A 72089-nucleotide genomic window follows, 5' to 3' on the forward strand; every position below is an offset into this window, starting at 1 on the left:
GCGTGCGCCAGTTGAGAAAATAGGTGTGTATGAAGATGGTCCATTCCCCACCAATAAATTAGGAAATAATCATGTTTTGGTAGTCAAGGACCATTTCAATGAATGGCCACAAGTATACACAATTGCTAACCAAGAGACTGAACCAGTGGCGGAGGCATTCATCAACAAGTGGGTAACGAGATTCGGTGTTCCAATGGAGTTACGTTCTGATCAAGAATGGAATCTCGAGTCAGCTTTAAGTCAAGGGATGTACCAGAAACTGAGTATCCGGAAAACGGATGGAATTAACTCCACAAAGAGAGGGACGGAAAACGATGTCAGCACCAGCCTAGAAGACGAGATGGGGGACATAAAAGCTTTGTGTTTAGTATCGCAAATATGTCTAATCGGGACGATCAGACTTAGGTGGAGGGCAGTGTGACGAACACGGATGATAGAACAAAATCGAATCAACGATAAACTGCCAGAAGCAGCTAGTTAGCGAATTCGTAGTTGCCAGAATGTTCTAGAAGCAATGTTTTGTTACAGATTTACTATATAAGGGCTGCCGGATTGTACAGCAAACACAGTTCTAGTTAGAGTGTTGTCGTGATAAGAGCAATTAAGCTATAAGCAAGAAGTTGTAAGCTCGAATAACGAGCAATAAGTGTTAAGTTGTTGGAATTAGAAATAAAGATAAGTGTGTAGCCATTGAATTGGGACTTTTATTTAACAATCCAGTGATCGAACTCAAGAGTGAGTTACAGGTAGACGATTTATCGAGAAATCCGTTACAATATTTTAAATTGTATATCGAATCAATCATGAACATTGGTTGTGGTACTTTATTTCTATTGAAGATATTTACTACAGCTTTAACCTCATAACCACATTCTTTAACGATTTCCATAAAGCTTTTTTCCGTGTATGTTTGGATTTTGATTTCATCGATGTTACCCTTTTTCAAGGGCACTATATGGAAATTGTTTTGGCCCACAACGTCACTTAATTTGGGCACAAGAGCATTCGAACTACGTTCACGCAAATATATTGGAGGCGGTTCGGTATTAGTGACTGTGATGGAACTCTTCGCTGTTTTATAGGACTTGATTTCCTTTTAATGTTTACGTAGCGGTCAATACCAATTTCAATAGTTGCTCCTTTTTTAGTAGGTGTCAGTACGTTTGTTGATACCTGCATGATTGTTGGTGCCTGCAGGTTTCTTGTTGCGCGATTACTGTTTACTGCTGCTTCTGCTGAGATCATTCTGTGTTGTTGTTGTTGTAACGGTTATCTAATACTCGTGTAGGATGTCCACAATAATATTCGATTTATTTACTTTCCAAAAAATGATATAATGTGATTACATACGAAAATAATGATGACGTGCTTACAGCTGGACGATGCGTGATGAAAAAAGAGATGTAGGTACGTCAGCATGACAGATAGTGTAGGTTGAATGTTGACATATCTGACTTATTAATAACTCTTGCAGAGTTGCATTTGTAATTGCCACACCCGCTTGGGTGGTAAGTTTCAGTTTAGTTGTCGTCGAGGTCATCTAACGACAGGGACAGAAAACGAACTGTTTTCGACGGGGTCGGACCATAGGGAAATGGATGTTAAATGAGTGGAGTTCGCTGCGCATGCAAAGAAGAGGTTAGTGTCATCCGGAGACTCATTGCATGCAGGACATATATTTGGTATGTCGGGGTCGATTCTGGATAAGTATAAGTTTTCATATCGGTGCAGCGTAATTTAAAATCGCCCCGCCGATTTCTTTGTACCTTGCTAGCAACGTTTCTTTGTATTTTTCCCAAGAGCTGCCAGCAAGCGATTTTAAGAATTTGTTGCGGCTCTGTACTTTGGCAGCTGTCGCAGTCGTATGAGGAGTGAAGGAGCACAGGCTGTCTAATGTAACACCTAAAATTTAAGAGTTGTTGACCATCGGAATTTTGACTCCATCGACTGAACTGTTTAGATCCAGTCTGTACTCCTTCGTCCAGTTTGTAAAAATGGTCGTTGTGGATTTAGTGGGGGAAAGTGTAAAGATCCTTGCAGAGAAGAACCGAGGATCCATCGATTCCATTGCCCGACGTCAATATCGTACAGTCATCAGCGTACGAAGTCATGGAAATTCCCTCTGGTGCTTGGAGGAGTTTCGAGATGTAGAAATTAAACAGTAGCGGAGAGAGGACACGTGTTTAATTCTTCTTATTTAAGATGTTTGGCCTCAAAACAGTACAGATAATTGTTGACCACGCAGGTAGTTCATAGTCCAACGATGACGTCCGAAGGAATGAGTAGTACGACGAAGTTTCTCACGGTAAATTCTGGGAAGCCGACCCAGTCAGCTTTGTTAAAGTTAACAAAGGTGCGGTTGTCCACAGAAATAAAGTCGGGAGGTTTCTCGATCAGGATAATTATGGCCATTATTTATCAGACCACCGCAAGCGATGGTAACATCTGGCGAGCTATTAAAGGTGCCCATAATTCTGGTGGGGACTTTGTGATTCATTATGTAGAATGTCGAATCGTCAATCTGTTCCGCCAGCTCCATTTCCCTACGATCGTTTGACAGGCAGGAGTACCAAGGATCATGGCGTTAAAGTCGCTTAGCACCAAACGGTTTTCACCACGAAGTAGCGCACCTATATTCGGGTGATATCCTGTTGGGCAACATGTAACTGGAGCGATGTACTTGTATATATTAAATATCTCAAGCTATACCCTGACATTCAAAAGTAGTTTCCTTGCGGTCAATGTCAATAGCGATTAGACGATATTGCACGGTATTGTGCAGTATGAAGGCTAGGCCTCCACTGGGAGTCATGGTGCCTGTGTGAGCTTCTTAGCTGGAGGTCCTTTTTTGGCCACTCGACTGGAATGGCGGCGCAGTGCGCGAACATGCTGCAGATTGCACAGCCGTTGAGGCAGGTGTCGCAGTAGTGCGTTGACAGCATGGTGCCACGGAACTTGTTGTTCATTCCCTGTGGGTCTTAAGGCCTGAGCAAGTCGATGCCAGCACGGCTATGATCGCTGCGATAACTCATTTTTGTCACCGTTTGTTTTTTTGCTATTAGGTATTGTTGCTGAGTCGACAAAACTAAAATAGGCATTCATGGAATGCTTTCCGCCTTATTGGAGAGACTGCGCAGCACTCATGGTGAGTTATTGTTTTTTATTTTTTTTTTTTTTTGTGCACTCATTATTTGTTTTTTGTTTACTTTTATTATTGTATAAATAATGTTTTGTTTTGATTTTTACTTTCCTACTATTGTTTTTTATTGATTTGTATCACTTTCTGAGGTTTATTTGAATTCCATCTGATTTGTTTAAACATTCCCTGAGCGAATTAAAAAACACGTCCGCACTCTTTGACGAAATTAGCTTAATAATTACTTGACGCAATCTTTTTCTACTATATCCTATAAAATTAAAAAAAAAGTCCACAAACATAATAAAAATATTAATATAAGAATTATATATAATATAAATCACTTACTGACATTTTAGCTAACACAGTTGGTTTTGGTATAATTTTTTGTGCAACTGCTTCTAAAATGTTGCAAGATTTGCGCGATGGTATTACCTCATGCGCAGATGATTGTACGATAATGACATCGGGCTATGGAATTAATGGCATGTGTTTAAAAGTGAACGACTACCTCATAGAACTTTCTCTCTTCTTCACTGCTAGGAGCCTAAAACTCTTCCCTACCAAATCCACGGCCACCCTATTTACCAACTGGACCGCGACATTCCCTGTAAAGGAGCATTACACACATATCCAAGCAGTCCTCAAGAGTTTTCCCAGTTTCCTGCAGTAACCTGCTTGAAGCGGAGACGCCTCTTAGGAACATCAGGAGAACATTCCTGCAACACGGAGTCCAAGCACCACTTATTGAAGAACAAGAGCTCTATTTGCCGCGTAAACAAAAGTGACCCTAGCGCAACTTCGTTCTGGGTATAGTAGCTCCTACTATGACACTAAATACTTCTTTGCATGCCCAATGAAAGCAACTAACTTAACTTCCCTCTCCCGATGTCCCGAACCCGTCGTACTGCTCATTTCCTGGACCTACCGTTAGGTGGTTTTGATGACAGTTAACTTATTGCTTTCCCTTGAGGAGGGTCTGGGTAATCGTTACAACATCAACTAAAACTAGCCCACGAATTCATTTTTAAAATAAAAATTCAATATACTAATTAATATATGCATATTTATCTTTATGTTATCATTTACTTCTAATTCTAATAATTTCGAACACTCACATTTTATGTATTCCTCATTATTTAACGAATATCTCATTTTTATCTTAACAATTCAAAACTATTAGAAATTGATGAAATCAAAGTATGTTTTCATATGACAGCAGCTAATTTCTGCTAGTTGAATTTTCGCTAAGCTCAGAAATTAGCAGCTCTCTCTGCTTCTTACGTTCTCATTTTGTGCTCTCTTCTGCTAGTTTTTTGGGTAACGAAAAGCTTTTCCAAAAAAACTTGGTTAATTGTTGATAACTAGCAATAATTAAGCACACTCATAGCAAACATCTTTATCAGTGTATATTTGTACTGGCATTGCAGCTGTTTCATTGCTATATTCCATCATTTCGATATCTCTACAACTTGAGGCCAAAAGTTCTCTTCGAATTTCAGGTGTAATCTTTGGGTGTGATTGCTTTCTGAAATCATAAAATTATTATATATATAAATGGATTTGGTGAACGAAACATGTTCTTACCTTAATAAATTAAGCAAAGCTTCTTTCTGCTCAGAAGAAATGTCGTTTTTATAACGTTGGGCAAAAGTTAATAAGCTTTGATGCCACAATACAGGCATTTCACGTTTATCATTTTCAAATCTGCATATATTCGTAGAAATTTATTATAAATAATAACAAAAAATGTAACGTCTTACCTAATAAAATGAAATACGGCAGCATCGATAACACGGTAAGGTAATGCATAACGCTTGTCAAGGAAGTAGCGAATAAATATTGAATTTGCCCCTGTATATCCCATTTCACATATTTTGAGTAAACATGCTGACGAATGCAATACGGAAATCGAACTACGTGCGATAACGCTTCCAAATATAATTGCTTCTCGCAATGTGCAATCGCCAGACTCTAACAAAGGAAGAATTATACCTTTCATAAAAGCAGCTGGTTTGAACAGTGCTTTTTTTAAAGCATTATACAAATGCATATTCAATTTTTTATATTCACATAGATCGTCTCTTATCCTCGGCAACAAAACCAAATTATAAAATCGTTGAGCCATTGCGTGCGAGAGAACTGAACAAAATATACTGAAATAATGTTAAATAGTAACACTATAAAAATTATAATGTCCATAAATAAGTGTATACACAAATATATAACTTGCAAATACAATTTTCAAAAGTGATTGGTTAGTTAGTGGAAGTTAGGCGATGTACTAATATTGGGATTCTAACAACAATAAACAACTTTCAAAATATGTATTCTAAGCTATAAGTAGTTTTTCGTGATTTAATATTGTAATTAAAGGTTTGGTAAATAAACGCTCTTTTTTGACACCCTTCTGTATTAACAAAAACAGTTATGTTGTGGTTCACTAACTGAATATGAATAAAATCGGTCTATACATATCGGTGATTGTGATCTATTAATAAAAATTGATGATTGGCGAAATCGGACCACTGCCACGGCCACAAAACGCGATTAATCAAAAGCTTTTAAATGCCGTAACTAAGCTGTAAAATAAGATAATAAAACTGTAATTTGGCTTGAAGAACTTTGAACAGTGGGCGTTGCCCCGCCTCCTAATAGGTTTAATGTAAACAACTCCCAAAACACTCGAGATATATCACCAAAATTAATATAGGACAAATCCATTCGAGACCTCTTTACACCTCACAACAGTGTGAAATGAAATCGGAGGATAACCCCACTCCCCATATAACGATTTTGTTAAATTCTACCGAAAGTGCCATAAATCAAAAACTAAATGCGTCCGAGGCACTCGTTAAAAGTGGACGATGGGCGTGGCACCGCCTACCTTTAGGGCAAATAACATGTCTCCGGACCTACTCGACCAATTTCAACCAAATTTGGTAGGACACATTACACTTTGTTACAGTGTGAAAAGGGGTAAAATCGGACAGCAACCACGCCTACTTATCATATAACATATTTTTAAATTCCCTTTGATTATTTTACTTTCCAGTATACAAATCAAGCATCAATAAATATTTCGGGATAAAATTTTAAGCAAATAATGCCTCAAGGGTTTTCCATCTCGTATCAAAATTGTCAAAATCGGACCCTAACTGTTCCAACCTCCAAATACCGAAGATGTGGACCCTGAGGCCTATGGCTGACTTTTCACCGAAAATATCGGTCAATGTGTGAGATATAATTGAAATTCGAGAATCCTTTCCTTACAATAGTATATCCATATTTAAAAAAGGGGTAGAATCGGGTCAATACTTCCCTTAGCCCCCTTAAAGCCTAATAGAAATATTTTCGAGCTTCCGGCTGACTTTATATCTCATATATCGGCCAATATGTGAGTTATCTTAACAAAATTGAATGTGCGTGTTTTTCTAACAATGGTACATCTTTGTGGCTAGAATAGATTAAATCGAGTAAAAACTTGACCTAGCCCCTATATAATTTTTTTTTAGATCATAATTTGCATCCGAAGGCTGTTTTGCTTATTGATAACTGATCCGTTCATGCACCAATTGGGAAACTTCAAAGTGACGAAAGTGGTTTCTTAGTTTTGAATATTTTGTAATTATCTAAATTTACTTACTTATATACAAATAAAAAAAAATTCCAGAAATTGGCCAATATTTAAGATATCTTAATAGAATCTCTTTCTAATGACAGTGTATCTTCTTGCCTGTGATCAAAAATAATGAATGCAAAACTTCCTACTTTTAATCAAAATATATACGAAAATCCCATATATTACTTTATCTTGCGGGTTGCACCCGAACTAAGCCCTTCCTTACTTGTTTATTATAAAATTGAATTCAATGTTTCGTTTATATACATTTTCGGTTATGTATGTTATATCGAGAGGATATTACGTTCACTTCGTGTATTGGATCTAAGCTAGGTGCGATTGAAAAAAGCTAATACACCCAGAGATAATTCTAATGAATTGGCAAAAGAAGCAAGTAAGGTTGCATTATTCATGATATCTAGTTTTACGTTACCGGAATCGACCAGCATTTTATTCAGCCAGGGCTGTCCTTTCAGCGATCTGTTTCCTCTATATCTTCCTAATTCGTGCTGGCATGGAATCTATACCGGGCCCGACTATCATGACACTTCCACTGAGTGTTGTTGGTCCTTTCAATGGCTCAGAAGAATTCCTTATTTGTACTGGGATGGAGTTCATGCCGGGCCCGGTTGACTTACACTTCCACTGAGTTGAGACTGTTGTTGTTAGCCAACAAAGGAGATGAACGTTCCTCAGCAGCTGAAGTAAACAGCATGACTTCCAGTCTGATCAGTACGCAACCCTTGGTCCCTTGCAGCCTATTCCCAGTGTGCTGCTGAAGTATATACCCGCAACCACCTATTCTTTGGTCGTAAAACAACACCACAGTGCGACGACCTCAACTGCGTATACTGCATTATCTCCGACTTTAAGGTCGATCCCTGTGATACCCACATATGGAATTTTTAATTGGAGATTCGACAGCTGGTAAATCAGTATAAACGACTTGTATAGATTGAGCACCTGAAGCCATCTAGCCCCCCCCCCCCGCTGCTGTAGAAGCTTTGCACATTTAACTAGTTTCTATTCAACTAAGGAGACATGATGACATTCCGTTCGATGGTCATGTCTTCTCAGACCCGGAAAAGGATATGAACTGCCGGTATCTATACTGCACCCTTGATGAGGCGTGGTTGCCTAAATCAAAAAGCACTCTGTAGAAGACAGTCCTAGTAACGTCGAACATTTCAAATGCTTTTGACACTACCAGAACACATTAAAAAATTTTCAGGGTTGAAGAGAAGGACAATTGCTCGACGTCAATTTCGTATTAATCTGTCCAAATTAAATCCCTGTTAGGATCGACCTCTTAACCTAACCGACCGCTCATATAATTCATGGTCCACCTCTTCAGATCTGAAGGGAACGTATATTGTTCGATATAGCAGTGTGCTATATTAACTGTGTCAAAAGTCCAAAGCTACTAGGATCATCCTCTCACAGGATGGTATTTGATTTATTGTAGATCACTACTTAACTTGACGTTTATGACGCTAAGTGCTGTGGTGGTGCTGTACACATTACGGAAACCATGTTGATGTTACTACAGATGTTGAGGGAATGTCTGGAGTAACAAGGCCTCAAGTGTCTTCACTACTGGGGAAAGGAGTAATCTAACGATAAGACTCCCCTAGATTAGCGAGTTTTCCAGGTTTCAGTAGTGGGACCACTCTTCCGACTTTCCAAATATCGGATATATGAAGAGTGGCCAACAACAGATTGAGGACCTAGGTTAGATGTATTACTCCCGCTTACTTTCCGGCTATAATAGTTCGTGCATTTCTTCGGACCCAAAGAAGCATGACCACCGATATGAATTTCAACCCGATTGTCGGGTTTCTTTATAATTGGATAGTTATTCAACAGGTACGATCATTTGACAGACTGGTATGCCAGAGATCGTATTGCGGGTTAAATTTGTCTAGCTCCAAGCAGCGCACCTATTTTCTAGTGATATTCCGTTGGGCAACATGTAACTGGGAGGATGAACATATGTACGTATATATGACGTATATAAATGTCTCGAGCTCGACATTGCCTGCCGCAGCATTCTAGAGTAGTATCCCTGTGGTCGATGTCGCCGACGATAAAACAATATTGCTCTGTTTGGCAGTATGAAGGCTAGGCCTCCTCCATTATCTTGCTTGCGATCTTTACGTATGACGTTAAAAGCGGCGTAACTAAGAACTTTTCAGTCTGTAGATGGTGGATGTCGTGCTTTGGAGTTATTTGGCGACGCAATTGTAGTGTGTAGCGGGGGCATACTCTTGCAGCAAAAGGCAACGAACCACACACTCCACTCACGCGTGATATGCAGGCGGAAACACTTCAGGAAATTACACCATCCATTGCAGGAATTGCACTTGACTGATGTGATGTTCCGACGTATGGTGGTCTGACACGAACACTGAAGGATGAAGGTTGGGGAGGGGTATGATCAGGCTGGAAGTCATGCAGCCGAGTTGAGCTCTTGGCTAAGTAGTGGAGTTTAGATGAGGCCTTTTGGTGCAAATGCAGTAGAAAAATTCCTCTGGGTCCAAGTTGAAATCAATGCCAGCACGAATCAGGAGCTAACGGATTGACGAAGAACCGGCTAATGCTGTTCAGAACATACTCGTTCATATGCATTGCTAATATTTTCATTACATATATAATACTAGCTTGATTTCGGTACAATGAAATAATAATAATAGATCTATAAAATAATAATATACATATATGTGATTAAATTAACATTTATTTAGTTACCAGATATTATTTAAAATTTCCGTATTTCACAACGAATAACGACCTGATACCTGATTTGAAATTATAGAACCTCATACCATATAAATAAAAATAATGCTGAAAGACTGATTATACTGGTTATATTATATATATATTATAATTACTTTTTTATTAAAGCGAAAAAAATTGTGGCTCGTTTCACTCCTTCGGAAACAAATTTTTTTTTTTTTTGTGTCAAAACGTTGCTGTCGTTATTTATCAAACTTAAGAATTTAATCATGGTTTTTACTATGTGTTCATGATTATGTACTTGAACATAACTATTGACTTGTTTCAAATAATTTTTAAATGTAGTGAAAATAATGAAAACGCAAATACATATTTATGTACACACTGTTATACAATTTAAGATATACGTACCGAGTTCCTTGAAACATAGCGGCAGCACTCCAATTATGGGGTTCTGTTATAAATAAAATATGTTCCCAATTTCGCAATCTTGGAATAATTTTAAAGGCTTTCGGCACTTTCCCACTTCGATATCGCTTCATTACATCTCTAACTCCTTCATACATTTCACGCACACTGAAAAGATTGAATTCTGTTAAATATAGAACAATTTTCGATTTTATTATTAACAAGTAAGGAAGGGCTAAGTTCGGATGTAACCGAACATTTTATACTCTCGCAAAGTCAAATGGTATACTCGTTTTAGATTTCTTTGTGGATCTTGCCGCCTTGTTCTATGTTGACCGATATTTTCGGTAAAAAGTCAGCTATAGGCACTGTGGTCCACATATTCATTACCTAGCGGCTTGAACAGTTTTTACTCGATTTAGACAATTTTTGGTCACAAGGTGGCATACTTCAAACGCATTATTCACACAAAGTTTTACCCCGATACAATCATTTTTGCTTGATATGCATAGTGGAAAGTGACAGATTTAGATGGAATTGAAAATGGTGTTATATGGGAAATAGGCGTGGTTGCAGTCCGATTTTGCCCATTTTCGCACTATTACATAGAAATATGAAAAGAACGTTATGCACCGAATTTGGTTAAAATCGGTTAAGCAGATCTCAAGATATGGGTTTTCACCTAGAAGTGGGATGTGCCACGCCCACAGAGATACAATTTAATGTCTCTGGCGTGTTTAGTGCTTGATTTATCGCGCTTTTAGTAGTCTTTAATAGTACCGTTACATGGGGAGTGGGCGGAGTTGCTACCCGATTTCAACTGTAGGTAGAGGTTCTAAAAACATTTGCTTCCATTGAATTTTGTTATTATAGCATTAGCGGTTTAGGAGATATGCACATTAAATCTATTAGTGGCGGGACCACGCCCACTTAAAACAAAATTTTAACTGCAGATGCCCCTCCCTATTGTGATCCTGTATACCAAATAAGAGTCTTGTATCTTGTTGTGGAGCTTAGTTATGGCAATTTATTTGTTTTTGAATAATGGCATTTTGTGGGCGTGGCAATGGTCCAAATGTGCCCATCTGCAATACCAACCGTCTACGGTACCAAGAAACATTTGTACCAAGTCTCATAAATATATCTCAATTCTTACTAAAGTTACAGCTTGCACGGACGGACGGACGGACAGATAGTCACCCGGATTTCAACTTGTCTCTTCATCCTGATCATTTATATAAGGTTGTCAAATATCTCCCTTCCGCTTTTTTGCTCTTCATTCAATGCTTTATAAAAAGTGTTACAGTGATCGGATTTAGTTAAAATATGCGCCGTTTTGTTCGATGATTTGTTTCCATCTAGACGGCAACTTCATAATACCTTCCTCGTAGAAGCCCCCCTCCTTATTTGCGAAGAATTCGGCATCCACTTTTCACAAGCCTCTTTTGAGTTCAACTTCACACCACCAAGGGCATTCGCCATGGACAGGAACAGGTGGTAATCACTTGGCGCTACGTCCGGGCTATATGGTAGATGCGATAAAACCTCCCATCCGAGCTCCCGTAGCTTCTGACGAGTCATCAACGAAGTGTGTGGTCTGGCGTTGTCCTGGTGGAACACTACACCCTTCCTGTTGGCCAATTCTGGACGCTTCTGGTCAATCGCCTGCTTCAAGCGGTCCAGTTGTTCGCAGTAGATGGTAGAATTAAGCGTCTGGCCATATGGGAGCAGCTCATAGTGGATGATTCCCTTCCAATCCCACCAAACACACAGCAAAACCTTCCTGACCGTCAATCCCGGCTTGGCCACTGTTTGGGACGATTCACCGGCCTTCGACCACGACCGTTTTCGCTTGATATTGTCGTATGTGATCCATTTTTCGTCGCCAGTCACCATCCGCTTCAAGAATGGGACGAGTTCGTTCCGTTTCAGCAGCATATCGCAGGCGTTGATTCGGTCCAGAAGGTTTTTTTACGTCAAATTATGCGGCACCCAAACATCAAACTTTTTTTTGTATCCAGCCTTCTGCAGATGGTTCAAAATGGTTTGGTGACTAGCTCCCATCTCCTATGCGATGTCACGAGATGCCATATGCCGGTCTAACTCGATGTATTCCATGATTTGATCGGTATTTGTCGTCACAGGTCTTCCGCCGGCTGGCTTATCCATGGCGTCGTTTTCACCGGCTCTGAATCGTCGAAACCATTCCTCCGCGGTTCGAAGTGATAGAGTACCATCCCCCAAAACACCATTAATCTCACGGAACGTTTCTCTAGCGGATTTGTCTTTAACGAAGGAAAACTTTAAAATAGCGCGAATTTCGGCGTTAGTGAACTCCATGTTTACACGTCTATAACTGTTGAACGCAATATCCAAACTAATCATGCATAGCGTTGTTTTGTAGGTTATGTCAAGACCTTTCAAATTATGTATAGTGTTGCCAGATACGAGCTCTGTAGCGCTTTGTACATAGCCGCGAAATTCAAAAAAAAGCGGAAGGGATAACTCGATTAGTTTTAGGTGATACAAACAACCGTTAGGTGAACAAAACTATTATACTCTTTAGCAACCGGTTGCGAAAGTATAATGAAAGCAACGAAAAGGTGAATAATTATTAAAATTGACATTTTTCTCCTTTCTTTCCTTTACAAAATAATCGATTTTTTACCCATTTTCCATTTTATATTAAATATTTCCAAAATAAATCCAGTATTGTTTAACTACAACCTTATATATACATAACCCTATATCTAACTCGATTAGTTTTAGGTGATACAAACAACCGTTAGGTGAACAAAACTATTATACTCTTTAGCAACCGGTTGCGAAAGTATAATGAAAGCAACGAAAAGGTGAATAATTATTAAAATTGACATTTTTCTCCTTTCTTTCCATTACAAAATAATCGATTTTTTTACCCATTTTCCATTTTATATTAAATATTTCCCAAATAAATCCAGTATTGTTTAACTACAACTACAACTGCGTTGACACGAAGTTTGTAACACCCAGAAAACGTCGGAGGTCCTATAAAATATATATATACATAAATGATTAGCATGACGAGCTGAATCGATTTAGCCATGTCCGTCTGCCTGTCCGTCCGTCCCTCTGTCTGTATATCTGCGAACTAGTTCAGTTCCTCCGCGAATGGCTAGCACCGTATGCGTGAGACAACCAGAAGCTGCGACCTCCTTATCCAGGGTGTTATGCGACTCCCGTGCCCATTGGATGATTTGCAGCCAGGAGGTTTATTCGGCTGTATTCGAACGAAGCCTTCCCAACATCGGGTGAAGGGGCGCCAGTCCTTTGCGTTCCCTTAATAAATGTTGACCCGGCAGCTCACCGCGTTGAACCAAAAAAGGACAAAAACAACAACAGCAAACAATGATGGACAACGGCCGTTCCCGCAGTCGAATCTACGTAACCGAAACGTTCTTGGAATTTTATCCGGAACCAGACGTAATTTTAGCTTCCTGGATGCCCTACCGCAACTCCAGGAGGGAAGAACTCTTAAGGAAGCAAAAAAGATCGCTCGGGTTAGAGGCAGCAGTGCTTTCCCTGCCTCTGTGCGCGTTGCTTTTTAGCAAAGCTAAGTGTACGGTGAACTGGGAGGAGTATTAACTACTTACACTTAAAGAGATTAGGTTTACATATCAGCAAAATTGTAGAAAATTCTGTGAAAATGTTCTGCAACCTGGGGAGCAAGTCTTATTGCCCACCTTGTTCGGCTGATGAGAGATAGTCTAGCGTTGACGTATATCCCTGAGCCATGGCGGACTGCAAAGGTGATCTTCATACCCAAAGTAAGAAGGAAGGACTATTCACTGGCGAAATCCTTTAGGTCAATAAGTCTCACTTCCTTCCTTCTGAAAAGTATGGAAAAGAGCATAGATCACAAAATGAGATCGATTTTGACAATACGTCTCAAGAAAATGTGGCAAAGGCCCTAGAGAAATGCTGGAACTAACAGCGCTTCACCTATTAATCAATCAATTTTTTTGAATTTTTTTATATGTGAAGAGTATTATAGCGATACAGCCGAAGTAAACGTTTTTTCTTGATTACTACTCATCTAGTCAACCTCACTGGCACAGAGTTGAAAACCGTAATACCACATAAAAATTTATGTTTGACAACACTTCCACCGAAATTTTGTTCGACGGGTTGAGTTAATATCGATAATACCGGATTTTAAAACATCAACCAAAAAGTTGGGGTGAAAACCGTAAGAGCAGCCTTAATTTTTTTTTTTTGGCACTGTTGTTGTTGTTGTTGTAACGGTTACCTAGTCTCCGTTTGGGTGATAAATTCCAGATTCGTTGTCGTCGAGGTCATCTAACGGGAAGTCCAGGAAACGAGCTGTTTCGACAGGGTCGGACCATAGGGAGAAGGGTGTTAGATGAGTAGGGTTTGTTGGGCATGCAAAGAGGTGGTTAGTGTCATGCGGAGACTCATTGCACGCAGGACATGTGTTTGGTATGTCGGGGTCAATTCTGGATAAGTAGGAGTTTAACCTGCTACAGTATCCAGAAGGAAGTTGCGCGAGGGTCACTCTGGTTTCGCGAGGCAACTCGAGCTCTGCGTCTGCTATGGGTGGTGGTTTGACTCCTATTACACCATTCACTGAGAGGGAGTCTGTGGAAGTGTTGATGGCTCCACTGTGAATGGCGGTCAGTGCCTGTCTGAAGTTCGTTGCGTCCGAAGTCCGGTCGGCGTAATGTCTAATGTTGTCGACGTAATCAAAGAAAAGACCTCTTGATGTTCCTAGGAGGCGGCTCCGCTACAGGCAGGCGACTACAGGGGTGGTTTCTACAAAAACACCCCAGTAGAAACTGCTTGGAGAGGAGTTCGTTGTGTTCCTTAACCGGAAGCATACGGGCCTCACTATGTAGGTGTTCGATTGGAGACATCAAGAGGCATCCCGTGATAGTCCGGAGTGCAGTGTTCTGACAGGTTTGGAGCTTCTTCACCTGCGTGTCACTGCATCCAGGCGACCATATTGGGGCTGCGTAATTTAGGACCGGCCGACCGATTGCCTTGTATGTTGCCAACAACGTTTCTTTGTCTTTTCCCCAAGAGCTGCCGGCAAGCGACTTGAGGATTTTGTTGCGGCTCTGTACTTTGGCAATTATCGCGGTCGTGTGAGGAGTGAAAGAGCATAGACTGTAAAAAGTGACGCCTAAAATTATAGGGTTATTGACTGTCGGAATTTTTGTGCCATCGACTGAAATGTTTAGGTCCAGTCTGTACTCCTTCGTCCAATTTGTGATGATAGTCGCTGTGGATTTAGTGGGAGAGAGTGTTAAGTTCCTTGTAGAGAAGAAGCGAGAAAGATCGGAGAGGTAGCTGTTTACTTTTGAACACATGCCATCGATTCCATTTGCCGACGTCAATATCATACAGTCATCAGCGTACGAGGTCACTGAAATTCCCGCTGGTGGCTGGGGGAGTTTCGAAATATAAAAATTAAACGGTAGTGGGGAGAGGCACCGCCCTGTAGAACCCTCTGTTTAATTTTCCTAAGTTTGGAGTTTTGACCTCTAAACAGTACGGATGAGTGCCGACCGCTCAGGTAGTTCATAGTCCACCGCTTCAGCCCTGGGGGGAGCGTTGATTGTTCTAGGTCCTCAAGTAGCGTTGTGTGATTGACTGTGTCAAAAGCTTTTGACAATTCCAACGCTACGAGAATCGTCCTCTCGCAGGGTGGCTTCTGGTTCAGGCCATGAACTATCTGGGCGTTTATGACGCTAAGTGCTGTGGTGGTACTGTGCACTTTTCGGAAGCCATGCTGATGATCTGCTAGGCTCAGGTGGTGAGTGAATGACCGGAGTAACAAGGCCTCAAGCGTCTTCACTACTGGGGAAAGGAGAGTTATCGGGCGATAAGACTCCCCTTTGTTGGCGGGTTTCCCAGGTTTCAGTAGTGGGACCACTCTTCCGACTTTCCACACATCGGGTATTTGAAGAGTGGATATCGACAGGTTGAGGACCTTGGTGAGATAACTTACTCCCGTTGGGCCTAGGTGTTTTAGCATCAGCATGCTTATTCCGTCAGGGCCAATGGATTTAGACGATTTCGCCTTTTTGATGACACTCTAAACCTCCCCATCGGTGAAAGTGGTGCGCAGTCTTTTGGCATTTTGCGCAGCCGTCGGGTAACACGTCGTTTGGCCTTGTCAGTCGAAGGGTGCAGTGTAAATTGCCGGCTGAAATAGCTCGCTCACTTCTTCGGGTCCGAGGAGGCATGGCCATCGAATTGAATTTCACCCCGATCGTCATTTCTTCTCGGATTTGACAGGGCATTGACAGTAGTCCAAAGCTTACTCAGGCGTTGAAGGTGCTCTCGGTTGGTCAGACTGGGAGTCATGCTGTCTGTGTGAGCTCCTTAGGGCCGTGGAGGTCCTATCTTGGCCACTCGACTGGAGTGGCAGCGCAGTGCGCGAACATGGTGCAGGTTGCACAGCCGTTGAGGCAGATGTCGCATTATTGCGTTGACAGCATGGGGCCACGTAACTTGTGGTCCACTCCCTGTGTGTCTTAAGGCCTGAACAGGTCTTAAGATGGCTCCATCCATTGCATGTATTGCACCTAAGCGAGGTGGAGTTTGGATGGAGCCTTTTAGCGCAAATGCAGCAGTAAAATTCCTCGAGGCCCGGGTTAGACTCGATGCCAGCACGGGTTAGGAGGATACGGAGCAACCCTGCTGCTAGGCGTTGCTTCAATGACGACAAACTTAATCTAAAACTCACCGATCCAAACAGGGTTAGATCGCCGAAATAACAGCCCTTGGCCGGATAAAATCCGGGTCAATTCCGGTATCGCAGAACCGGCTGTTATGGGAATTGTCTCATTTGTCTCCGCACTCATGCGATACGGCTTGGAGTACTACCCGATGCTAGCTGCCAAAGTTGTATGGAGGAGGGCGAGGTGGAAACATCCCGGCCATTTCTCCTCCACTGTCCGGCTTTCGCCAGGCTGAGATTGACATATCTCGACAACTACACTTTCGGCGGGCCAGAATACTTAGCCGAAATGGATATTGGCCGTCTTAACAAGTTTGTTATAAACACAAAGGTTTTATCAACTTGTAAGAGTCTTTTGATCCAGATTATAGGAGCTTTTAGGTATCACAATGGACCGGCGTTTTAAGCCGTCCAAGTGAGATCCTTCTTGGGATCTACCTCCTAACCTAACCTAACCTAGCCAGTGGGGTTGACTAGAATATCAAAAAATTACCGAGATGTTGGTGTTGTAGTTGAACATTACTGCGTTAATTTAGGAAAAATATTAATAGCAAATGGATAACGGGTAAATGAACTATTTTGTATATAATAATAAACTAGTTTAATCATACATAAGAAGGTGAAAAAATTATTGAGCTCGTGAAGAAAAAATCTCCAAACTAGACGAGACAAGCAATAATTTGAAGACAGTAAAAATAAAATTAATTTTAACCATAATGAGTCGATATACTATTCCTAGGAATATCCTTTTTGAATAAAAGTAAATATTTTGAAGCGTTTTGCTCTTCTTCAACCATTTGTGTTTTTTCCTCTGCGCACAAATAGAGTAATCAAAAATTAAATGCTGCTTAACAACCATAAATATCGTAGTCTGCGCCAGCCCAAAGTTAAAATTATTTAAACTACTTTTTTGATAGCTACCGTCAACAAAGAAACGAAAAGTTTGTCGTACTGGTACTTCATCCCATTTAGTAAAAAACAAAATGATTCCATAATTTTGAATTAATTGAATTGTTTTGTTTTGAGTTTTCATTTAAAATTATTGCTTTAACTTCAATTCAACTAAGTGGACCCGAAGGCCGCCAAAGCAGAAAGAAGTTGGACGCAAAAGAAATGCACAATAACAAATGGATTCCATGTTAACAGATAATAAGTGTTGCCATATTCAAACGAATGAAAGCAATCAAAATAAATAACATACCCAATTACCCTCTACAAAATTTACTTATATGCACAATATTTACCAATCCAATACAATGACAAAACGGATAAAAAAAAAGAAACGGTACCTTGTTTAGTTGTAACAATATCCGTTATAATCCGTTATAGAAAATGAAATTTAAAGAGAGATACCCTCTTTAACATTACTTTTTTTTTTGTTAGATTTTTTATTTGTATTGCGCTTCCAAAAAATAACCCTGGCCGATCCAACACGGGGAGGTGTTCGTTATTCCTTTCTCGTCCAACTTCTTTCTGCATTGGCGGCCTTCGGCCGCGCTTCAAAAAATCAACCCTGGCCGATCCAACCCCGGGATGGTCGTTATCCCTTTCGCGTTCTATGTCTTTATGCCGCGCTTTAAAAAAAAATAACACTGGCCAATCCAATACCACGGTTGATCAAGAGAAGGGAACGATTAAAATTATGGTTCATGTATTTGGGGTATAATATACTATTATTAATTTTAATTCGTTTGCAAAATATAAATACATATATATATATAATAGATATGGCAATACTTATTATTTGTCAATATGGAACCCATTTGTTATTGTGCATATAACAAAAATTGTGTAAAAATAAAATGTTTATTTAAAGCAAATATTAAAATAATTAATATAAAATAAATATGTAGAAACATTGTAGTGAAGTGTAAGTGTATAATAAGTGCATAATATAAAAAAAATAACTATAATTAGAGAAATTGTGAGATAAAATGCATAATATAAAAGAAAAAATAACTATAATTAGAGAAATTGTAAGGTAAAATTTGTGAAATTTTTCGACTTAAAATGCAAATATCTCGAAAAATATTAGTTTCCGGCGGCTATAATTATATATATTCTTTATCTGGAGAACCCCCTCTTAACCCTGAAATCGTAGGATGGTATACTAAAGTTTCCCCAAAATGTGGAACAATACTCTTATATGGAGGTGGTTCGAAGCATTTATACAATATACCCAAGTTTTATACCATAAAAAATAAAAAATCGGTTAATCTGCTTTTACATTGGGACTCTTTTGACCCTCATTGTTGGCAAATTCTCTTTTGATGTCGCTCTGTGCATTCACACGAGCAAAAAGAGTCCAGCAACTTAAATCGAGTTTTTCTGTCATTACTTTTCATAAAATTTTCGAAAATATTTGTGCGGTTCGGTGCGCAACACTTAGAGCGTGTTGCATATTTCATTTGTATGTTGGGATGATGATCTCACATTTTGCTTGCAATGAATTACCATGAATAATGATATAAAAAAAGTAAAGTTACCATTTTTATTAGAATTATTTTATGTATACTGGTACATTATTACATTTAATACCGCTATATGTTATTATAAATGTAAATTGAATATTTTTGAGTATCTTAATTTTCTCCTTATTTACAATGTTTCAAAATATTTCTATTATTCTGTGCATACATATTTGCATATTACATAGAAAAAATAGATAACAGAATTCAAATTTTGGAACGAGTTCATTTGAAACCGAGCGGTCTTGCAACCGTTCAAAGAATTTGAAAGTGAAAAGGAATGCTTAAGAGGGTAGCAGCGAGCTGTTACGAACAAGAACACAAAGCGTGCCACCCGAACACGAGTGGCACGGTCCCTTCGTCTTTCCTCGTCGTCCCCTCGCCCACAATAAACCGGTTTGGGTTACAAAAGAGTCTGTGTGTAAAAGCACACTTATAACATACATAAGTATCTTGACACATCTGCTCAATTTGAGATAACTAAATAAAATTGTATAAAAATATTCTTACCGAGGGTCTATATCCTCTATATTAAGAGATCCATTATCACTGAGTTTGCTCTGAATGTCTTGTTGTTTTTCTTGAATTTTTCCCAATATAATATCAGATAATTTTAATGTTCGTTTGCCTTCTTGGGGATTTTGAAATCGTTCGAATGCTTTGGCATCTTCTTCATCGATTTCTAAATTATCCATAAAGTCATTTTCAGTTACTTCTTTATTTTCGTCCTCTTCAGCAATTTCTCCTAAAAATTTGTTGTTTTTACCAAACGTAAGTATGTATTTGATTACTTGTACTAACCTATTTTGACATGAGTGTAAACTTTTTTCCCCCCTAGGCTAGGGAAATTATCGTCGTTAAGTTCCAACTGTTGTGCTTTTGCAGCATTTAATATTTTTTTACTTGTTTTGCTATCCAACACCTGAAATAATTGAAATCCACTAAAATGAGTACCTTTCGAAATTTCAAAGTTTTACTAACCGAACTTTCTTCTGCGCGCAAATGAAACTTATCTTTGTTTTTGCGCTTCGATATTTTTCCCTGAACCAGTTGCTTCTCCAAAGCTACATTTTTATTTTGAACTAAATTGGCTTTTTTTGGTTTAACCATACTGTTATAAATTTTTCCAATCTAATTTTTAGAGCTCTTTATAGAGTCACACGTGTTATTATTGATGTTTGCATAAAATTGACATTTCTGTCATTAGAAGAATATTCATGTTTTGGTAAGTGCTGCCTTTAGACGTTACCAGATTGAACTTCAAAAATAATTAGTTGATATACTTTTTAGTTTAACAAAATTATTTAACCAATCTTGATGTTTTAAAATTAAGTAAAAATGTATGTATTAAAGGAAAATGTTCAGAATAGCGGCTTTTCTATAAAAGAGGTCCAATTTTGTTGGAAAATATCTCAAAATGTGTGTTTTTACATGTACTAAAACGAATTTTTTTTTCTGAAAAATTATCATTTTTTGCGAGGTTAAATATATACATACTTTCCATCACTCATTTACACTTTTGTTTTATCAGTAAGCCCTGCGCAGTTGGTTTTTATGTCCTGTAAAGAACGAATCGCTTTGCATGGGCTACTTGTCATGCCATACGTCACTGTAGCCAACTCGAAGCTATGTAGTGGTTCGACTGGAGATTCCTTCCACAAGATGCGTTGCCATTTGCGATGTAGGGGACCTGTCGAAATATTGTCCTGACATCCGCTGTTATTGCTATCTGATAGCGTCGAAAGCGGTGAAGAATATCTATTACATCTTGGAGCTGTGGTCCCGCAAATTAAGTGTCATTCAATGACATTCCGCTAGTGGTTTTGCAAGACGCGTTGAATACTACATGAAATTTTCCTGTGACTGCATGATGGGGTATGTAGTAGCGTTGCGTTGGCACTGACTGCATAAACGTGATGTAATTGTTACGAAGCACAGTGTCCTCAGATAATTTTCGCTCAAGATGGAAAAACTGGCCGCGCGCTGATCAAGGATTTGCCGTAAGTTCGTTGGCAGGACCATCTTCCTCAAACTTCGAAAATCTCTGCAGTAGTTTATCCAGTTGCTGATCGCTTATACATTTACTGACAGTTAAAGTACGTTTAAAATGATTTGGTGCGTTGACCATTGTAGGGCCGAACACAACCCAACCGAGGCGGGTACAGATCGCGCACGGTTCGTCACGGGGTCCCGCAGCAATACCATCGGCAATTAATGCAGGCCAAAGTTGGAAAAAATCCACAGATTCACGACACAAGCGGGGACGAGCTGGTAACAGTCCGCCCCTGCCGTAGACGTGAGGAATCTAGCTAAGGTCAGACTTCTTATCTGTGTGTTCGATGTTCCTCAATAGCAAAGCATACAGATAAGGAGCCTTACCATGGTCGGGGGTAAAGGGCTGGGCTGGATCAAGGTGGCATGCGTCGCGTGCCGAGGATCAACCTGGCTGGGGGCCCTTAAATAGCCCAGTCTCGAACGGAGCTTACGGATACCTGGCGCCCTCCGTAATAAGATAGCCTTACTTGCGCAACGGGGGCTATGCGCAAGTGGACATACTTTCTCCCACACTCGTGGGACCAACAATGTACCAAAACGTAAATAAACAAAACGAAATAACGAAAACAAAAAATCGGAGAGAGCCCGGATCTCCAGGAAAAAAGCCGGAGGGAGCGAGTTGCTCCCATAAAAGAGCAGCGTTTGGAGCGAGCTCAACAAACACGAAGAGGACAGGACCGAAGCTTGGTCCAGAAGACAAGGCAAGCACTAGTAAAGGGGCAGAAGCTAAAGCTGGCCCACAGAAAGTGGTAGCGCCGGAGGCAGCCAGAACCAAACCCTGCGGCCAAAACACGGCTAAGAAGCAGGGGAAGGGAGGAAATGCCAAAGGGGCTGCTGCCGAAAGTGCATCTGCCAGGGAGTGGCCTGCATTTAGCATTCAGGACCCGTCAAAGGCAAAATATGCGGAGAGACGACGCGCCGCATACTTACTAAGATTGGTAGAGTTAAAGCCGCCAACGAAAGAGGAGCTAACGCAGGAGCTCCAAGCATCGATTGACTGCGCGAGAGCAGTCATACCCAACTTCAAGTTGGAGCCGCCGGTAAAGGCAGCCAAGCGACAGAGGTCAGCTGAAGAGGCAAAGCCGTCAGCTAAGAGACCGAAGACCAAGGGTGTAACGCCCGCAAAATCATTTGCAGAAGTGGCCCGGAACCGAATTGTCATTGGCGTTCTGGATGAGGGAGATCCCAAACGAAGAATCCCCAGAGCCCAATGGAAATGGGTGCAGGCTGCGCTGACAAATGTGGCGCTGAAAGTGCTATTAAGCAATCCGGGTCCGCCACCGTCATGCGCAGATGCCGGCTGGTACTAGGGTCAGATCAAAATGATTGCTTGCGATGACGAGAGATCGGTCGCTCTATACAAAGTTGCTATAGCCAAGGTGGGAGAAGTATACCCCGGGGCAAAATTGGTAGCAGTGGACAAGAAGGACATACCATCCAGATCAAGGGCAAGGGTATGGATTCCGGCTACACCATCACAGCCGGACCAAATTATGCATTTCATAAGAGCCTGCAACCCGAGCCTACCCACGGAAGGGTGGAAGTATGTCAAGACATTTGAGGACAGCGTAGCAGAATCTGCCGTGGAGACCAAAAGGGCCACGATGCAGTTTCTGCTGTTATTAACGGAAGAATCCATCGAACCGCTGGCGAAAAGTGGCGGGGAGATAAATTACGGGTTCACGAAAGTAAGGATAACGCCTTACAAGTCGGACGCCGATGCTGCAGACCATCTGGTATCGGGGAACGAGATATGCGAAGTAGAGGAAGATCCTATGGAGTCCTCGAGCGACGCGGAAAGTATGGAGCAAGGTGAGTGTACTTCTTGCGGGTCTGAGCTTGCGGCCAGACTCTCAAGCTTCTATACTGAGGAAGAGCTTTTAAGCGACTCTCAGGAAGACGCAGATATAACAATAGTTAATGCGTCTTCTAAATATTAATCTTCATCATAGCAAACTAGCTTCAGCAGCCCTAATTAACCGCGTGGCAATGGAACAACCTGAATTTGTCCTCATTCAGAAGCCATGGGTTAATGGAGGGCGTATTTGTGGACTGAGGACGCCGAACTATAAGTTGCTGATGGCTAACTGTAAAGGTAAAATCAGAGCCTGCATAATGGCAAAGAAAAACCTTAATTTTTTTGTATTACATAATTACAGCAACAACGACACAGCAGCAGTAAGCTGGGAAACGGGCTCAAGCAGTTACCGGCTAGTGTCGTGCTATATGCCGTATGAGCAGGAGCTGGTGCCACCTCTGATGGTAAAAGAGGTGGTACGAGATAGCGAGGCATCCAAGTGCATGACAATACTTTGATGCGACTCAAATGCGCATCACACAATCTGGGGCAGCACAGATGTAAACGACAGAGGTGAGTGTCTCTTTAATTACCTACTAGGTACTAAGTTACTGGTGTGTAATAAGGGAAGCACGCCAACATTTATTACAAGAAACCGGCAAGAAGTGCTGGATATCACACTTGTGTCGGAAGAACTAATTGACAGGGTAACCCAATGGAGGGTTCTCGAAGAAGATTCCTTTTCGAATCACCGATATATCGAATGTACAATAGAGGAAAGGGCCGATAGAGGCATTAACTTTAGGAATCATAGGTGCACATGCAAGAGCTAGAGAAACGTATCCCTATGATTCTACCGTTTCAGCCCAATAGCAAGGAGGATCTAGATATCCTCGTTAATCGACTCACGGAATCGTGCCGGCAAGCACTAGAAGTGGCTTGTCCAATAACACGAAGCAGGGGTAGAATAAGGCCAACCTGGTGGTCTCTAGAACTTAAAAAGCTACAGAAAGAATGCAGAAAGCAGTTCAATTTAGCTAAGCAATCCCAAGGCGAGTCAGACTGGGATTATTATTATAACCTCTTTAGGTCATACAAAAAGGATGTTAGGAGAGCAAAAAGAAATTCATGGAAATCGTGCAAATAAGTCGTCAGGAAATGCGACTTTATCATTCCTTGCCTTGCTGACCAAATTAAAATGATGCTGTATGAATCGATCGAAGTGTTGATATACTCGGCTGAGTAAGATCTCACACTCCACTTTATCCGGATCGAAATCTGCGTTCTGAATTTAGTTCCCAAGGCGAACAATCGAAGCGTGCGCCAATGCACGCAAATTTAAAGAAGCAAATATATATGTACCATATATGTCCACTCAATACAACGGTAGTGAATTATTCCTCACAAATCTGTTGGTTTCCCACCTGTCTTCACGATATAAATGTATAAATTATATGCCTGTTTGTCAAAACGGCACATGTACCGAAAAAAGTAATAACAAATATATGCACTTATGCTTAACATATGTACATATACATATATGTAAACTAATTATGTTCCAGGAAAAGAGCATAAGCTAGCGGAGTGCATATGTGTAATAGGTAGTCGGCGTCCTTGACTCCTTGACATATGTACATATGTACGTATATAAGTACGCCTATATATATAACGTAGCGTAGCGTATGCACACTTAGAGGGGGATTATACCCTAAACAATATTCCAATCTCAAGCAGTGAGATCAGATTTTTTAGTGACTTTTACGTGTGTTTCTAAACTTTATTTAAAGAGATTTAATATAGTTTTGTTTTTAAGAAAGAGCGGATATTTTGTCCCAAGGTAATATTTCGCTTTGCAGTATCAAATGTTAACGTATATACATAATTCGGTTAGAATTCCCCGCAAATGTTATTTAAACTTAAACTTTCGAATAAATTATCAATAGATATTTGTTTATTGAGTATTTAAAAAAAGTAAGGTTGATGTTGAGGATATTTAAAACATGTAATGGTTTTGAAATACAATACTAAAACATTTTGTTATATTGAGCTTTAAATATATTGAATATCCTTTGTGATTAAAATATATATGTGCATATATTAAGTCCTCATGTAGGGTATCTAGCTTATAAAACTAATTTTAATTATTTGTAATTTTCTTTAAAAAGGAAATCTCAAAACTTAGTTCTTACCCTAGTGGCACCACTGTCAAATGTTATAAAAAAAATTTAAACTTTGACATCGCTCTCCCGATTCAAAGAGCTTCGTATTATAAGTGCCGTTTCAGACAGGGATGCAAAAGAGTCTGATCTTTTTCAAATTTTCTTTTGGTGTCGCTCTGGGCATTCACACGGTCAAAAAGAGTCCAGCAACTCGAGTCTAGTTTTTCTGCATTCCTTTTCACAAAATGTTCGTAAATATTTGTGCGGTTCGACTGCGCAACACCGCGCAACACTGCGTGCTGCGTATTTCATTTGTATGTTGAGATGATGGTCACACATTTTGCTTGCAATGAATTACCATGAATATGGTAGAACAATATGCATAATACAAGTACCTACCCGCTAAATAGTTTCAAAAAAATACTAAAGACGGGAATTCCCTAATCCACAAGAATGTATTGAATATCCGCAACTAATATTTTCAAGGCCAAATTTATAATAGCAATTTCCTAATCTTTAAGTATTAAAAACTCATAATTTCTTTACTGCGTATTAAAAATTCATAATTTCTTTACTCCATAATCTATATCTTAATTTTCTCCTTATTTACAATTTGTCATAATATTTCTATTATTCTATGCATACGTATTTGCATATTACATACAAAAATAGATAACAGAACTCAAATTTGCGATCGAATTCATTTGAAACCGAGCGCTCTTGCAACCATTCAAAGGATTTGAAAGTGAAAAGGAATGCTGAAAAGGGTAGCAGCGAGCTGTTACGAAAAAGAACACAAAGCGTGCCACCCGAACACGAGTGGCACGGTCCCTTCGTCTTTCCTCGTCGTCCCCTCGCCCACAATAAACTGGTTTGAGACTCTTTTGCGTCCCTGTCTGAAACGGCACTTATGAAACAATTATGGCAAGAATATGAACGATATACACGCTATACATGGCACTATTTTAAATTCCATTGATCCATGCAGTGATCGTTTTCGAAATATCGATACTCTCGATATTCGAGACTGAACGAGAATCGATAAGAATCAGAAATACGATACAGAGAAAATTATCATTCGTTCTTGCTTGTCTCTAAAAACTTTGGATTTTGCTATTTGTTAAATAATTAATTTACCAGCGGGTAAAGTTCTCAATGCTTTATTGGGGTTTGTACGATTGTAAACGGTTTACTTGACATCAAACCAGAGACGAGTACAATCAGTCCAGAGTTACAATCAGAGAAAAGGCAGGTACACACAAGGCCTCCGATATTTATAGGATACCGTAAATTTAAATATGAATAAACAAAGGTAACAATAAAGGGAAATTAATGATCAAAGAGAGATGACAAATATATAGCTTAGATAAAACAGTATTGTCAGATCAGACTTTGTTATAAGGAAATAAACTTAAACTAATGTAAAGAATCCTCTGCGAATGGCAGGCACCTTGACGTGTGCAAGGGCTTAATCGCAATGACTTCCAGTCCCTCTCAACAGAGGTGAGAGCTTCCGCACAGCACTCCTCAGACAGGTTGCCAGGAGCTGCAAGCGTGCGATGACCAAGAGCTGCCACCTCCTAATCCAGGGTTTTACGCGATTCTTGTGCCCATTGGACGATTTGCAGCCAGGAAGTTAATTCGGCTGTATTTTAACGGAGCCTTCCTAAAAACCAGAATGTGCACAAATGACAAACAATCACTAAAAACACAAACAATGGAGCAAAAACGACGACAACACCACAAAAGAAAACGACACCCCATAACAGCCGGTTCTAAGCTTCCGAAATTGACCCGGCCAAGGGCTGTTATATCGGCGATCTAACCCTGTTTGGATCGGGAGGTTCTAGGTTAAGTTTGTCGCTTAGCAGCAGGGTTGCTCCGTACCCTCCTGACCCGTGCTGGCATCGAGTCCAACCCGGGCCCCGAGGAATTTTACTGCTGCGTTTGCGCTAGAAGGCTCCATCCAAACTCCACCTCGGTTAGGTGCAATACATGCAATGGATGGAGCCATCTTAAGACCTGCTCAGGCCTTAAGACACATAGGAAGTGGACAACGACTTACGTGGCCCCATGCTGTCAACGCAATACTGCGACTTCTGCCTCAACGGCTGTGCTCCAGTTGAGTGGCCAAGATAGGACCTCCACGGCCCTAAGGAGCTCACACAGACAGCATGATCCCCAGTCTGTCCAACCTACCTACCAACACCACAGTGCGACAACCGCCCATGCGGATAGTACATCTGCAACAACCTCCACCTACACGCACCCCACATACCCCTAGGATCACGACCGGACAACCGTGACAAATGCGACTCCTACAATTCAACTGCAACGGACTCCAGAGCAAGATCGAGGAGATGGTTGCATTCATGAGCCAAGAAACCAAGCTAAACAGCCGCTCAGATCTTCTGAGTTGTTCAGGTTTCAACGTTTTACGTAAGGATCGCGAGCGAGATAATGGTGGAGGCCTAGCCTTCATATTGCACAACACCGTGCAATATCGTTTAATCGATGTTGACATCGACCGCAGGGACACTACCCTAGAATGTCAGGGTATAGCTTGAAATATTTAATATATACATCGCTCCAGTTACATGTTGTCCAACAGGACATCACCGAATATAGGTGCGCTACTTCGTGGTGAACACCGTTTGGTGCTAGGCGACTTTAACGCGCACCATGATCCTTGGCACTCCTGCCTGTCAAACGATCGTAGGGGAATGGAGCTGGCGGAACAGATTGACGATTCGACATTCTGCACAATGAATGACAAAGTCCCCACCAGAATTATAAGCACCTATAATAGCTCGCCAGATGTTACCATCGCTTGCGGTAGTCTGATATATAATGGCCATAATTATCCTGATCGAGAAACCTCCCGACTTTATTTCTGTGAACAACCGCACCTTTGTTAACTTTAACAAAGCTGACTGGGTCGGTTTCCCAGAATTTACCGTGAGCTACTTCGTCGTACTAGATCAAACATTTTAAATAAGAAGAATTAAACACGTGTCCTCTTCCCGCTACTGTTTAATTTCTACATCTCGAGACTCCTCCAACCACCAGAGGGAATTTCCATGACCTCGTACGCTGATGACTGTACTTGTACGATATTGACGTCGGGCAATGGAATCGATGGCATGTGCTCGAAAGTAAACGGCTATCTCTCCGACCTTCCTCGGTTCTTCTCTGCAAGGAGCTTTACACTCTCCCCCACTAAATTCACAACGACCATTTTTACAAACTGGACGAAGGAGTACAGACTGGATCTAAACATTTTAGTCGATGGAGTCAAAATTCCGACGGTCAACAACTCTTAAATTTTAGGTGTTACATTAGACAGACTGTGCTCCTTCACTCCTCACACGACCGCGATAGCTGCCAAAGTACAGAGCCGCAACAAAATCTTAAAATCGCTTGCTGGCAGCTCTTGGGGAAAATACAAAGAAACGTTGCTAGTAACTTTCAAAGAAATCGGCGGGCCAATCTTAAATTACGCTGCACCGATATGAAAACTTATACTTAGACCCCGACATACCAAATATATGTCCTGCATGCAATGAGTCTCCGCATGACAGTAACCTCTTCTTTGTGGGCAGCACAACAACCTACTCAAGCAGGTTCAGCTGCTCGGAGGCGGACGACCCCAAATGGGATGGGTCAGAAGCTGCGCGCAAGAGGAAGAAACACGCAGAAGCGAATGGCGCATCCGTCGCTGGACGCGGGTTAACGCAACATCGATGGCGAAGATCTGTCCCTCTTGATACCAGTCTTTTGACCGCCAATCTAAAAATCACCTGGTGCTGATTCAAATTGCTCTTCAGAATGGTTGTAGAGTGGTGTAAGAAGATGGGAATTGAGACAGGCCTTTATTCTTACGGCCAGTATCTGCAGTTGAGTATACCACTTGACCTGCGCACCCAGGCAGCGTGTCAAATGATGCTAAGCGGACTTCACAGCAGGCTCCCATGGGGCTCCTTAATGTGGCGCACTGATGTGAAGAAATGCCAATGTGTGCCCGAATTTAATAACGATCGCTAATTCTCTCACCCTGCCATGCTGCAAGATTTTCCTTCAGGAGTCGGTTGGCACCAAGAAAAGCTGCACTATTATCACAGGGACCGCGTGGGCTGACCAAACGAGTAAAAACATCTAAAAAGACCTGTGCCGATAGGTCATCAACCCCCTCAATTTGTACTACGAGTGAACCGTTTAGTTAGCATAATAGTGTGTCCGTTTGAACGACGAGTATATAACGGATGTGAAGCGGGTACAATAAATTTGTTTGTATTTTGGTTTTCGGCGGGTAAGACATTTGACTCATCCTTGCTGAGATGAACATCACTACTGTCCAAATAGATCATCTCTGCCTCCTTAGGCTCATGCCATCAAAAAGGATGTACTAATAGCTGTCTAAACAAAATACAACACTCACTAATGAATGTACTGCCCTTAATGACAGGCTTATATCAGTCGAGAACAAACTCAACACCAAATTAAACTTACCCATGAGCAAAGAAGACATATTCACGGAAATGTCTGAACGGAAACGCCGTAAAGCCAACGTTGTCGCTCTGAACATTCCTGAATCAGACAAAGCTGAGAGTAAAGACCATTTAGAGGTGACAGGACGAATTTAGTAGCTGCTCTGCCTCCTAGCTTTATGAGTGTTGCCACTGAACTCAAGTTACGCAGACTTGGACGACATACACCGGGACGCATACGTCCTCTGCAGCTGACGCACTCTCCATCATCAAGTATAGACCTCCTGATGGAAACACAAATGTCATCTTTAAGGCTAATCTCACCCCTTCCCAATAACAGCACCTAAAAAACCTGCGAGGGGATCTAGACTCTATGATGAAAGGTGGTAAGGACAGCATGACAATTAAGTATATTCATGGTTTGCCCAAGATCGTGAAAAAGAATTTTTGACGTTCAACAAGTAAGAAGAAGGTATCCTACGTCCAGCTGTACTATCAGAACGTACGAGGTCTGCGCACAAAACTCAGCGCCTTTCAGACCGCAACGGCAGCTAACCAGTTCGACATTGTTTACATCACTGAGTCCTTGCTTCATTCATCTATACGTGATGGTGAAGTCATTTATTCAACTTATAACATTTACCGTAAAGATCGTATATCTCAAGTTAGGGAACAAGGGCATGGTAGTGGTGTTTTCATTGCCTGTAAACGTTATCTCCATACTGAGCCAATCTCAATTGCAAATAATGACTTAGATACCTCCTCAATCACCTTACGAGATCTTTGATAACCACCTAGCCACCATTTCATTCATTATGGACAAATACCAGGCATCCAACTTTCTGATAATCGGCGATTTTAACCTCCCAAGCAGCTCACCTCGTGTCAAGTGTGAAAAGCTACTTTATGATGGATACGCCTCGCTCAACTGTGCTCAACGCAATTATATTCTCAATGCTCCTAACTCTTCCCTTGACTTATGTTTCAGTGGTATTGACTCATCTCTAGAACACTCACTTGCTCTGGTCTCAGAAGATAAACATCGTCCTACCTGGATATCACGCTCAACTTTCAGCCTAGGATGGTCCCAAATAACTCTTCTTCCTACTTATTCAAAAATGCTAACTACGATGAGCTCAACATCTTCTACCTGAGAACAAATTGGTCTTCTACAAATTCGAAACAATTGATAGTAAAAATCTTTAAAGGCGTAAACCAGTTCGTTCCAATACATACGCATAAACACAGTAACTACCCACCCTGGTTCTCAAAAGATCTCATTCACAAAATTAAATTGAAGAAGTCAGCGCACGTGTTGTATAAAATAAGGAAGGAAAACTAAGTCAAATTATTATCGGTTCAGCAAACTGAGACTTGATTGTAAAAGACTGAGTTCCGAGTACTACAAGAGCTACGTAGACAAGTTGAAAGTAAAATTAAATCGGATATTAAAGTCTTCTGGAATTTTGTTAAAGCCAAAAACCGCTGCAGAAGTGACATACCTCCATCCATGGTATGGGACGATCAGTCGGCTGACTCTGGGCCTGAAATCTGCAACCTTTTTGTTTCTTTTTTCCACAGCATTTATGCACCAAACAACTGCATCGTTCCAGATGCAGCAAATTTTAATCTGGGATCGCAATGCACTCATATGAACGATCTGATAGTATCTTTCGACGAAGTACTTAAACAGCTTCTTGCACTCGACCCCAGAAAGGGGCTGGACCAGATGGTCTACCCAATATATTCCTAAAGAACTGTGCGATTGGTCTATGTGAACCCTTGTCACATATATTCAGTGAATCCCTTAGCCGTGGTGTCTTTCCATCATACTGGAAATTATCATACATAACCCCAATACACAAGGACGGATCACAAGCGATGGTCACCAATTATCGTCCCATCTGTATTCAGTCCGGACTTGCCAAGTTATTTGAGAAATTGGTGCTATCCGAGCTATTACAGTCTTTTGAACACATCATAACCACCAAACAACATGGGTTCACTGGAGGCAGATTCACTACAACAAATTTGTTTTTATATATTAACAATTTGGTTAATACTATGGACTCCGGCAATTGTATTCATAGTATCTACATGGATTTTAGCAGGGCATTTGATCGTGTTGACCTCGAAATACTTATGCACAAGTTGAGTAGCTACGGCCTAGGAGGTAGTGCATTGTCCTGGATACACTCAAACCTTACAGGAAGACGTCTTCAGGTCAGAATCGATGGCTATCTATCTCATAAATATGAAGTGATATCTGGTGTACCACAAGGGTCTCATTTAGGCCCGGTACTCTTCAATATTTTCATCAACGACATTGGTAATAATATTGTCTCAGACCATCTGCTGTATGCAGATGATCTCAAAATCTTTAGACCCATTGCCTATATGACTGACATCTTAACGCTACAGCAAGATATTGATACTCTTGGTAATTGGTGCGGTGTGAATAAACATGACCACAACGTCAACAAATGCGTCGCTATATCTTTCACCCGCTCGCATTCACCAATTCACGCAAACTACAAGATCAACGGCCTGGAGATTATAGAGGTTGAAGACGTAAAATACCTGGGCATCATAGTTAATAATAAGCTCACCTTCTCTAAACATATTGATAAAATCATTTCCAAGGCATTCAAAACCCTCGGGTTCATCCAAAGAAACGGTATAGATTTCAGCAGCCCCTACACCCTGACTAGACTTTTCCAATCTTTGGTCCTGCCTGTCCTTGAATATGGGTCAATTATCTGGTCCCTTTTCTCAAATATGATGATAGACAAAGTGGAGAAGGTCCAACATCATTGATGCTCTCGACATTCTTGGCTCGTTTGCCTCAGTCGGCCCAACACTCAGACGTAATCGAATACTAAAACCTTCCAACTCCAAGAAAAACTACGTGATCCGTGGACCCCAAAATAGACTGGCTAAATCTATAAATTCACTTCAGGGTGAGATTGACTTCTACGGAGGTACATACACGGCTTTCATCGATAACACCAAGGATTATTTACTCTTGTAATCGAGGATTTTGATCTATGCAACTCCCCCAAACTGCTACCACAGCGCCCTATATATATATATATATATATATATTTGTATTTTTGCAATTACCATCAACTAACTATTTTTTAGTATGTATTTTGCCGATTGGCGTAGTCAATAAATAAATAAAATAATAGCTCGACGGGTGTGATACCTCTACTGGCTTAATCAGCCAGTTCAGTTTTGAACCAAACGAATGTGATGCCATCGGGTAGGGAATGTCAGCTCCTGTATTCTTCGAACCCGATTTGATATGAATGGTTTAATATTGCTGATTCTTCCTCAGACAACACAATACGATCGGTGAGTCCGAGCACAGATGGTAGGGAACGTCAACTAATCCCAAAAAGTCCCGCACGTTCTGGAATGTAGCGTAAGAAGTAGCGCTGCGAAAGTTCCAGGCATGGTATTATAGCAGTCTTGAGTGGTGTCACCTTGAAACGTGCCGTCAAAAGTTTGAAACACACCGAACCGATTGTGTTCGACGTCTTCGCGTAAATAACCGCTGCATAAACATATGAACTGGCATCGCAAAACCCCTGAAATGATGTCTTCACGCGTGAAATCATACCCATCCACCATTCGATGCGAATTTGATTGAGCTCTAGGAGCTGTGACCAATAGTTCAGACATTTTCGGCAAAGGTCATCAGATAATTGTTATTGCATCAATAACGCTTTAATAACTTGTTAAGAAGTCGTCAAAATAAAACGAGGTAAATATCGCAGTTCGAACGTTTATTGTATGTCGGGAACTACAGCGAAATTATCATACTGCGTACATCATACATACTGCATTACAAGGACTGCATGCCAACTAAGTGTGATGGTCTTTAGTCGATACGCCCGGATCTCGTCTGCAGGATACTCTCACCATATAACTCGTGGATAGTCGCAAAGTTCAGGTTTAACAACACTTACCCAAACATCTTCTCTATGTCCGCAGTTATCGATACTACATCGACATCGAAGAAAACGTAAAAGTATACTACAATTACCCACAGGGTGGAATGCTATCCCCCCTACTACCTAGTCACCTAGTTCGGTTGCTTTTCGTCGCAAGGGTAAGTGTACGATATAACGGCCGTCTGAGGTACGACTATGAGTTCCTCCAACCAGTGGTCTTCCCTGTCTAGCGAAGTGGTGAGTGTGAGCAATGATGAACCAAACACCATTCATCCAAAGCGGGTACGTTGGACAAAAGGTTCGTCTGGTCCTCAAGCGATGACTTCACCTTCTATGAGTCGCCCCCACACGTCTGACGCAATAAGAACGTCGATAATTCCAGCCATACCGAACCGGTTCTTCGCTAAATCTATGTCTCTCAAATATGTTGCGCTTACGACCACAACTTCGACAGCTACCAGATGAGCACTGTCGATAAGAATAACCTGTACGTAATCAGTTGTACACATCTCGTTGCTTCATATTATACTACGAGCCAATAATGTAGGACACTGGCGATTCGATGCGCTAACCCGAAATGAGCGCACAGAGCTGCATCCGTGATAGCCACATGCGCCCTCACTGGTCGTTGCTGACGGCAAACCATTAATGAGACCGATGGCTCAGGAGCAAGGCTACGAGCACGTCTCTTCAGAAATTTCAATAGGTCTTCTAACTGTGGTATTTCTGTAGTGGAGCACCTCATCCACTAATCTTAGTTATCGCTGGAAGCTTATCACCCACTAATGGTACAGCTAACTCATTCCACTATATATATATATATGGGGATATCCGTAACACGCAGCGACTCATTAACCGTGTCAACAATAACCAGTAACGATTGTGATGAATCATGGGTAGCTATTTTAAGGTTGAGAAAACGGGATACATGTATTTCCGCTAGCTAATTTCCATTGTCATAGCGGTCCTTGAAAGCCTTCCACAACTAGTCACCCGAGTATATTTCACCAATTAAAGGAGCCGCATTGACTGCGTTGAACCCCTTTCCCAAAAGAACTATGAACACCCCGGTGTTAGAGGGACCGACCAGGGTTATTTATTTGAAGCGCGGTCGAAGGTCTCCGGTACAGAAGAGAATTTGACGCGAAAGAACATGCGAAAAGTGTACTAAAAAATATTTTTTTTAATTATTTCCCGCTCACGGAATTCTGAACTTTGCTTTAAGTCCTTCGTTGGAGGACCTACAGTATACATTTAGGGAAAACTTTAGTATAACGTCCCACGCTTTCGGGGATAAAATGGGTATGGGCGGATAGAGGAGATCCTCCAGATCAAGAATATATATAGATATAGCCGCGGGAAACTTATAGTTTTCGAGATATTTGGGTTTAAAGTTTAAAATTTCGACTATTTAAAGTACGCATTTTTCCCATTTCGAATGAGTTATACACTTATATTTTCCACTTTTATATCCACTAACACTTCACTAATTCGTTTGTACACATTTATTTTACATTATATAGTGCAAAAATAGTTTAATTCAACAATTAAATTATTGTTAAATACTATTATTTCTGACAATAGCAAAAGGGTTGCAAAATTTCAAATAACCAGTGTTACCTTATCGACATCTTTTGTAATTGAACTGAAAGAAATTAAAACAGATAATACCCCAAATACAGGAATCTAAAACCTAGAGAAATAAACTATTACAAAGCATTAATGTTAAGTATTATGTTATACCCTCTATGACAATATTACTTTTTTCTTGTAGAACTTCTTTTTGCGTTGGCGGCTTTCGGCCGCGCTTTAAAAAAATAACCCTGGTCGGTACAACACCAGGGTGTATCAAGGTTTTTTTGCGCAGAACTCCTGTTTGCGTTGGCGGCCTTCGGCCGCGCTTCAAAAAAAATAACCCTGGTCGATCCAATACCGGGGTGTACCAAAGTTTTTACGCGCAGAAATTTTTTTTGCGTTGTTTCCTGTATCTAGGGTACAATCTCTCTGTTTATTTTATTTTTCTTCGTTTACAAAATGTATTAGTATGGCAACACTGATGTTTTGACATTCACAACCATTTTGTTATTGTCAAAATTAATAAAATTGAAGAATGATTTAAATATTGAAATAAAGCTATTTTTGCAGCATCTAATATAAAAAAAATTTCTAAAAACGAATTATTCAAGTGTTAGTGGATATAAAAGTGAAAAATATAAGTGTATAATTCATTTTAAATCGCAAAAATACGTACTTTAAATAGTTGAAATTTTCAACTTTAAACGTAAATATCTCGAAAACTATAAGTTCCCCGCGATCTTGATCTGGAGGATCTCCTCTATCCGCCCATACCCATTTTATCCACAAAAGCGTGGGACGTTATTCTAAAGCCGACCCTACATTTACCTTAATTCCTTTTCCGATATCAAAATATTCCAATGTTAAAAGAAAATACAAAGTTTTTAGAGACTAATAATAAGGAATTGTAATTTTTTCTGTATAGTATATCTGACCTTATCTCGAATATCCAGAGTATCGATAATTCGAAAACGATCACTGCATGGATCAATAGTGCCCAACCGAATTTAAAACAGTGGTGCCATGTATAATATGTATATTGTACATAAAATTGTCGTAATTGTTTTAATATGACGTTTTTCATGTTTTTATCATAAAAACACATAAAATCCAATTGTGCCGTGCTGACTAATAAACAAAACATCAATAATTACGTGTAAATGAATGCTTGAGAGTATATTTTAACTTCGCAATATATTACATATACACAAAGCGATACCAGTAAGTTATGTTAAAGTTTCTTTAATATGTCCATAAACACAATAAAAACTCTGAAAACTAAATAATTTTAATTAAGGTTTAAATAACACAATTTCAAACACAATATTTTGGGTGAACGAAAGAAAGAGAAGTTTTCTGAGAAATACTTAACTTCCTCAATTACTGATATAATAAATTTAATATTTGGGTAATAGAGTTGTTTAATGGACAAAAATAATACTTAATAGTACAACCCTGTAACTATTGTGAATTTTTGAAATTGCTTGACACCTACCCAAGATTGCCGAGCATACTTCGCTTTCCCTTTTCTATTCGGTGTTCCATGAATTTGGATTAGAAAATGAAGGTGTGCTAATAATTTTTATTAAAATATAGCTGTATAAAGTGTTTTAGTCGAAATGCTTTGAGAAAACATATTTCAAATGACATGCTTAAAAATTGACGGATAGATTTTCAAATTATATCCTAGTGATCATTGAGATAAATGTTGATCGAATTTTGTCGTAATACTGGACTGTATATCTTTGTATAATTTACAAAAGTCTTCAATTTGCAGCTTAACGTGTCTTTCCCGGCAACAGGATGCCAAAAGTTATTTGAAGTTGTGGATGAACACAAGCTTCGTGTGTTTTATGAGAAGCGTATGGGACAAATTGTAGAAGCTGACGTTCTCGGTGATGAGTGGAAAGGATATCATCTTCGTATCGCCGGTGGTAACGATAAACAGGGTTTCCCTATGAAACAAGGAGTGCTTTCGCATGGTAAGTAATAATATATGTATATGGGAAAACTTTAGTAAAGCATCCTTCGAATTCAGGGATATAACCGGTATGGGCGGATAGATGATGTTATAGCCGCAGGAGACTTATAGTTTTCGAGATATTCGATCTAATAGTCTGAAAGTTCACAATTTAATGTACATATGTAATTCTTCTATGTATTATGAATTTTACACTTATATCCACTAACGCATCACTAAATAGTTTTTACACATTTATTCATATAGTACATATAAAGTGTACAAATAGTTGTAAATCGTAAATAAAGTTTTCTTAAATTTTCCTTATTTACACAATATCAAACTGGCATCCAATCAAATAATAAGTGTTGACATACCCATATTTTGCAAATTCGGGGTATGCTATACTAAAGCCCAATATACATACATTTCTTAACTGAAATTAATAATGTATTCTATTATTAAGGTCGTGTACGTCTGCTATTGAAGAAAGGTCATTCCTGTTACAGACCTCGCCGTACTGGTGAAAGAAAACGGAAATCAGTCCGCGGTTGCATTGTGGATGCAAACATGTCGGTTTTGGCTCTTGTCATTGTTAAAAAAGGTGAACAAGAACTACCTGGATTGACTGACACAACTGTTCCTCGACGACTTGGCCCAAAACGTGCCAGCAAAATTCGGAAACTTTATAATTTAACCAAGGATGATGATGTTCGTCGCTTTGTGGTTCGTCGCCCGTTGCCCGCTAAGGATAATAAAAAAGCTACATCTAAAGCACCCAAGATTCAGCGTTTGGTTACTCCAGTGGTGCTTCAAAGGAAGCGTAGACGCACTGCCCTGAAAAAGAAACGTCAAGCCGCTTCCAAAGAAGCTGCAGCTGATTATGCTAAATTGCTAGCACAGCGTAAGAAGGAATCTAAGGCTAAGCGCGACGAAGCCAAGAGACGTCGCTCTGCTTCCTTAAGAGAATCAAAGAGCTCGATTTCGAGTGACAAAAAGTAAATAATTTTTGCTGACTATTCCGAAATAAAGATTCAACTATATTAATTTACTGGAAAACAGTTTATTTTTATATTTACTATTCAATTTTCTTGATAACTAATGAATACTGGTTTTTAACCGCAATTGAATGTTTTTCAACGTTAATTCGAAATGAAGATTATAATGGTTTTGTTCTTCTACTCTTATATTTCTAAGAAAGAAAAGGACACTGGGAAGTTGCGACAGAATTATTTAAACACTGCTTTTGAAATTGTATTAAAAGTATGTAGGAAAATTGGGAATAGTTGAACACTTTTTTAATGCTTGAGTTTGAATTTACAGCCGTCACAATTCTAAACCGCAAAGATTTAAAAGATACATATAGTATACGTGTAAACCTTTGGCCACAACAGTCGGTTTCATCTAAATGAGTCCAATTTATATCCGAAGAAATACTTACAACTGCAGTATTCCCTAAAAGTATTTCGCCACACCACACAAAATTCAGTATTACAGAAAGTTGTTTCTAAAAAGTCCCATTAATTTCTGAAAATAACTAAGGGTCATATATGAAATGGAAATTTCTAATAGCATTTAATATACTAGTTTTTTCCCGCGAAAGTTAGCTCTATTTAAGTGAACGGTCGGATTTTTGTTGGATCATAGATTGTCACTGTATTTAAGTGGACGGATGGTAACTTCTTGTTTATCTTCACCACATTACAGCAAACTATAATAAATATCAATTTTACCACCTCTTAGACTCAAGTTTTATAGACAAGAAAAGAAAGTGAAAATGGTTATATATTATTTATTTGTATGTATATTAAGGAGAAATGATGCTTAAATGATATTTACATTAAACTTTTAGAATTAAACGGTATGCCCTGTTTTGTATTTAATATAATTTTCGCTGAATGATATTTATATACGATAAATTAAGTTATACGTTCAATTTGGGACTTTGTTGATTGCATATATCAACTGTGCTATTCTTATCATCGTATTCAATAGGTAAACCTGCTGACCGCAGTTGCTGCTCATATCGAATGATTTTATTTTCTTGATCAGTTAAGAGCTCAAGTAGATCTTCTTGATCCTTTTGTAATTTTTGAAGTTCGTCATTTGCTGTCTTAGCACGATGCACTTCATTTTCAAGTTGCTGGCGTAATGTTTCAAATTCGCGAGTTATTCTAATGTTTTCTGCAAAATGAAGATTCGTCTGGAACTGAGCTGCACTTATAGCATTCATCGCAGTACCATCTCCTGACGGGGAAGTGCAGTTCTGTGCGGCTCCTAACTGGGCTTTTAGCAATGTATTTTGATCAGATAATTGTGTATTAAGGCTTTCTACTTTAGACAGTTTTTGTTCGAGTTCCTCATTTTTTACTTTGAGTCGTTTTGAATTTTGTTGCAGCAAATTTATTTGGCCATCAAGATCCCGAATGATGCCTTTATATTGTGCTACAAGCGCAGAGGCTTCAGAACTGAGAGTTAATTCCGTCAATTCTATACCATTGACATCAAATCCGCTTACTATTTTTCCTAGTAATGCTTCCAATCCTTTATATAACTTACAATATTCATAATCCAGCAAAAGATCAGGGGAGGCCTTTGCTCGAATCTGAGGTTGTTTGCATGCTCGATTATAAGCTTCATGTCTTGATACTTCGCTAAGTTTATTACAAAAGGTTTCTTGTCCTATACGTTTAATTATCAATTGGCAGATATCATCTCGTTTTTGATTGGGAAGTGTGTTATCATTAAACTGAATACAAATCCCCATGAGGAACGCGCATAAGCCTTGTATCAAATACTCATTTTCATCGTGTTCATTTGCACTAATTTGCGCCGTCAAATATGCCATTGTTCCACTAGTACTGAGAAAGGTTTTAACGGCAGTAGGGCAATGTGCCAACCACATGCCCAGCAACATCAGAAGACCAACTTTACTTTGCAATTTATAACTATCTTGTTGAAGTAAATTTGTACATTGCCCCAATAAGGTAATAGGATTTCCTCCTCTGGGACTAGCTAAAAGAACGCGCAACAGTTCTTCTTTCTGTGCAACACTATCGACAAGTCCATGCATAAGTGCTACTGCAGAAAACCAATTGGCTAGTGGATCTGATGAAAATAGTCCCACACATAACAATTGACCAGTTGAGTGACTACTCACTTCAGATTCAGAAGAGGGTAATAACGTTTGTATAACAGCTTGATGGCTCTCCTCGTTCCGAAAGAGGTAGCATTGAAAGCAATACAATACAGCACATCTAAGCGCTAAGATCTGCTTCTCGTTTATCATTGACATTAGAAGCACGACAATTGCTGGTCGAGGAGGGTTACTAGGAGCCATAACCATGCTTAATTTATCTTGGTTTTCTTTGTCACCACGAACTATTTCAGCAACTGCATTTATAGTTTCCGTTAGTATATCAGCTGGTACTCCGCTACCCATTAAAATACTGCATAGCGAATCGAGGAGATTTGATTTGCGCATAACTTTTTGGCAAGATGATACAACTTGTTGTTGATTACTTGGTGTAACTAATGCACGAACTACTTGCAACATGCAATGTATATTCGAGACCTTTTGCGGGGACCACCCATTCTCTTCTGTTTCCGGGGTGATAATGAACATTGGTGATAACCTTTGGATAAAGGAGCCTTCCTTGAAATATTGTTGATTGCTGGAATTATTTTTTAACAAGTTTAATAAAAGGATCAAACAGTCTTCAACAACAATGCCTCCATCCGAACATCCCTCACTTTGAATAATTTCAAAAATTTTATCAAAGGCGTTTTCAAAAGCAACTATCTTTTGTATGTTTGAGTTCCCCTTTGTTAACTGAATTAACAAAAGTAGTGCATCATTTCGAATAACTTCTCGGCTGTCTGAAAGTAAGTCCATTAGTTTGGATACACCCAGAGGGCTAACTAGAATAATTTCTTGTAAATCACGAGTTTTATTCGCAATCAACGTAGTGATGAGTTGAATTGCGGAACGCCGAACTCGAAAATCATATTCTTCTAAATAAACCATAACTAACGTAACGTGGTCATGTACTTTTATAAACATTTCAGTAAATTGCTCCCCAACATTTACTGAAACGGCTGGGTTATCAATTTCTTCTTCGAACTCTTCAGCAGCTGTTATATTACACAAAGCATCTAAGGCATAGCTAATTATTTCTGAATCTTGACTATCATGTTTCAGGATCTGGACCAATGCTGACATTCCTTGTGCTCCAACTTCAATACGATATTTTCTAGATAGGGCCTTCAAAGCCCGACAAGCATCCCGACGATCGTCTAATAACGTTGAACTTAATACACGATCAACTAATTTTTCAACGGTTTCTGCTGCACTAGGTTGTTGACCAGGCTCAGTACTTCCAAGCACTGTTTTAAAACCGCTTTTAAGGAACTCCATCGGCCTCCTTTAACCTCATACACTAGAGCCAAAGATACAAAACCCAGCCAAAACAAAAAAATAGCAATTAATGTAATCTGCCACGGTAAATGTCCACGTCCAATGACAATTCGAGTACAGGTATGTTAATGATATTTAACCTGTATATATAAATACTTTTCTTTTAATGCCTAAGGAATCGGTAGGCAGAAATTTTTTTTATAGGTTGAATAGATATTTGTAATATTACAATTATGCTTTAAATAAGTAATTACACACAAACATAAATTTTTACATTTGATTAACCAAAACCAAAAATTAGTAAAAGGTAAACGAAGAAATTAATATTATTGTAATTTAAAAGTACTAAATATGTTAAATCGCTTGCAAAAGTAATCATATACAACATATTCTACAATAATTTTTATTCGTAAACATGTGTGTAGAAAAATAAATTGGATTTATTGTAAATTTTTATATAAATTTATCAGATTAGTATCTGTATAAAGTTGCCTATATTTAGATAATAAATTATTGTAAGCCCAATTTTATTTTATTTTTGTAAATTTAGGTCTTCCGCTTAAGCATATGTGCCATACACGACAAACAAAATCTCAAGCAGAGAACGTATATCATAGAGAAGGTTCACAGTGCGGCATTAGCAAAATATTTCATGCTTCGCAGGGGAACTGAAAAAGATGAGCGTGTTTCACCACATTTGGAAGAGGTACTGAAAACGATGAGCGTGTTTCACGAAATGGCTACAATTAACATCAGGGGACTGAAAAATAGCAGAATTGAGCATTTTCAATGTTAATTGAGAAAAATAATGCTAATTTCAATGTTAAGAAATTTACGTTTACAGATTCGTATATTTACAATGCGCAAACGACTGTGCATATAATTTGAAGATATTCTGCCTATACAGGGTGGCTAACGAATCGTGCTACAAAATTAAACCGCAATAAATTTCTTTTTAGTCAATGCATTACATATATTTTTTTTTATTGTATAGAAAATTTTATTTTATTTAAACAATTAATTATTCCTCCATGCTCAACCACGCATATGCGACACCTAATTCGGGATTGCATCAATTATCTATTTAATGGACTGCTTCAGTTCAGTCAGATTTCTGGGTTTGATTTTGTACACCTCTTGCTTGACATAACCCGATAAGAAAAGACGAAGCGGTCCCAAATATTCTTATTTAAATATATATGTACCCATTAGTGCCGTTTCAGACAGGGACTCAAAAGAGTCTCATACCAGTTTATTGTGGGCGAGGGGACGACGAGGAAAGACGAAGGGACCGTGCCACTCGTGTTCGGGTGGCACGCTTTGTGTTCTTTTTCGTAACAGCTCGCTGCTACCCTTTTCAGCATTCCTTTTCACTTTCAAATCCTTTGAATGGTTGCAAGAGCGCTCGGTTTCAAATGAATTCGATCGCAAATTTGAGTTCTGTTATCTATTTTTGTATGTAATATTCCTATTATAAATTTGGCCTTGAAAATATTAGTAGCGGATATTCAATACATTCTTGTGGATTAGGGAATTCCCGTCTTTAGTATTTTTTTGAAACTATTTAGCGGGTAGGTACTTGTATTATGCATATTGTTCTACCATATTCATGGTAATTCATTGCAAGCAAAATGTGTGACCATCATCTCAACATACAAATGAAATACGCAGCACGCAGTGTTGCGCGGTGTTGCGCAGTCGAACCGCACAAATATTTACGAACATTTTGTGAAAAGGAATGCAGAAAAACTAGACTCGAGTTGCTGGACTCTTTTTGACCGTGTGAATGCCCAGAGCGACACCAAAAGAAAATTTGAAAAACATCAGACTCTTTTGCATCCCAATGTGAAACGGCACTTATAATTGTTAATTTGTCTATATGCAACGTATGTATGTAAATATGTACACTCATTGTTTCATGCGAAATCTCCGTTGCCACGGACAACCAATGGCCGAAGCTCACGTTTTTTGTTTTCTTGTCAAAGAGTCACTGTATCGAAGGACTGACGCGACGACAAAGCGTCACAACATTGTGTTGTTGGTAGAAAATCCGAGCTGTGCCGAAAAAATATTAACGAACGGCCGCCGATTGTCACCGCTTCCCTTGCCACTCTAACAGCTATGCCTACAAACTATTGTAAATATGTATGTTTCTGTATGAGCATAGAGACACGGAAAAATATTTTAAAATTGTAAAATATTTTAAATCGACAAAAGCTTTGTTGCCAGTTTTGTCAATTTTTTCTGTGTTTTGTGGGCTTGCGTGGTTGCAACTTTTCCCTGCTAGAGGGAATATCAGAAATTTGTTCAATTTATGATTTTTAGCTTTTGCCATCGTCGCGAAAAGATGCCTGTTGGCAAACGCATGCTCGGGGAGATGAGAGTGTGTCTCTTTTTATGAATGAAGCGAGGTTGCTTGTTGAAAGTACGCCTGCGTTCATGAATGAAAATTTTGTTGTTGTGTGATTTACTATAAATTTGGGATTCGGCTATTTGCTGACTATTGACTTGTGACGATTATTGTTTTTGTAGAACAATGTTTGTAGTTTTTGCGGGTGACATATATACATACATATGTACGCATAGACATACATATGTAGGTTGGTTTGTGTATACATTATTTGTTCGGCAATGTCATTTATACACACATACATATGTATATGTGTGTACATATAAATCATGGCGCACACATATATTGTGTTGATATATGATAAAATTATGATTTGAATTTCTGAATCCGCACATTGAAATGTGCTTGTGCAGATATATGTACATATGATTATATATAAGATTATTATGATAAAAGATGTACATATGTACATATACATATATTGTAATAAATTTAATCTCTATTAGGAAAGTATATTATGTAAAAACTAAATAAAATCATTAAATTCCCAAATTGACTATATATATTTTTAAAATTACATAATTTTATTAGAATGTTATCAGTTTTGCATGTTTTCATAAAAATTCGCAAAATGATATTCATATCAATAAATATGATTTCATATACGCGTATAAAAATATAAGCCAAAAGAGTAACATGCGGCTGTAAAATCAACGCAAGTCTCTGAGCATAATTTTTATTCAATGCTCAGCTCTGTTCACTTGTCACTGTTAAAATTTCTCCTTCCTAGCCGACTGTGGTGAAACCAGAGAACGTATATGATAGAGACAGAGAACTTAAAACAATGAGAAGGTGCAGGTTCGACAGCGAACAATTTGTAGGAATTTATCAAGGAGTTCACCACAGATGCACGAGAAACAAATAACATTTTTCGCTTTTATAACAGCGGTGAATCTGTACACATACGCTCTCTTAACATAACCAACCGACGAATATTGAAGAGAATATAATATGTGAGCAAAACTGGGCATATTGATATGCCATTTGAAATATATTCCCTTTTATTGAACTATTATTTATTATTTTTTAAATTATTTTATGTTAATTCATTTTTACTTTATTATGAGAAATATATCTAAATACTTTTAAATTATTACTAATAAAGTTTTTTGATATATTTCTTAAAATAATTCATTAATTGTACTTGACACCATTATGGAGTCATGCAAGTACAGAATTGTGTTTTGCCGTCGGTATTTCACATTCATGCTTCAATTTTTCTTTTCAAATGCATGTGTAAACATATGTAACAGGACATACATATATTATGTCGTTTACACATTTGTATGTATTTTTATGTAGATATGTACACTCATTACTTCATGTGAAATCTCCGTTGTCGAAGAACTGACGCGACGACAAAGCGTCACAACATTGTGTTGTTGGTAGAAAATCCGAGATGTGCCATACACACTCTTACAAACATACATCGCATATGGGCAAGTGCAAAGTCAATGTGTGTACAAAAAATTCGAACGTACTTACGTAAATTCTTTGACAAATACAGTCAATCCCGGTTAAGTGCCAAAAACAAAGATTCAGATTTTTTTTGCTTTGTAGTACATAAGCGATTGTGGTACTTAAGCGAGTGGTACCAAAAAAAATTATTTCTATGTATTTAAAAAAAAATTACCGTTTTCTTTAAAAAATTAAGAAAAAAAAAGTGAGATGCAGCAAGACACCGGCAGATAAGAGGGATTGGAGGAGTGATACTTAACCGGGGTTTACTGTATACATAAATCAGAGGAATATTGAATATTTTCTTTAAAAAGTTTCTTGAATTGTAAATCGACAAATTTACTATGTTGTCACTTTTATTCTAAAATATTTTAATACTCATATTTGAGGGGTTGTCACTTTTCCCTTCTAGAGGGAATATCAGAAATTTGTTCAATTTATGATTTTTAGCTTTTGCCATCGTCGCGAAAAGACGCTTGTAGGCAAACGCATGCTCGGGGAGATGTGTAAGGCGTTTGCTTTTATGAATGAAACGACTTAGCTTATTGCTTGTGCGCCAGCGTTCATGAATGAAAATGTTGTTGGTGTGTGATTTACTGCAAATTTAGGATTTGTCAATTTGGCTGCCATATTGATTTCTGCTGCTGATGCTATTTGAGACAATTGTTGTTTTTGTACAACAATGTTTGTATTATTCTTGTATGTAGATTTGTGTATGCATTACTTATTTTGCGCGGTCATATGCATATTTGTACATACATACTTACATATAGAGCAGTGCGCTCACATGTATTTATTGATAATTGATAATATATTATTATATTATATAATATAACATATTGATGTACATACATAAATTATTAATTCTGTAAATATTGAAATTAGAAAATTATGAAAACAGTAAAATATCATTTTTTGCATAATCTTTCACATTTTATCAATGTAGCATTTGTGCAAAATAATAATAATTTATCAATTTTTCATCATAAAAATCGTTTATGTGGCAAAAAATAATCATGCATATGTGAAGTGGCATTTGTATTTCTTGTTTTCTCATTCATTTCATTTCATTTTTCTCTTTATATTGGTAGATACGTATTTTGTCAGAGAACGTTGTTAACATTCTCATTTCTGTTAAATAACAGCTAAACTGTACAGAAAGTGGTGAACTCCTTGATCTCAAATTTTCAGCCAACCAATCGAGCATCATACAAAATTCAATTTGCACCTTCTCATTGTTTTAAGTTCTCTGATAGAGAAGGTTCATGCAGAGAACTTAAAACAATGAGAAGGTGCAAATTGAATTTTGTATGATGCTCGATTGGTTGGCTGAAAATTTGAGATCAAGGAGTTCACCACTTTCTGTACAGTTTAGCTGTTATTTAACAGAAATGAGAATGTTAACAACGTTCTCTGACAAAATACGTATCTACCAATATAAAGAGAAAAATGAAATGAAATGAATGAGAAAACAAGAAATACAAATGCCACTTCACATATGCATGATTATTTTTTGCCACATAAACGATTTTTATGATGAAAAATTGATAAATTATTATTATTTTGCACAAATGCTACATTGATAATATGTGAAAGATTATGCAAAAAATGATATTTTACTGTTTTCATAATTTTCTAATTTCAATATTTACAGAATTAATAATTTATGTATGTACATCAATATGTTATATTATATAATATAATAATATATTATCAATTATCAATAAATACATGTGAGCGCACTGCTCTATATGTAAGTATGTATGTACAAATATGCATATGACCGCGCAAAATAAGTAATGCATACACAAATCTACATACAAGAATAATACAAACATTGTTGTACAAAAACAACAATTGTCTCAAATAGCATCAGCAGCAGAAATCAATATGGCAGCCAAATTGACAAATCCTAAATTTGCAGTAAATCACACACCAACAACATTTTCATTCATGAACGCTGGCGCACAAGCAATAAGCTAAGTCGTTTCATTCATAAAAGCAAACGCCTTACACATCTCCCCGAGCATGCATTTGCCTACAAGCGTCTTTTCGCGACGATGGCAAAAGCTAAAAATCATAAATTGAACAAATTTCTGATATTCCCTCTAGAAGGGAAAAGTGACAACCCCTCAAATATGAGTATTAAAATATTTTAGAATAAAAGTGACAACATAGTAAATTTGTCGATTTACAATTCAAGAAACACAATTCTGTACTTGCATGACTCCATAATGGTGTCAAGTACAATTAATGAATTATTTTAAGAAATATATCAAAAAACTTTATTAGTAATAATTTAAAAGTATTTAGATATATTTCTCATAATAAAGTAAAAATGAATTAACATAAAATAATTTAAAAAATAATAAATAATAGTTCAATAAAAGGGAATATATTTCAAATGGCATATCAATATGCCCAGTTTTGCTCACATATTATATTCTCTTCAATATTCGTCGGTTGGTTATGTTAAGAGAGCGTATGTGTACAGATTCACCGCTGTTATAAAAGCGAAAAATGTTATTTGTTTCTCGTGCATCTGTGGTGAACTCCTTGATAAATTCCTACAAATTGTTCGCTGTCGAACCTGCACCTTCTCATTGTTTTAAGTTCTCTGGTTCATGGTGTGCCGATTGTCAAAATGTTCCTCTTGACGGAGGGTTACTCGCCAACTTAAGAGGATCTCACCTCAAACAAATTATAAGCGGATTTCACCAGAATTTTACCCCTGCGGAGCGCAAAATAGCAGAATTGAGCATTTTGTATGTTAAATGAGAAAAATAATGCTAAATTCAATGTTAAGAAATGTACGCTTACAGATTCGTATATTTACAATGCGCAAACGACTTTGCATATAATTTTAAGATATTCTGCATATACAGGGCGGCTCACGAATCGTGCTACAAAAATTAACCGTAATAAGATTCTTTTTAGTCAATGCATTCATTACATAAATTTTTTTTTTTTATTGTATAGAAAATTTTATTTTATTTAAACAATTAATTATTCCTCCATGCTCAACCACGCATATGCGACACCTAATTCGGGATTGCATCATCTATCTATTTAATGGACTGCTTCAGTTCAGTCAGATTTATGGGTTTGATTTTGTACACCTCTTGCTTGACATAACCCGATAAGAAAAGACCAAGCGGTCGCAAATATTCTTATACATTATATATGTATAATTATGTGTGCATGTAAACAAATATGAAAGTACCCATTATAATTGTTAATTTGTCTATATGCAACGTATGTATGTAAATATGTACACTCATTGTTTCATGCGAAATCTCCGTTGCCACGGACAACCAATGGCCGAAGCTCATGTTTTTTGTTTTCTTGTCAAAGAGTCACTGTGTCGAAGGACTGACGCGACGACAAAGCGTCACAACATTGTGTTGTTGGTAGAAAATCCGAGCTGTGCCGAAAAAATATTAACGAACGGCCGCCGATTGTCACCGCTTCCCTTGCCGCTCTAACAGCTTTGCCCACAAGTCATCGTAAATATGTATGTTTATATATGAGCATGCATACATATTGACGCGGATTTTTGTGAGACACGGAAAAATATTTTAAAATTGTAAAATATTTTAAATCGACAAAAGCTTTGTTGCCAGTTTTGTCAATTTTTTCTGTGTTTTGTGGGCTTGCGTGGTTGCAAGTTTTCCTTTTCAGAGGGAATATCAGAAATTTGTTCAATTTATGATTTTTAGCTTTTGCCATCGTCGCGAAAAGATGCCTGTTGGCAAACGCATGCTCGGGGAGATGAGAGTGTGTCTCTTTTTATGAATGAAGCGAGGTTGCTTGTTGAAAGTACGCCTGCGTTCATGAATGAAAATGTTGTTGTTGTGTGATTTACTATAAATTTGGGCTTCGCCTATTTGGCTGACATATTGACTTGTGACGATTGTTGTTTTTGTAGAACAATGTTTGTAGTTTTTGCGGGTGACATATTTACATGTGTACGCACACACATATGTAGGTTGGTTTGTGTATGCATTATTTGTTGGGCAATTTTATGTAGATATATGCGTGTACATATAAATCAATGCGCGCACATATAGTGTATTGATAAGTGATAAAATCACGATTTGACTTTCTGAATGCGTACATTCAAATACATACGTACATACATATGACTATATAAGATTAATATGATAAAAGATGTACATACATATGTAAATATATTGTAATAAATTCAATCTCTATTATTATAATATAAACTATTTAGTATGAATGTATATTAGGTAAAAACTAAATAAAATTATTAAATGCCCAAATTGACTATAAATATTATTTCGAAATTTCATAATTTAAAAGATCTTATCAGTTTTGCATGCATTCATAAAAATTCGCAAAATGATATTCATATCAATAAATATGATTGCATATAAACGTATAAAAATATAAGCCAAAAGGCTAACATGCAGCTGTAATATCAAAGCAAGTCTCTGAGCATAATTTTCATACAATGCTCAGCTCTGTTCACTCTCCACTGTTAAAATTTCTCCTTCCGAGCCAAAAGTGGTGAAATCCACTATTAAAATCTTGTTGGGTTTTGACAATTCACACGCTGGTCCGCAATTGAACCTTCTCTATGATATACGTTCTCTGTCCGTAGTTGCAGAGAACGTATATCATAGAGAAGGTTCAATTGCGGACCAGCGTGTGAATTGTCAAAACCTAACAAGATTTTATTAGTGAATTTCACCCAATCTGGCTCAGAAGGAGAAATTTTAACAGTAGAGAGTCAACAGAGCTGAGAATTCAATGAAAATTATTCTCAGAGACTTGCTTTGATATTACAGCTGCATGTTAGCCTTTTGGCTTATATTCTTATACGTTTATATGCAATCATATTTATTGATATTAATATCATTTTGCGAATTTTTATGAATGCATGCAAAACTGATAAGATCTATTAAATTATGGAATTTCGAAATAATATGTATAGTCAATTTGGGCATTTAATAATTTTATTTAGTTTTTACCTAATATACATTCATACTTAATAGTTTATATTATATTATAATAATAGAGATTAAATTTATTACAAATTAATCTTATATAGTCATATGTATGTACGTATGTATTTGAATGTACGCATTCAGAAATTCAAATCATGATTTTATCACTTATCAATACACTATATGTGCGCGCATTGATTTATATGTACACGCATATATGTATGTATACATAAAATTGCCGAACAAATAATGCATACACAAACCAACATACATACATATGTATATGCGTACACATGTTAATATGTCACCCGCAAAAACTACAAACATTGTTCTACAAAAACAACAATCGTCACAAGTCAATATGTCAGCCAAATAGGCGAAGCCCAAACAGCAACATTTACATTCATGAACGCAGGCGTACTTTTAACAAGCAACCTCGCTTCATTCATAAAAACAGATACCCTCACATCCCCCCGAGCATGCTTTTGCCTACAAGCGTCTTTTCACGACGATGGCAAAAGCTAAAAATCATAAATTGAACAAATTTCTGATATTCCCTATAGAAGGGAAAAGTGACAACCCCTCAAATATGAGTATTAAAATATTTTAGAATAAAAGTGACAACATAGTATATTTGTCGGTTTACAATGCAAGAAACTTTTTAAAGAAAATATTCAATATTCCTCTGATTTATGTATACAGTAAGCCCCGGTTAAGTATCACTCCTCCAATCCTTCTTATCTGCCTGTGTCTTGCTGCATCTCACGTTTTTTTTTTCTTAATTTTTTAAGGAAAACGGTAATTTTTTTTTAAATACATAGAAATTATTTTTTGGTACCACTCCTTAAGTACCACAATCGCTTATGTACCACAAAGCAGAAAAAATCTGCATCTTTGGTTTTGGCACTTAACCGGGATTGACTGTATTTGTCAAAGAATGTGCGTATGTAAATATTCGAATTTTTTGTACACACATCTGCCCGTATATATGCACATGACTTGTTGACTTTGTTTCCATTTACGCATGCCACGTTGTATATGAATAAGGGTTGATTTTGCACTTGCCATATGCGATGTATGTTTGTAAGAGTGTGTATGGTTCTGATTTCCCATGAAACAATGAGTGTACATATTTACATACATTCGTTGCATATAGACAAATTAACAATTATAATGGGTACTTTCACTTTTGTTTCGCTTGGTATTTTCTTATGGGGTTATGTCAAGCAAGAGGAGTACAAAATCAAACCCAGAAATCTGACTGAACTGAAGCAGTCCATTAAATAGATATTTGAGGCAATTCCGACTTGAACCCTCCAGCCCGCATTAATTTTCTAATTAGGTGTCGCATATGCGTGGCTGAGCATGGAGGAATAATTAATTGTATAAAATAAAATTAAAATTTTTTATACAATACAAAAAAGATTGATAAAAAGAAACTTATTACGGTTAATTTTTGTAGCACGATTCGTAAGCCGCCCTGTATATGCAGAATATCTTAAAATTATATGCAAAGCCGTTTGCGCATTGTAAATATACGAATCTGTAAGCGTACATTTCTTAACATTGAATTTAGCATTATTTTTCTCATTTAACATTCAAAATGCTCAATTCTGCTATTTTGCGCTCCGCAGGGGTAAAATTCTGGTGAAATCAGCTTATAATTTGTTTGTGGTGAAATGCACTAATGTTGGCGAGTAACCCTCCGTCAAGAGGAACATTTTGACAATCGGCACACCATGAACCAGAGAACTTAAAACAATGAGAAGGTGCAGGTTCGACAGCGAACAATTTGTAGGAATTTATCAAGGAGTTCACCACAGATGCACGAGAAACAAATAACATTTTTCGCTTTTATAACAGCGGTGAATCTGTACACATACGCTCTCTTAACATAACCAACCGACGAATATTGAAGAGAATATAATATGTGAGCAAAACTGGGCATATTGATATGCCATTTGAAATATATTCCCTTTTATTGAACTATTATTTATTATTTTTTAAATTATTTTATGTTAATTCATTTTTACTTTATTATGAGAAATATATCTAAATACTTTTAAATTATTACTAATAAAGTTTTTTGATATATTTCTTAAAATAATTCATTAATTGTACTTGACACCATTATGGAGTCATGCAAGTACAGAATTGTGTTTTGCCGTCGGTATTTCACATTCATGCTTCAATTTTTCTTTTCAAATGCATGTGTAAACATATGTAACAGGACATACATATATTATGTCGTTTACACATTTGTATGTATTTTTATGTAGATATGTACACTCATTACTTCATGTGAAATCTCCGTTGTCGAAGAACTGACGCGACGACAAAGCGTCACAACATTGTGTTGTTGGTAGAAAATCCGAGATGTGCCATACACACTCTTACAAACATACATCGCATATGGGCAAGTGCAAAGTCAATGTGTGTACAAAAAATTCGAACGTACTTACGTAAATTCTTTGACAAATACAGTCAATCCCGGTTAAGTGCCAAAACCAAAGATTCAGATTTTTTTTGCTTTGTAGTACATAAGCGATTGTGGTACTTAAGCGAGTGGTACCAAAAAAAATTATTTCTATGTATTTAAAAAAAAATTACCGTTTTCTTTAAAAAATTAAGAAAAAAAAAGTGAGATGCAGCAAGACACCGGCAGATAAGAGGGATTGGAGGAGTGATACTTAACCGGGGTTTACTGTATACATAAATCAGAGGAATATTGAATTTTTTCTTTAAAAAGTTTCTTGAATTGTAAATCGACAAATTTACTATGTTGTCACTTTTATTCTAAAATATTTTAATACTCATATTTGAGGGGTTGTCACTTTTCCCTTCTAGAGGGAATATCAGAAATTTGTTCAATTTATGATTTTTAGCTTTTGCCATCGTCGCGAAAAGACGCTTGTAGGCAAACGCATGCTCGGGGAGATGTGTAAGGCGTTTGCTTTTATGAATGAAACGACTTAGCTTATTGCTTGTGCGCCAGCGTTCATGAATGAAAATGTTGTTGGTGTGTGATTTACTGCAAATTTAGGATTTGTCAATTTGGCTGCCATATTGATTTCTGCTGCTGATGCTATTTGAGACAATTGTTGTTTTTGTACAACAATGTTTGTATTATTCTTGTATGTAGATTTGTGTATGCATTACTTATTTTGCGCGGTCATATGCATATTTGTACATACATACTTACATATAGAGCAGTGCGCTCACATGTATTTATTGATAATTGATAATATATTATTATATTATATAATATAACATATTGATGTACATACATAAATTATTAATTCTGTAAATATTGAAATTAGAAAATTATGAAAACAGTAAAATATCATTTTTTGCATAATCTTTCACATTTTATCAATGTAGCATTTGTGCAAAATAATAATAATTTATCAATTTTTCATCATAAAAATCGTTTATGTGGCAAAAAATAATCATGCATATGTGAAGTGGCATTTGTATTTCTTGTTTTCTCATTCATTTCATTTCATTTTTCTCTTTATATTGGTAGATACGTATTTTGTCAGAGAACGTTGTTAACATTCTCATTTCTGTTAAATAACAGCTAAACTGTACAGAAAGTGGTGAACTCCTTGATCTCAAATTTTCAGCCAACCAATCGAGCATCATACAAAATTCAATTTGCACCTTCTCATTGTTTTAAGTTCTCTGCATGAACCTTCTCTATGATATACGTTCTCTGCCTTTACACGGTCAATTATGTTTGCAAGCATGTGCGGCGTGATAAGAAGAATGAGCGTGTAAACATAATAAATTCGTGTTCGTCATACATGTGCGATGGTTTTTAAAAATTTTTAAAAACATGATGTTGTTATGAACATGTTTTATGGTGTAAACGTTTGCATCATGCACGCAGTATATTTTTTTCAGTCGTAAGCAAACATCGAAGCGCAATGGCGTCACGGATAAACGAAGAACTGTGGAAGGACTTCTTTGAAATTTATCGAAGCCTTCTGGATGGCTGGATTATAAATTTTTTAAAAAATCATATAACATAAAAAAAACATATAAATAAAAAAAATTATAATAAAGAAACAATACAAGTCATAATAAAATATCATAGTTTTATGATGAATGTTTTAAATTAAATTAGCAAATAAAATTTAGTTGCACGTTATTCAACAGTATTTGTGTCGTTCCCTGAAATTTCGTTTCGAACTGCTTTTGTTAGCTATTTTTAGCGGGTTTATTTCTGGCATCCCGCCGTTTTTGACATCAGCTGTTCGAAATTTCCTGATTTTAATAATCAGGGAAAGAGAATAACAGAAAAATCAGGGAAAATGAGAGAGTCTCGCATCATGTCATCCTCGTAATTTCATCCTTGATGTTGCTTCGTTCACAAATAACAGAGAAATAAAGTATGATTGCATGTTCGACCGTTTAAACGAAAACCAGTTTTTTTGCATCATACCATGTGTTCATACAAAAATGACATGTAAACGCCGCTTAAGACAGAGAAAAATGTTACCTTTCACACACAGCCTGTGTTTCATGTTTGTAGGAATTTCCAATATTTAACAATGAAATGCACACTTGTGTGTTGTGTAGGTTAATATACATCAGATTTTTAAAAAAATTTAATAAGCTTTCAAATAAATAACACACAACAAACAAAATCAAGCTGATACTTCAAAAGAAATTGTAATTATAACTATGAAAACCAAATCCTACATTTTATTATTATTGGCTGTTGGCAGCTCTTAATATTGGTACTGAAACTTTATTTCAATTTTGACAGTATATTTTGTTTGATAGAAACTTGTTCCATAACACTGGCAAGGATGACACTGGACACAAAAATAACCATAAGTGAAAGTGCATCGATAAATTTGTAAAATGACAGACAAATCTATATCAACAAATAATTTAACTGATAATAACGAATGCTCAAGAGTTACAAGTGAAATTAATATTTGTGATAACGATATTAATCATTGGTCAAACTTTTCACAATGGATTCATTGTATGTGTGTCATAACATTTGATTTGAACATAGGACAAGCACTTGAATTTGTTTATCCACCTCAATTCGTACCTTCAGAGACAGAAACTGCTAATATATGTTATATGGCATTTCCGGATTCCAACTCCGGCTGTATGGGTGACACAAAATTCCATATGCGTCTTCGAAGGATGCATAGAGAAAGTTACAACGGAAACTTGAAAAAAATATTTCACTCATATAACTCGGATTGTATATCTGCTCTCCATGTAGACGATTCACATTATTGGGGATTTGTGTATTTCCGGCAAAAGCGTGATGCTAATCTTCCGAGAGGGTATTTTCAAAAAAGTTTTATATTGGTGACGCATCTTCCGTTTTGTAATCTCTTCTATAATATTGTGGATCAACTGGCACCAAAGTACTTTGAAAATGGCAACTCAATTATTATAGGGGCTTGTGATCAAATAAACAGAACATGGCCCAGGTTACAAGCAGGCGTTTTCTTGGACTTACAGCTGTTTGATTACATATATCAAATTAATATACCAACGATAAGTGGTAAAAAGGGCGGAACTGTTGGACAAACAAATGATACAATTAAAAACACTTCATCCAATATTTTCTCTATGAAAAATTTGAGTTCTGTTAACGAACTGGAACTATTTCCATGTCTATGTTTCACTTTGGAGAATTTGTATACATTGTGGGAATTAGTGTTAATTGCTGAACCTATTGTAATTGTTGGAACCTCACCCGCTGATTGCTCACATATGGTGCATAGTCTTGTTTCGTTAATAGCTCCAATTGAATATTGCGCTGAGGCACGACCTTATTTTACAATACATGACAGCGAGTTCAGAGAATACACGAGGGAATATGGAAAAACGCCACCTCCTGTAATACTAGGAGTAACAAATCCGTTTTTCATAAAGTTACTCAAGGATTGGCCGCACATATTGCGACTAGTCGATAATCAGGTAAAAACATATAAGTTTTTGACATATAAAGCTTTAATGGTTATAGGTTATATACCATATATATATTTATACTCTCGCAATTTCGGTCGGATAATCCATGAATTCTTATCCAACTTTGCTAATACCTAGGTTTTAAGCTTGCTAATTGCGAGAGTATAAAATGTTTGGTTGCACCCGAACTTAGCCCTTTCTTATATATTTAAATATGATTTTTAAAATATTTTTAGATTAACATGCAGCAACATCAACAACTTCAAAAAATTATTACAAATTCGGATTCAATAACATCATTTAATTCGAGCAGTATAGGTAATATAAAAAAAGGATTACCTAATGCAGGCTCCTCTTTGGTACTAAATTCAAGTGCAGCTATCAGTGATGGCGCGCTCCCAGGATTGTACACGAAATATAAACCTTTTCTTAAAAAAGACAAGAATTTAATTAAAAAGGTTATAGCGGGGGTTAAAACAAAACGACCTGATCATGTGCAAACAGCATTATTGCGCCGAAATTTACTGGAACTTACGCAAAGTTTTATGATACCGCTGGAACGTTATATAGCTTCGTTAATGCCCTTACAGAAAGATATAAGTCCTTTTAAGTCCGCACCAAATGCAAATGCTTTTAAATTGGAAGACTTTTTGGCCACTATTGAGCATTCTGGACCACATTTAACCTCGCCTTTAAAAGGTGATTGGAAGGGATTGTATCGTAGATTCTTCAACTCGCCAAATTTTCGTGGATGGTACAATTCAAGACATCGTGACCTACAATTAACCTTACAAGACTTGCAGCTTCAAGCACTTTCGGTAGCGAACCTTGAAAAATGGGCCCAAGATAAGCAGGAGGTAGAAATAATAGACATGATACTTAAATTAAAACAAAAAATGAATCTCTTCACCGATAACACTAACAATAGTACCACTCAAGAGCTAATACGTGCCCAAATTAATTGTATGAAAGATCTTTTGCCTAATGACTTAAAAAATGTGGTTAATATTTGATTTATAAGCTGCTCAAGTGAATGGAGCTAATGTTATGTGGGTTTTTTTTTTTTTTTACAAAGTTTTTGTTTTAAATAAATATAGGCAAAGTTAACAAATTTTAAAACGCGTATTTTTTATTCAGGAATATATACATAAGATTTACCAGACCAGGTCGTGTAATTTAAATTCTAAATTTCTATTACATATAACATTTGCTTTCCGAAATGGTGTTATGACTTTTGAAGCTATAAATAGAAAATGCATTTCCCGAACTTAATGTTACTTTATATATATATTAGTAACAAATATATTTTTTGTTATTGACATGTACTGGTGCATAATTCTGTGAAGTAATGTTTGTTCCGGGAGAATTACGAGGTTTTTTTTTTGTGAAATCAGGTTCCAGAAGGTGGCCACTTCAGGTTTTTTCAATATTTTAGATTTAGCCGGAATCAATAGCTGGATATTGTACAAAAACACAACAGGAGAAAATATCTCACGGAAAGACTCTCTGTTTCGATTAGCAGAAGAACTTGCTACAGAATATCAGACTTCAAGGCAAAAACTAAACGAAGCTGATGTAACAACTACGAAAGGCACGGTTTCTGTACGCAAATGGTGTCAAATAGGATACTGCAATAACAACAAAACTACAAATGTTTGCAATAAATGCAAAAAAGTCTATGTGGAAAGTGTATATAAAGCAAAATCTACATATGTGGAAATTGTGAGCGACAAACTGAACAATTAAATGTTTTATTATTTTCAATTGTCTATAAATCCATTTATCTATTACAATTAATATTGTTTAACTTTTTAGTCTTGTTTGTTGTTTTAAGAGAGAATAAAGACTTAAAACCACAATAGCCATTTCTTCTTATAAGCCAGTAATTTTGGCTGGTTTTGGTACAAATAGGTATATTTAAATAGCTGGTAAATCTAGTGTTAAACTAAAAGGTTAATCCGTAACAAAATGCAAAATGCATTACTAATAAAAAAATTCCTATTCTAGCAGAGGCGCAATGCTTTTCGCTTCAAAACTCCATTCGATTTTATAAACATACACATATTGTTTATTTATAATGTATTAAAATGTTCTAGAGTAGGAATAGAGTTTAATGATAATATACTATTCTAAATACCCATGGTACAAGGTAAAATTGAGTCAAGTATTAAAATGTAAATGTTTGTTAATTTTTTTTATTATGTAATCAACTCTCGTTGCCTAAATGCAATGATATAACAACTTCACCTACTAGTTGTGCTTCATTTGCATCATTTGGAACAATTACACGTTGATCCTGTTCGTTAGTCATAGAAACTATCTCATAACAACTACTATCTTCCGTTAAGTCAGAGGCTTCCACGGGGTGGGGTGATAAAATTTGTTTAGTTACTTCTAAGCTTTCAATTCGCAATGTTTCTAGTAAGTAAAATCCATTTTCATCAATACGGTATGTAAACCGTTTATGTCCAGATGGTAGTTTAAAGTCGTGTTTCTTGATCAAATGCTTTGACAGATATTTACTATGTTTGAATAATTTATCGCAGCAATGACACATGTATATAAATGGACTGTTACCATGAACTTCCAAACAATGCTGAAATTGAAGTGTTTGGATAGTGATTAATTAAAAAATAAGCTATAAATTATCGATAAAGTCTTACTCGTCTTAATAAATTATATGTCCGTACAGCATAATTACACCCAGATTGTTCACAACGATGAACTTGATTGCTATGAATGTGTTTCATATGTTTTTGCAAGTCGCTTTTTCGTACACAACGATGTTCACATTCAGTACATTTAAAAGGCTTATCCTTCAGGTGCCGATAACGTATATGTGTGGCTAATGAACTTGAAGACGGGCAGGACATATTGCAGAGACTGCACTTGTAACAATTTACGTGTTTTAAGAAATGTGATCGTAATAGTTTTTCTGTCGCAAAATATTTAAAGCACTGGTCACATTGAAATTTGTGAGCTAAAATTTTAAATAATTTCAACAAATAAATTAATATAATATGTAATATTATTCAATAATTAATACTGACTATTATTTTCAGGTTGTCTTCTTAGATGGTCAAATAAAGTTGTCCTAGTCCTGAATACTTCACCGCAGCGATAGCATGCAAGTGATTTTTTATTCGCGTGAGTAAAGATATGTTCAATTAGCCGATACTTATTTTCTAAAAGCTTGCGGCAAATGCTCCATTTGCATTTAACTTTTGGCCGAGTATCATTCGGAGATTTCTGAATCTCATATTCAAATAATGCATGTTGAACAATATGATCTTGAAATTCAACTATAGACACAAATGCTCGTTGACAATCGGTCCATTCACAAAGAAAGTTACTCTTCAAATCGGGGATCTTATCAGCTTCTTTTGGACGAGCACTGCAACTAGGAATATTTGGATTTTGCTCACATTCATATTTTCCTCTTACTACAAGGGATGTGTAATACCCATGATAATATATGTGACGCTTAATTTCTGTATAGTCAGTCGTAACAAAGTTGCAATCATTCCAAGGGCAATCAAATGCTTCATTATTTTTTTGAACGAGCACCTCCAAATGACTTTTAATATGCTCATTCAATTTCCAGTCATCGTTAAAAGAACCAACGCATTCTTTCCATTGACATGGTACTGGAGGAAAAATTTGTTTACTTTTCTTCGAGGAAATCATTATACGATTTGTTCAATTTTATAACACTAAAATACACAAATACCTGTGATTTCAAGACGATTAGTTTCGAAAAAAAATCGATATTCGTTATAAAATATTGCAACAGTTTTCTCGATAAATCGGCTATCTGTAACTCACTCTTGAGTTCGATCACTAGATTGTTAAATTAAAGTCCCAATTTAATGGCTATACACTTATCCTTATTCCAACAACTTGAAACTTATTGCTCGATATTCGAGTTTATAACTTATTGCATATAGCTTAACGGCAACACTCTAATTAGAACTGTGTCTGCTGCAAGTTCACTACTAGAACATTCTGGCAACCATGAATTCGCTTTCTAGTTGCTTCTGGCAGTTTATCGTCGATTCTGATTTGTTCTGGTATTCGTGTTCGCCACACTGCCTTCTACCTATGTCTGTTCGTCCCGGTTAGACATATTTGCGGTACCAAACGCTGCAAGCCATTCAAGATGAACCACCTTCATTTTATTCCTTGGTCTTCCAATGGTCTGTATGCGATACACTACATCATTGAGTCGTTTAATAACCTGGTATAGTCCTTCCCAATTACACTGCAATTTGGGAGCTAACCCTTTCTTTCGTTATAGGTTATATAACAATACCCAATCGCCTTCAATAAAACCCTTAGAGTTTATTGCCTTGTCGTATTTTGCTTTCATCTTATCGCTCATAATTTTGGTGCGCTGTGTCACTACTAAACTGTGTGTGCTACTAAATTCCTTAGTATTCCTTCCTCCGTTGGCCAACCAAAATTTATCCTTGCTGGAGTCTGCCTCGTTCTATCATGTACAGCATACCGACAAGCCATCAGGAACAAGGATATATAGGTATCCCAATCTTTTTGATACTTGTACACAACTTTCCTCAAATGTTCGTCGATTGAATCTTTCTACCATGCCATCGGACTGCGGATGTAGTGCAGTTGTACGGGTTTTCCGAATACCCAGCTTCTGGCATATTTCCTGTATTAGAGCTGATTCAAAATTTCTCCCTTGCTCAGAATATAATTCTATTGATATCTCGATACCCAATTGTTGATGAATATATCCGCTACTGTTCCTGCCTCTTGGTTATGAATTGCGTATACTTCTGGCCATTTGCTGAAATAGTCCATGACTACCAAAACATATATGTTTCCTAATTTACTGATAGCAAATGGACCAGCTACATTCATGGCTACTCGCTCAAACGGCGCACCTGAATTGTACTGTTTCCTCTGACCATGACTCCTGGACCGCGGCCCTTTAGCAGCAATGCACTCGACACAATTGGCGATCCACTCCGTAACTGATTGACGACAACCAACCCAATAAAATCTTTGTTTTAATTTCTCCAAGGTTTTAGTGATACCCATGTGTCCTCCACTTGGATCGTTGTGCAGCTCGTTGAGAACTTCAGGAATTCATACTTTTGGAACAACAGAGCTCGTGATCTTTGCCCACCTACGCTTTCCCATACGCGATGCAAGCAGCCAGATACTAACTTCAAACTATTCCATTGTGCCCAGCCTTTGCGACTGGGCTTTCTGCAGCTATTTCTTCTCTCGTTGGACGTTTATTTATCTCCAATCCATGTATTACAATTTTCAAATCTGGATCTTCTTGCTGACATTTCCGTAGCTCCTCCGGATCCCATTCGGATGTTATAGTCATTAATCGGACATCTATAATGTCTTCTTTGGCCTCAGCTTTCGAGCAATGCCTGCATTCCAAATTACAGGGACTGCGGGACATGGCATCAGCAATGCCATAACTACTACCTTTGCGATGTTCTATAAAGAAGTCGTAACTTTGGAGTCTCTCAATCCACCGTGCCAACTGTCCTTATCCAAAATAAACGTTGATCCTGGGACCGGGGATTTTGTAACATTGAGGCTGTGCTTAACTATTTCTTCAGAGTTTGGAAAGTTACTTTCTGTTCTTTATTCCATTCAAAAACTCTGTTCCTTTTCATGATTTCATGGAGACTACTAGCTACGCTGGCAAAATTTGGAACGAATCGTCTCTAATAAGTTCAAAGTCCAAGGAAACTCCGCAATTCATGTAAATTTTTAGTAGTGGGCCAATCTTTTACTGCCTACTACTTACCATGTTTTCATTAGCTAAGTAGCTTGCTTCCTTTTTAAAAAGGGAACACTTCTTTGGACTCAGCCTTAGACCAGCGCTAGCTATCCGTTGGAAAACCTCTTCCAAGTTCTTAAGGTGTTCATCGAAGCGTTTACCCAACACGATGATATCGTCGAGGTATACCAAACAGGTCTTCCAGTGTAGTCCTTTTAATACCTAGTCCATAAGTCTCTCGAAGGTAGCAGGAGCGTTACATAATCCAAAGCACATCACGGTAAATTGCTATAGACTATCTCCGGCGCTGAAAGCCGTCTTTTCTTTGTCTTCTTCGTTTACCTCTGCTTGCCAATAACCACTTTTCAAATCAAGTGTTCAAAACCATTTTGTACCTGATAACGAGTCCAGCGTGTCATCGATTCTAGGTAGTGGATAACTGTCTTTCTTCGTTGCAATATTCCGCCTTCTATAGTCCACACAGATTCTCATGTTGCCATCTTTCTTCTTCACAAATAAAACGGTTCGAGGAGCCTGGCGGATTGGTTTTGCATCACCTGTGTTTATAAAATGTTTCCCAACTTTGGTTCTTCCTGGCTTGGCATCGTCTTTACCAAATATGGATGAGTATCAGAGAAGAAGTTGTTTAGCTTTTTTTTGATGGTTTGCCTCTAGTTCCTTGGTCCATGCGGTAATTTCGCTCGATATGTCGTTTTTGTCCATGAAATCTTCCTTAAGACCTATTTCACAATTTATCACGGCCTTAATCTCTTGACACTACCCTAATATAGCTCTTATGGAAAGTTTGATTGGTAACTTGCACTCATTAAGTACTCTTAGTGGCACACGTTTATCTTGTCTTGTCATAGCCAGGGTTTTGCCTATAAGTAAGTTTGGTGTAGATTCTTTTGTGGCCTCAGCAATACACCACTCGTTTGGCCCATAGTCTTCATCTTTTTCTGCCCAAATAACTGCTTCTGATTTTGGTAGAATCTGCTGGCTCTCTGTTGTCATCACTCGTCTAACGTTGTACTTATTATAGTAACCGAAAAAAGGTGGCACTTCCATATTTGTATAGGTTATAATCCTATTCTTCATGTCGATTTTGATTCCTTGATTCGTTGGAAAATCTACTCCAATTATGACTTCGTCAACGATATCTGCCACTATAAAATTGTATAACACGGCTGCCTTTCCAATTACGATCTCGCACGTGACCTTTCCGAGAACTAGGGTATCTTCTCCGGTTGCAGCAACTTTGCAACCATTTTATCAACCAGATCAGATCAAATTATGAAATGTAATGCGCCCGTATTCACAGTCAGTATGCGCTTTTTGCCGTCTACACATCCACCAAGGGTAACGTTACTCGTTTTCCTGCTTATTTGGGCAAAGGAGATTACAGGGCATTTGCTTGTAGGAGCCAGATCGTGCCCTTTTCGTCTGGCTCGCTTTAGTTTAACGATTGGTTTAATTTGACACTTACTTGATCTTCCTCAGCTTTGCGTTTACGTCCAACTGGATTATTGGATAGGTTACAGTTGCGTGCAATATGGCTAATTTTTCCGCAGTTGAAACATTTAACCACTCCATCATTTTTCTTACGAACTTCTGTAGATTTTTCTAAAGCTTTCTGCATTCTGTTTTTCAAGTAATTGGTTCACCCAAGTGTGTTTTTCTATTTTTACTTTATGAGCTTTAAATGTTTGATTGCTAAGCAGAGATGCAGTTTCCTGTGTCAGAGCATACGAAACGGTTTTGGCAAATATCAATTTTGAACAAGCTAACGCAGCGAAGCGTGTAGTGTTATCTCGCATTCCATTGACGAAGATCTGAATTTTCGTGTCTTCGATGTATTTCACGCTAAATTATGAATCTCTGTAGAAAACTATTGCAAAGACTCATTGGCTTTCTGGTGGCGAATTCGCAACTCCATTTGAAAGATCTGCTTCCTGTGCTCACTACCATACCGTCTTTCTAATGCACCCATCAAGGTTTCATAACTACTCGCCTCTTATTTGGAATGGTTTGTAATATCTCTGCTGTAGATCCTTTTAATGCAACGGACAATGCAGCTACTTTATCTTCTTTATCTTCATCTTTCCAACTATTTGGAGATGCCGTCTTTTCGAATTGATGCTTAAAAATATGGAACGGAATAGTGCCATCAAAGGATGGAGGTTTTACCTTGGCAGAAGCTGACGGCATGATTGGCTGATTTAATTGTAGCTCGCGGAGACGATCTTTCAATTCATCCACTTCAGTTTTAATTCTATCCCGCTCTTCCGAAATCTGTGAGGACACTTCTACTATTTGTGATAAAATTGAATTGTGTCGATATTTGCGTTGACATCTGGGACATACGTGCATCCTGCTCTTTCAACATCTGCGACATTGCAACAAAAATCATGTTTATGTTCACCATCTTTGACCAGCATTGAGCCTCTTCCTTTCCTTCTATCTTTGTTGTCTCTTCCTCTAATTCCATGTGAAAGACATATTCCTCAACATTAATGTTTTCCGCCTCCATGGCCTCTCTCAACCGTGATTGTAATTCAGTTTTTAATCCATTTGTCGCCAAACCATCTCCATTATCTCCTAGGGAATTTATTTGACAATCCCACTTCTGACACCAATTGTAACGAATGTCCGGATAAATTGTTTACCTTGTAACTCACTCTTGAGTTCGATCACTGAATTGTTAAATTTAAGTCCCAATTTAATGCTATACACTTATCTTTATTTTTAATTCCAACAACTTAACACTTATTGCTCGCTATTCGAGTTTACAACTTCTTGCTTATAGCTTAATTGCTCTTTACAGGGCAGCACTCTAATTAGAACTGTCTCTGCTGCACAATCCGGCAGCACTTATAAGTACATCTTTACAAAAGTTCGCTACCTTGTCTGTTCGTCCCGGTTAGACATATTTGCGGTACCAAACGCTGCAAGCCATTCAAGATGAACCACCTTCATTTTATTCCTTGGTCTTCCAATGGTCTGTATGCGATACACTACATCATTGAGTCGTTTAATAACCTGGTATAGTCCTTCCCAATTACACTGCAATTTGGGAGCTAACCCTTTCTTTCGTTATAGGTTATATAACAATACCCAATCGCCTTCAATAAAACCCTTAGAGTTTATTGCCTTGTCGTATTTTGCTTTCATCTTATCGCTCATAATTTTGGTGCGCTGTGTCACTACTAAACTGTGTGTGCTACTAAATTCCTTAGTATTCCTTCCTCCGTTGGCCAACCAAAATTTATCCTTGCTGGAGTCTGCCTCGTTCTATCATGTACAGCATACCGACAAGCCATCAGGAACAAGGATATATAGGTATCCCAATCTTTTTGATACTTGTACACAACTTTCCTCAAATGTTCGTCGATTGAATCTTTCTACCATGCCATCGGACTGCGGATGTAGTGCAGTTGTACGGGTTTTCCGAATACCCAGCTTCTGGCATATTTCCTGTATTAGAGCTGATTCAAAATTTCTCCCTTGCTCAGAATATAATTCTATTGATATCTCGATACCCAATTGTTGATGAATATATCCGCTACTGTTCCTGCCTCTTGGTTATGAATTGCGTATACTTCTGGCCATTTGCTGAAATAGTCCATGACTACCAAAACATATATGTTTCCTAATTTACTGATAGCAAATGGACCAGCTACATTCATGGCTACTCGCTCAAACGGCGCACCTGAATTGTACTGTTTCCTCTGACCATGACTCCTGGACCGCGGCCCTTTAGCAGCAATGCACTCGACACAATTGGCGATCCACTCCGTAACTGATTGACGACAACCAACCCAATAAAATCTTTGTTTTAATTTCTCCAAGGTTTTAGTGATACCCATGTGTCCTCCACTTGGATCGTTGTGCAGCTCGTTGAGAACTTCAGGAATTCATACTTTTGGAACAACAGAGCTCGTGATCTTTGCCCACCTACGCTTTCCCATACGCGATGCAAGCAGCCAGATACTAACTTCAAACTATTCCATTGTGCCCAGCCTTTGCGACTGGGCTTTCTGCAGCTATTTCTTCTCTCGTTGGACGTTTATTTATCTCCAATCCATGTATTACAATTTTCAAATCTGGATCTTCTTGCTGACATTTCCGTAGCTCCTCCGGATCCCATTCGGATGTTATAGTCATTAATCGGACATCTATAATGTCTTCTTTGGCCTCAGCTTTCGAGCAATGCCTGCATTCCAAATTACAGGGACTGCGGGACATGGCATCAGCAATGCCATAACTACTACCTTTGCGATGTTCTATAAAGAAGTCGTAACTTTGGAGTCTCTCAATCCACCGTGCCAACTGTCCTTATCCAAAATAAACGTTGATCCTGGGACCGGGGATTTTGTAACATTGAGGCTGTGCTTAACTATTTCTTCAGAGTTTGGAAAGTTACTTTCTGTTCTTTATTCCATTCAAAAACTCTGTTCCTTTTCATGATTTCATGGAGACTACTAGCTACGCTGGCAAAATTTGGAACGAATCGTCTCTAATAAGTTCAAAGTCCAAGGAAACTCCGCAATTCATGTAAATTTTTAGTAGTGGGCCAATCTTTTACTGCCTACTACTTACCATGTTTTCATTAGCTAAGTAGCTTGCTTCCTTTTTAAAAAGGGAACACTTCTTTGGACTCAGCCTTAGACCAGCGCTAGCTATCCGTTGGAAAACCTCTTCCAAGTTCTTAAGGTGTTCATCGAAGCGTTTACCCAACACGATGATATCGTCGAGGTATACCAAACAGGTCTTCCAGTGTAGTCCTTTTAATACCTAGTCCATAAGTCTCTCGAAGGTAGCAGGAGCGTTACATAATCCAAAGCACATCACGGTAAATTGCTATAGACTATCTCCGGCGCTGAAAGCCGTCTTTTCTTTGTCTTCTTCGTTTACCTCTGCTTGCCAATAACCACTTTTCAAATCAAGTGTTCAAAACCATTTTGTACCTGATAACGAGTCCAGCGTGTCATCGATTCTAGGTAGTGGATAACTGTCTTTCTTCGTTGCAATATTCCGCCTTCTATAGTCCACACAGATTCTCATGTTGCCATCTTTCTTCTTCACAAATAAAACGGTTCGAGGAGCCTGGCGGATTGGTTTTGCATCACCTGTGTTTATAAAATGTTTCCCAACTTTGGTTCTTCCTGGCTTGGCATCGTCTTTACCAAATATGGATGAGTATCAGAGAAGAAGTTGTTTAGCTTTTTTTTGATGGTTTGCCTCTAGTTCCTTGGTCCATGCGGTAATTTCGCTCGATATGTCGTTTTTGTCCATGAAATCTTCCTTAAGACCTATTTCACAATTTATCACGGCCTTAATCTCTTGACACTACCCTAATATAGCTCTTATGGAAAGTTTGATTGGTAACTTGCACTCATTAAGTACTCTTAGTGGCACACGTTTATCTTGTCTTGTCATAGCCAGGGTTTTGCCTATAAGTAAGTTTGGTGTAGATTCTTTTGTGGCCTCAGCAATACACCACTCGTTTGGCCCATAGTCTTCATCTTTTTCTGCCCAAATAACTGCTTCTGATTTTGGTAGAATCTGCTGGCTCTCTGTTGTCATCACTCGTCTAACGTTGTACTTATTATAGTAACCGAAAAAAGGTGGCACTTCCATATTTGTATAGGTTATAATCCTATTCTTCATGTCGATTTTGATTCCTTGATTCGTTGGAAAATCTACTCCAATTATGACTTCGTCAACGATATCTGCCACTATAAAATTGTATAACACGGCTGCCTTTCCAATTACGATCTCGCACGTGACCTTTCCGAGAACTAGGGTATCTTCTCCGGTTGCAGCAACTTTGCAACCATTTTATCAACCAGATCAGATCAAATTATGAAATGTAATGCGCCCGTATTCACAGTCAGTATGCGCTTTTTGCCGTCTACACATCCACCAAGGGTAACGTTACTCGTTTTCCTGCTTATTTGGGCAAAGGAGATTACAGGGCATTTGCTTGTAGGAGCCAGATCGTGCCCTTTTCGTCTGGCTCGCTTTAGTTTAACGATTGGTTTAATTTGACACTTACTTGATCTTCCTCAGCTTTGCGTTTACGTCCAACTGGATTATTGGATAGGTTACAGTTGCGTGCAATATGGCTAATTTTTCCGCAGTTGAAACATTTAACCACTCCATCATTTTTCTTACGAACTTCTGTAGATTTTTCTAAAGCTTTCTGCATTCTGTTTTTCAAGTAATTGGTTCACCCAAGTGTGTTTTTCTATTTTTACTTTATGAGCTTTAAATGTTTGATTGCTAAGCAGAGATGCAGTTTCCTGTGTCAGAGCATACGAAACGGTTTTGGCAAATATCAATTTTGAACAAGCTAACGCAGCGAAGCGTGTAGTGTTATCTCGCATTCCATTGACGAAGATCTGAATTTTCGTGTCTTCGATGTATTTCACGCTAAATTATGAATCTCTGTAGAAAACTATTGCAAAGACTCATTGGCTTTCTGGTGGCGAATTCGCAACTCCATTTGAAAGATCTGCTTCCTGTGCTCACTACCATACCGTCTTTCTAATGCACCCATCAAGGTTTCATAACTACTCGCCTCTTATTTGGAATGGTTTGTAATATCTCTGCTGTAGATCCTTTTAATGCAACGGACAATGCAGCTACTTTATCTTCTTTATCTTCATCTTTCCAACTATTTGGAGATGCCGTCTTTTCGAATTGATGCTTAAAAATATGGAACGGAATAGTGCCATCAAAGGATGGAGGTTTTACCTTGGCAGAAGCTGACGGCATGATTGGCTGATTTAATTGTAGCTCGCGGAGACGATCTTTCAATTCATCCACTTCAGTTTTAATTCTATCCCGCTCTTCCGAAATCTGTGAGGACACTTCTACTATTTGTGATAAAATTGAATTGTGTCGATATTTGCGTTGACATCTGGGACATACGTGCATCCTGCTCTTTCAACATCTGCGACATTGCAACAAAAATCATGTTTATGTTCACCATCTTTGACCAGCATTGAGCCTCTTCCTTTCCTTCTATCTTTGTTGTCTCTTCCTCTAATTCCATGTGAAAGACATATTCCTCAACATTAATGTTTTCCGCCTCCATGGCCTCTCTCAACCGTGATTGTAATTCAGTTTTTAATCCATTTGTCGCCAAACCATCTCCATTATCTCCTAGGGAATTTATTTGACAATCCCACTTCTGACACCAATTGTAACGAATGTCCGGATAAATTGTTTACCTTGTAACTCACTCTTGAGTTCGATCACTGAATTGTTAAATTTAAGTCCCAATTTAATGCTATACACTTATCTTTATTTTTAATTCCAACAACTTAACACTTATTGCTCGCTATTCGAGTTTACAACTTCTTGCTTATAGCTTAATTGCTCTTTACAGGGCAGCACTCTAATTAGAACTGTCTCTGCTGCACAATCCGGCAGCACTTATAAGTACATCTTTACAAAAGTTCGCTACTAGAACATTCTGGCAGCTACGAATTTGCTGTTAGTTGCTTCTGACAGTTTATCGTCGCTTCTGATTTGTTCTGGTATTCGTGTTCGCTACAATATTGTAACTGATAAGAACTCTGTCTGCTGTCCAATCTGGTCGCCCTTATAGAGTAGATCCAGAGAACGTATATCATAGAGAAGGTTCATGGTGTGCCGATTGTCAAAATGTTCCTCTTGACGGAGGGTTACTCGCCAACATTAGTGCATTTCACCACAAACAAATTATAAGCTGATTTCACCAGAATTTTACCCCTGCAATTGAGAGTTTTGAATGTTAAATGAGAAAAATAATGCTAAATTCAATGTTAAGAAATGTACGCTTACAGATTCGTATATTTACAATGCGCAAACGGCTTTGCATATAATTTTAAGATATTCTGCATATACAGGGCGGCTTACGAATCGTGCTACAAAAATTAACCGTAATAAGTTTCTTTTTATCAATCTTTTTTGTATTGTATAAAAAATTTTAATTTTATTTTATACAATTAATTATTCCTCCATGCTCAGCCACGCATATGCGACACCTAATTAGAAAATTAATGCGGGCTGGAGGGTTCAAGTCGGAATTGCCTCAAATATCTATTTAATGGACTGCTTCAGTTCAGTCAGATTTCTGGGTTTGATTTTGTACTCCTCTTGCTTGACATAACCCCATAAGAAAATACCAAGCGAAACAAAAATGAAAGTACCCATTATAATTGTTAATTTGTCTATATGCAACGAATGTATGTAAATATGTACACTCATTGTTTCATGGGAAATCAGAACCATACACACTCTTACAAACATACATCGCATATGGCAAGTGCAAAATCAACCCTTATTCATATACAACGTGGCATGCGTAAATGGAAACAAAGTCAACAAGTCATGTGCATATATACGGGCAGATGTGTGTACAAAAAATTCGAATATTTACATACGCACATTCTTTGACAAATACAGTCAATCCCGGTTAAGTGCCAAAACCAAAGATGCAGATTTTTTCTGCTTTGTGGTACATAAGCGATTGTGGTACTTAAGGAGTGGTACCAAAAAATAATTTCTATGTATTTAAAAAAAAATTACCGTTTTCCTTAAAAAATTAAGAAAAAAAAAACGTGAGATGCAGCAAGACACAGGCAGATAAGAAGGATTGGAGGAGTGATACTTAACCGGGGCTTACTGTATACATAAATCAGAGGAATATTGAATATTTTCTTTAAAAAGTTTCTTGCATTGTAAACCGACAAATATACTATGTTGTCACTTTTATTCTAAAATATTTTAATACTCATATTTGAGGGGTTGTCACTTTTCCCTTCTATAGGGAATATCAGAAATTTGTTCAATTTATGATTTTTAGCTTTTGCCATCGTCGTGAAAAGACGCTTGTAGGCAAAAGCATGCTCGGGGGGATGTGAGGGTATCTGTTTTTATGAATGAAGCGAGGTTGCTTGTTAAAAGTACGCTTGCGTTCATGAATGAAAATGTTGCTGTTTGGGCTTCGCCTATTTGGCTGACATATTGACTTGTGACGATTGTTGTTTTTGTAGAACAATGTTTGTAGTTTTTGCGGGTGACATATTAACATGTGTACGCATATACATATGTATGTATGTTGGTTTGTGTATGCATTATTTGTTCGGCAATTTTATGTATACATACATATATGCGTGTACATATAAATCAATGCGCGCACATATAGTGTATTGATAAGTGATAAAATCATGATTTGAATTTCTGAATGCGTACATTCAAATACATACGTACATACATATGACTATATAAGATTAATTTGTAATAAATTTAATCTCTATTATTATAATATCATATAAACTATTAAGTATGAATGTATATTAGGTAAAAATTAAATAAAATTATTAAATGCCCAAATTGACTATACATATTATTTCGAAATTCCATAATTTAATAGATCTTATCAGTTTTGCATGCATTCATAAAAATTCGCAAAATGATATTCATATCAATAAATATGATTGCATATAAACGTATAAGAATATAAGCCAAAAGGCTAACATGCAGCTGTAATATCAAAGCAAGTCTCTGAGAATAATTTTCATTGAATTCTCAGCTCTGTTGACTCTCTACTGTTAAAATTTCTCCTTCTGAGCCAGATTTGGTGAAATTCACTAATAAAATCTTGTTAGGTTTTGACAATTCACACGCTGGTCCGCAATTGAACCTTCTCTATGATATACGTTCTCTGGTAGATCTTTGATCCTTAACTCCCAGTTCACACACGGACTCTTTTGTCGTCCAAACCGCTTTTTGTAGGCGAGGGGCCGACGAGGAAACACGAACGTAACAGTTCGCTGCTACGCAATTCAGCATTCCTTTTCATCTTGAAATTATTTTCACGGTTGCATAACGCTCGGTTTCGAATGAATGTTATATGCAAATATGTATGCATAGAATAATAGAAATATTTCGAAAAATTGTGAATAAAGAGAAAATTAAGATACTTGAAACTATGTAATTTAATGTGCAGT

The 72089-nt window shown here is 37.8% G+C and overlaps 6 protein-coding genes across 8 annotated transcripts; 3 read left to right on the forward strand and 3 right to left on the reverse strand.

The window, feature by feature from the left end:
* Positions 1–4188: 4188 nt before the first annotated feature.
* bys (Bystin) lies at positions 4189–20306 on the reverse strand. The gene is made up of 7 exons (XM_014237530.3): positions 20097–20306; positions 19917–20037; positions 19626–19860; positions 9906–10070; positions 4900–5292; positions 4724–4843; positions 4189–4664 (listed from the first exon to the last, which is right to left on the reverse strand). Exons 1-7 carry the CDS (start codon positions 20223–20225, stop codon positions 4511–4513), a joined length of 1317 nt encoding a protein of 438 aa, XP_014093005.1. The 5' UTR covers positions 20226–20306; the 3' UTR covers positions 4189–4510.
* A 1391-nt stretch (positions 20307–21697) lies between these two features.
* On the forward strand, positions 21698–23054 carry LOC118683614 (uncharacterized). Its single transcript, XM_070109709.1, has 3 exons — positions 21698–22210; positions 22487–22982; positions 23029–23054. Exons 1-3 carry the CDS (start codon positions 21698–21700, stop codon positions 23052–23054), a joined length of 1035 nt encoding a protein of 344 aa, XP_069965810.1.
* A 13505-nt stretch (positions 23055–36559) lies between these two features.
* RpS6 (ribosomal protein S6) lies at positions 36560–38167 on the forward strand. The gene is made up of 3 exons (XM_014237521.3): positions 36560–36715; positions 36926–37130; positions 37575–38167. Exons 1-3 carry the CDS (start codon positions 36710–36712, stop codon positions 38108–38110), a joined length of 747 nt encoding a protein of 248 aa, XP_014092996.1. The 5' UTR covers positions 36560–36709; the 3' UTR covers positions 38111–38167.
* A 717-nt stretch (positions 38168–38884) lies between these two features.
* p115 (General vesicular transport factor p115) lies at positions 38885–41638 on the reverse strand. Its single transcript, XM_014237520.3, has one exon. The coding sequence runs from the start codon at positions 41523–41525 to the stop codon at positions 39033–39035; it is 2493 nt and encodes an 830-aa protein (XP_014092995.1). The 5' UTR covers positions 41526–41638; the 3' UTR covers positions 38885–39032.
* A 12944-nt stretch (positions 41639–54582) lies between these two features.
* LOC106620873 (protein DENND6A) lies at positions 54583–57434 on the forward strand. 3 transcript variants are annotated; one of them, XM_036362340.2, is made up of 3 exons: positions 54583–55043; positions 55141–56324; positions 56552–57434. In XM_036362340.2, exons 2-3 carry the CDS (start codon positions 55239–55241, stop codon positions 57326–57328), a joined length of 1863 nt encoding a protein of 620 aa, XP_036218233.1. In that variant the 5' UTR covers positions 54583–55043; positions 55141–55238; the 3' UTR covers positions 57329–57434. The 3 variants fall into 3 exon arrangements, with proteins under 3 accessions (XP_036218233.1, XP_014094995.1, XP_036218225.1); XM_014239520.3 differs by having other exon boundaries at positions 55158–56324; XM_036362332.2 differs by lacking the exon at positions 54583–55043 and having other exon boundaries at positions 55070–56324.
* A 1056-nt stretch (positions 57435–58490) lies between these two features.
* Positions 58491–60039, reverse strand: Hinfp (Histone H4 transcription factor). Its single transcript, XM_014239524.3, has 3 exons — positions 59366–60039; positions 58979–59295; positions 58491–58911 (listed from the first exon to the last, which is right to left on the reverse strand). The coding sequence occupies exons 1-3, from the start codon at positions 60000–60002 to the stop codon at positions 58522–58524; spliced, it is 1344 nt and encodes a 447-aa protein (XP_014094999.1). The 5' UTR covers positions 60003–60039; the 3' UTR covers positions 58491–58521.
* Between the last annotated feature and the right edge of the window lie 12050 nt (positions 60040–72089).

This window comes from Bactrocera oleae, chromosome 5, assembly GCF_042242935.1.
Source record: "Bactrocera oleae isolate idBacOlea1 chromosome 5, idBacOlea1, whole genome shotgun sequence".
Lineage (NCBI taxonomy): Eukaryota > Metazoa > Arthropoda > Insecta > Diptera > Tephritidae > Bactrocera > Bactrocera oleae.

Coding starts and splice junctions, on each gene's coding strand:
- bys (XM_014237530.3), bottom strand. CDS start 20,225: ATGGTTAAACCAAAAAAAGCCAATTTAGTTCAAAATAAAAATGTAGCT. Junction 10,071..19,625: donor ATAGAGGATATAGACCCTCG/GTAAGAATATTT, acceptor CAATCTTTTCAG/TGTGCGTGAAATGTATGAAG. Junction 5,293..9,905: donor GCTATGTTTCAAGGAACTCG/GTACGTATATCT, acceptor ACATTATTTCAG/TATATTTTGTTCAGTTCTCT.
- LOC118683614 (XM_070109709.1), top strand. CDS start 21,698: ATGTACCAAAACGTAAATAAACAAAACGAAATAACGAAAACAAAAAAT. Junction 22,211..22,486: donor ACTTCAAGTTGGAGCCGCCG/GTAAAGGCAGCC, acceptor TACTAGGGTCAG/ATCAAAATGATTGCTTGCGA. Junction 22,983..23,028: donor CGCGGAAAGTATGGAGCAAG/GTGAGTGTACTT, acceptor CAGACTCTCAAG/CTTCTATACTGAGGAAGAGC.
- RpS6 (XM_014237521.3), top strand. Junction 37,131..37,574: donor ACAAGGAGTGCTTTCGCATG/GTAAGTAATAAT, acceptor TCTATTATTAAG/GTCGTGTACGTCTGCTATTG.
- p115 (XM_014237520.3), bottom strand. CDS start 41,525: ATGGAGTTCCTTAAAAGCGGTTTTAAAACAGTGCTTGGAAGTACTGAG.
- LOC106620873 (XM_036362340.2), top strand. CDS start 55,239: ATGACAGACAAATCTATATCAACAAATAATTTAACTGATAATAACGAA. Junction 56,325..56,551: donor TGCGACTAGTCGATAATCAG/GTAAAAACATAT, acceptor AAATATTTTTAG/ATTAACATGCAGCAACATCA.
- Hinfp (XM_014239524.3), bottom strand. CDS start 60,002: ATGATTTCCTCGAAGAAAAGTAAACAAATTTTTCCTCCAGTACCATGT. Junction 59,296..59,365: donor AAGACAACCTGAAAATAATA/GTCAGTATTAAT, acceptor TTAAAATTTTAG/CTCACAAATTTCAATGTGAC. Junction 58,912..58,978: donor CATATAATTTATTAAGACGA/GTAAGACTTTAT, acceptor CTTCAATTTCAG/CATTGTTTGGAAGTTCATGG.